The 72,089-nt window shown below is 42.0% G+C and overlaps 1 protein-coding gene and 1 pseudogene across 2 annotated transcripts; both read right to left on the bottom strand.

Moving 5' to 3' along the window:
• Window positions 1–17,318: 17,318 nt before the first annotated feature.
• Window positions 17,319–53,899, bottom strand: ZFX (zinc finger protein X-linked). 2 transcript variants are annotated; one of them, XM_089656986.1, is made up of 9 exons: window positions 53,481–53,899; window positions 33,788–33,863; window positions 33,491–33,585; window positions 30,981–31,526; window positions 30,134–30,283; window positions 29,757–29,900; window positions 28,604–28,741; window positions 26,819–26,968; window positions 17,319–20,839 (listed from the first exon to the last, which is right to left on the bottom strand). In XM_089656986.1, exons 3-9 carry the CDS (start codon window positions 33,555–33,557, stop codon window positions 19,647–19,649), a joined length of 2,388 nt encoding a protein of 795 aa, XP_089513112.1. In that variant the 5' UTR covers window positions 33,558–33,585; window positions 33,788–33,863; window positions 53,481–53,899; the 3' UTR covers window positions 17,319–19,646. The 2 variants fall into 2 exon arrangements, with proteins under 2 accessions (XP_089513112.1, XP_089513105.1); XM_089656979.1 differs by lacking the exon at window positions 33,788–33,863 and having other exon boundaries at window positions 53,481–53,898.
• Window positions 53,900–71,516: 17,617 nt separating this feature from the next.
• On the bottom strand, window positions 71,517–71,632 carry LOC149471035 (U2 spliceosomal RNA; annotated as a pseudogene).
• Between the last annotated feature and the right edge of the window lie 457 nt (window positions 71,633–72,089).

Genomic DNA, 72,089 nt, shown 5'->3' with positions numbered 1-72,089 from the left:
ACCTGGCTACACTAGATATACAGGGGCTAACATGGTGGGCTTGTTTTCTAAAAAAAAAGCACAGGTTTTAAGATACACTAGTGGATTCAAAGTGGCAAGATAGAATATTCTTCTCAAATAAAATAATTTCTAGCAGTGTACAACAGTTTTCGTGTGGGAAATGACATTTATTCAAGCAAATAAAATTTTGGTACAACATTTGTCCAGTCATTGAATGTACAAAGAATTTTCATAATATTTGTATGAATGTTAGCTCAAACATCTACTAGTGCATGGCCAGCCTAACGTGTTACTAAACCCAGGACCCTGCATTCACTATATCTGTCTCCCACAGTACACACAACATGGAAATGCAATTATTTGTGTAAATATAAACTGCTAAATACATTTTCTCATCAGCAGTTAGAGCAGACGTGTGACTTCAGCAGAGCACTGGTTAAAACTTGTAGGAGGAGTTTTCTTTCTGCTCTAGGAGGATACAAAACCCGTGACCCTCTGTCTGGACAGTGGTGATTGGCCCTGTGCTGATCACATGCACCCTCACAAGGGGAAAAAAAAAAACCTCTAGCAATACACAGTAAACTGAGCATGTGCATGTGACTAAGGTTCAGTCTGTCTTATCAGGTGGATATTGGAACAAGAGGAAGGGCAGAGAAAACAAGACCAAACAGCCTTTTTACACAATGCAGAGGATTAACCCCTTAGGTTCCACAGTGAATATAACAAGCATGCTTTACTGGATATACAGACTGATTTTACTGTTGTGTGTTTAGTAACACTTTAACTGTGGTCAAAACAAAAACACAAAAATGAGCACAAGGGACATGGCCAGGGGCGGACAGACAACTCATGGGGCCCCCGGGCAATAGGGGATCATGGGGCCCCTGTGTCCTTGCCCAAAATCAAAAAAGCCTATGAAAAAGGTACCAGGGGCATCTCATAGGGCCCCCTACTGACCCCGGGCCCTCGGGCAGTGCCCGAGTTTCCAAATGGTCATTCCACCGCTGGACATGACATACTATTAATGCTGTACATCTCTTGTGCTGCTGGCTCCTGGTTTCCTTGAAGTTTTCCTTTATTGATTCCCCCACCCCTATGCAGGGGGGGGGGGTTAATAGAACTGTTATTTGCACTCCTGCAGAATGCCTGCGCTTTCCATGCAGCTCATTCATACATGGAGGCTGTTACTACAGCTTGTATGAATGAAACAGGATTTACAGTATGAATGGATGAGTGAAAGTTCAGCCCCTCCTTTCATTTATTATGTTTCATTCACAGAATACAGCTTCTGTGAATGGGGAAGCTGGGTAAAAGAGTCAGGCACTCTTGATAAGTGCAAATGACAGTTCTATTAACCTCTGCCTGACCAGAAGAGTCTGTTCTTTAGGTTTTTACTGCTAAGAAAGATCACCACCAGTAGCCTCCTTGATAATGGTAATAAGGGAGGAACCAAGGAGACATCCCTTGAAGGCCATTCAGATCAGATGCTTCCTAAACATAGGCTCCACAGCCCAACTTCTTAGCCAAAATGTCCTCTGAATGTGTACAGACAGGAGACCCATGCAGGATATAAGACAGGAAGCTTCCATTGGGACATCACAGCTAACATTTACAGCTACTATTTGTTCCAAACATTCTGAAATCAAGGGATCAACTACAGCAGTGATAAGAAATCTTTTAAAAGATTTGCGCAATCAGCCAAGGTTTGGCAGACTGAAGATGGGGTGAAGAGCAAGCAAGAAAAGAGCTCTAGAGAGAAATTCCAACTATTTATTGGTTGGGTCCTTAAAGACAGATGCACCTTCTACTAGCATAATAATCACATTGTTTAGACAGGACAATGCTGAATACACAGTGGGGGTAGACCATTTTTTTACAATGTCCTCAACCAAGACTAATAAGCTTGTGAAAGGAGCACACATCTTATCAGCGTGTATCCAATATCCATAAAAGAACAATTGAAACAGTGGGTGCAACAGGAAAGTCTTAAGCTGGGTACACACTACAAGGTTTTTTTGGTTCAACCCAGTGGGCTTGCCATACTAACATAAGTGATGTTAGTGTGGCAATGTTCCCCATTGTGCCTCTGTGTTCTGACAGGGGGACTGTTCCCCCATCAGAACACACTGGTGAGCAGTAGCAACTCTGGTTGAATGCTGGTTTTCTATCATGCCCGTTCCACAGAAGTCAGTTGTAAGACTGGCTTCTGTAGAACAGACAGCTGTACACAAGGCTGAAAGTTAGTTGGTTTTGATCGAATTTGGCCAGTTTTCGGCCTGTGTCTACAAGGCTTTAGGGGCTCAATAGGCACAAGATTGGAAGGAGCAATCTTGGTTCCTCCAAGATAAGCTTGTTAGGCAATGACTGGAATATCAAATATAAAATCTATGTGGAAAGATGGAAAGTAGATGTGCTGGAAGCAACCCTGGAACTTTTAGTAGAGTGTGAGCACCTGTTAAAGTGAGATTGTCCTCCCCGTGTTTGAAATGAGGTATATTGTGACCATGTGGCAGTAAGACAACTGAGGGCTCAGAGTTTGAAGCAGGGCTTCAGTACTCACAAGACCCAGACAACTGGTAGTAGGTGAGGTCTGGATGGCCAGATGTGACCAAGGTTACTGTAGGAGGGCAGAAGAAATGGATCAGAGAAGTTGCATGTGGTTCTTGCAAGCAGGTGCAGCAGCAGAAGATGTTTCCTAAGTGCTGTAAGGTGGAAAAGCAAGGGTGGAGCATGCACATACACACATAACATCAGTGCTCAGTCCCACAGCAGTAACCCCTTCCCAGTTGGAAACAGAATTTTAAAGACTCCCAGTGATCTTTGGATTCGGCCTGAAAAGGGGTGTATTTATAAAACATTTGTTGGACGAAAGTCACAAGCAATTGTGCAGGGTACACAGATTTTCTCAGCATTTTTTGTAACAATTTCCTATGATTATCAGCTCCATCTAGTGGCAAAAATGTGGCATATTTTTTCAGGTATTTCAGAAAACTGTACGGAATATTGGCCTCTAGATGGTGCTGATGATCATAGGAATTAATCTATTACAGAACATACAGGACAAGTTTGTGCAGCCTACACAAATGCTTGACACATGTTCAAGAAATGTTTTATATATAGACTGCTTAGTAAGTCTTCAGAGACAGGACAAGCATTGATGCAATATCAGTGGCTCAGGACCTAGAAAGTGCACCACGGCTAATATCAGAATGGAGTCTGGGGAGAGACTTACATGGAACCCAGTGCCTAAATATCACAGGCTATCCCCGCAAAGTCCAGTCCAATGGGGTCTGTGCACAATACTCCAAAAGCTATCCTGCAATCAAAGAGACCAGCTCTGGCAGCAATTTAATTGTCATGATTGAACAAAAATGTTGGAGTAAGAAAAAAAAAAAGATGCTAGCAAAATTAAGCTAGTCTTTTATAAAGCAGAGCTGAAGAAAAGATACACTTATTCTTAAGAAGTTGGCTAAAATAACTGAAGCATGCAGGAGTGAGGGTTATCCTGGAATGGCATACAGTTTTGTTTTTTTACCAGTGGCCAATCCTTCTTTAGGTGGCAGTATAACTGGAAGGTGACAGTGTTTCTCTGTCTCTTAATGGGAAAAAAAAAAGAATTTTGTACTCTCAGAACCTAGTTTTCAACAGCCAGTTAATCGAAGCCAGCAACTGAGTAGCATGGTGGAAGAATGGTCCTTGAGGTAACAGATCTCACCAGTTTGGTAGAGGCCATGGGGTGTTAGCTAACAGATTAATGAGATTGGTGTATGTCTTATCGGGAGATAAGAGGGGGACACTGTAAGAAGGGGAGGTTCAGAGAAGTCAGGATCAAACAGCATTTTTACACATTGCAGAGGATTAAGCCTTTAGGTTCCACAGTGAGTATAACAAGCATGCTTTACTGCATATACAGACTGATTTTACTGTAATGTGTTTAGTAACACTTTAAGCCAGATAGTCCTGCAGCTGACAAGAGCAGACCTGACAAAAAGATGGTATATTATGAATCCTATGTGGAGTAAATTATCACCATGAGTAAAGGATGCAGATATTTTATTGAGATCAATTAGATCATGAAAAGGTTGGCATTTGAATCATGGTGTACACACTGTCAATCAATAAAATAAAATCAGTGAATGAAAACAAAAAAACAAAAAAAGCATTCTGAGTTTTCACTTAGCTGCAGCAGTATAGATGACTGAAAAAAACAAAATGAGTATTGACAGAAAATATTCTGTAAAAGTATTTAGGAAGTCCATAGCGGTTGAATCCAAGTTGAGTGAATCTTCACAATTTAGATTTCGTATTCTCTCTTTTCTATCTTGGAAGTGTCTATGTACTTCCTTCATATATTCATCAATATGGAATAATGAAGAATGAGTGATAAAACTCCTTTGTAATTCATCATCATCATATAAGTTGGTAAAGAAAATTGCATTGTATATAGCCAGCTTCAGTCGGCCGATATTCTTTAAATAGGATGCATTCAGTGGATTGCAATAATGGTAAATCCTGATAAAGGTCATCATTGTTTCCACTTAAAAGATATGGATATTGAGACCCGTTTTCAAAAAGATGAGAGGTATGATTCCTCCTAAATGCCAAAAATTGTATATAATTGTAGGTAAAGCTTGGATCGCAATATTGCACTGGACATATATGTAAATAGCATTCTGTAGGCCCCAAAAATTCTTCGGCCATTGCAGAATATTCAACTTCATTTCCTTCAAAAGCTCTAGGGTTGCTTTTGCAGTGTGTTTTGGATCATTGTCCATCTGTACTGTGAAGCGCCGTCCAATCAACTTTGCTGCATTTGACTGAATCTGGGCTGACAGTATATCTCTAAACACTGCAGAATTCTTCTAGCTGCTTCTGTCTTATCATCAATAAACACCAATGACCCACTGCCACTGCAAGCCATGCATGTCCATGCCATCACATAGCCTCCACCATGTTTTACAGATGAACTTGTGTCTAAGGTCTGGCACCCAGCGATGAAACCCGATTGATCATTATGGATATACTGACCCAAAAAAGTGTTAAGACGCAAGGGTAAAAGTTTAGTGAGAATTTTAAGAGTCACAGTTAACCAATGATTATAGGATGATAATTCAAGACATCAGTGGTGTCTTTACTGGGTTTGGGGATAACACTAATATGCGCTCTATTTTCGTCTAGAAGGAGTTCCCCTCCATTTCGTAGGGTATTAAAATAGAGTCATATGTGGGACCAGAGGATCTGAAAATTTTTCATAATAATTGTTGGGAAGGCCATCAGGGCCCGGCGGTTTATTGGAAGACAGCATCTGACTGACCTTCTGTACAGGAAAAGGGTTGTTCCATAATGTTCCTAAGGGATTCTTCAAGCAACAATAAAGGCAAAGTGCCCAGAAAGTCTCGGATGGAAGAGGGAGAAGTACCCTGAGGGGTACTATATAAATTAGTATAAAATGAATGAAATTCCTCAAGGACCTTTTGGGGGTCCTGAGAAAGATGACCCCCCGACAGCCTAATTTTGGGAAGGGCAGAATGAGAATGTATAAGGGTTAGTTTATGCACCAATAGGGAACCAGGTTTGTCCCGCCAAGTAACTTATGGTTAGTCCAGTGTAATTGTTTCTCAGCTTTAGTGGTAAGGCAAAGATTGCGCTCCAGGCAAGCTGGTTCTAATGCATGTAACAAATGAGGATTCAGGGAATTTTTATGTCTACAAGCCAGTGTCTCATATGCCTCAGTTTTAGCGGAGATCATTTCATCCCAGGCTTTTTTTTAGTCTAGCGGACAATTGAATAAAAAAAACCTGATGGAGGTCTTGTGTGCAGTCCAATTAATTGTTGGGGAAATGTCAATATCAAAATATGTTTTCAGGTGAGTAGTAATATCTAGGCAATAAGATTCATTACTAAGAAGAGACTCATGTAATAGCCAGTGTGGTTTGGCCAATTTGGACATTAGATTGAGAAATGTCAGCATCACAGGGTCATGATCCGACCAGGGCATAGGAACAATTTTAGTCGAGCGTAATTTAGGTAAGAGTCTCGAGAGAAGAAACACATCGTCAATACAGGAGTAACATTGATGGGCGCTAGAAAAATGGGAATAATCTCGAGAATTAGGATTGGCCTCCCACCAGGCATCAACCAGATCATGATCATAAAGTATCTGTGCAAATTTACGGCTCTGTTTAGGAGGAGATCTGAGTGTAACAGCATGGAACTTGTCCAAAACATAATCTAAGGCCAAATTAGAGTCCCCCGTGAGCATAACATTCCCCTCCAGTTCATGAGCTAGAGAGTGGAGTAAGTAGCAAAAGAAAGCTCCTTGATTTGTATTAGAGGCATAGTAAACTAGAAAAGTACCAAATTGTCTCCTTAATGTCCTTTCACTAATAGGTACTGCCCTTCACTATCTCTAATCACTTTTGTCTCAGTAAAAGATAACCGTCTCAATAGGCAGAGTGCTTCCCCCTTTTTTTAATTGGAGCATTAGTAAATTGGGAAATCCTTGTGAAGAAAACGGGGGGGGGGGGTAAAAGAGGAAGGAAAATGCGTTTCTTGCAGGGCTACAATATCAGTTTCTAGGAACCTATAATATGTAAAAACCTCAATGCATTTTGAAGGTGATCCCAACCCTTGTACGTTATGGGAAAGCAGTCGGATAGTGTTATTTGTCACCCTGGACATGGAAAATGAGAAAAGTCATGAAAAACACATAGACTCACTCACCAACCAGACGAACCCAATATCTTGGGAAGCCAACCGGAGCCCTGAGCAGCTCTCAAAAGAAAACAAAAAAGAAAGCTTGAGAGAAAGAACAAAGACAGAAAGGAACAAAGGATACGCAGGCCTAGAATAGCCCAGCATCTAATAATACCACACAAAAATGTAGATAAAATACACATATAAACAGTTTTGTAGTCCCGAACCGGAGTTCCGGAGACAAAGGAGTCTTAACTAAAACAAAGTGTTGGAAAGAGTCCTTTGATCAGGGAGAGCGCATAGACCCCTCCCGGCACTATCATTTACCCATAGAAAAGTAGAGGGGAGGAGGCCCCCAAGCAATCTTAAAAAAAAAATATCAAACATAGCATACATTGTAAACCTTGTACCAAAACTCTAGAGACCGACATGGGCCAGGGTATCATCCCTGGGTCCATGTGGTATTGTGTTGAATAAAGAACTAAGTCCACCTTGGTTATAAAGCTTATGGCAAAACAGAGAAAAAAGAAACAAACAAGTGCAGTGGCTAATGTCCAATGAGAAGCCACCGCTAAGGAAAAAAACCATTGGCGGCAAAAGGCTAGTTCTCATGTCACTTGGCGAGACGTGGCAGGTTTCTTTGCTGGAAAAAGTGACCAAAGAGGCGAAAGCAGAGGAGGAGGACCGCTGGATCTGGATCGATGCTGAGATGAAGGATTGTGGGAGAGGAAGCTCAATTTCAACAGGGCCTTTTCACCCTCCGAAAACATGGAGTAAGATTTACCATTGAAGGTGAATTTCAGCCAAAAGGGATAGTTCCCTCTGTAATGGATATCTCTTAGGACAAGAGGATGCTGGAGAGATTTGGGTTGAAAAGTCATTAGCTGATTAGTATATTGAATGGTGGTGATCATGATTTCCCAGTGTCCCTGTATGGCATTATTTTGTAACTAGAAAAGTGTACCCTGTGTGTGAAGGTGTGACCAAGCCTCGATGGGTAGGGCGAAATGCATTAGCGGGCCTAGCTATCACGGTGCTGAGGCCACTCCACACATACAACACGCTGGACTCCTGGGGCTGGTCTTGAGTGGCATCCGCTCCCCCTTATAAAAGTGTACCAACCATCCTTGGGTGTTGATGTAGGTTTTAGAAAATCCTCTCTTTTGGTGCATCTTCTTTTTTTATTTTACTATGCTATGTTGCAATATTAGTAGCTTTTTGGACTGTTCTTTTGGATATTCAGTTACTGTATCTGAAGACACTACAAGCACATGGATCCCGAGGAAGCAAATTACAAGCAAACGATTTTGATCCACTCAACTTTGCAGCATAACTTGTACACAATCGATAAAATTGTTGTGTTGCATTTGTTTTTTTTAACTCTTGCTGATTTTAATGTTAAAATAAACATTGTATTTTCTTCTATGTATGTTATTGTTATTGGCATATAAAAATCCCCATTTTCCTGTTCTTTCTGTAGATCAACTGGAAATTACATTTTTTTTCATTTTCAATTTCATTTGGGGATGGTGCCTCTATTGGTTTATTGAGATATTTCAACCCTTGTATTATAATGAAATATTCAATGTTCTCCCATCACCAAGAACTGCAGAGGGGACCCTTCCCATCCAGGAATACAGACAAGTACAAGGAGACCCCTGTCCAGAAATACAGAAACCCCCCTCTCCACCTCCAGTAGAAGGAGACCTCCACCCAGGATTGCAGGGATGGTGATCAGAAGGGACCCCTCCTTTCTATCTAGAGACACAAATACAGGGAGACTCTCATTCAGTATTACAAGAACCCCCTCCCCAACCTTCATTAGGAGAACCCCATCTAGGAACCCCCTTCCTCAATTCCAGTAGAAGGAGACCCCCATGCGAGAAATGTGCAGGGGGTGATCAGACAAAATCCCCCATCTAGAAATACAGTAACCCCCTCCCCCCTCCAAAGGAGACCCACAGTCAGGAGGAATGCAGCCAACCTCCCTCCCGCCACTGGTGAAGGCGAATACAGTGAAGAGAGCACACCCCCCGAAGCTGTATACACCTAGGAGCCCTCAGTCCCACTGCAGATGGGAAGACTTTCCATGCCGTCCAGGCATGGCAGTGATGGAGGCCTGTCCCTGATGCCCGCTGTGCTCTCTGTGCTGACTGCAGTTGCTACCACCAGTGCAGGATGGCTGAATGAAGGCTCTGGGCAAGGTGGCATCTGGAGGATTGGGAGGGGAGGCAAGAAAGGTCCCAGTATGCCCCCCTTCTATATATTAGGGCGTCTAGAGCAGGACACCCTTCTGCCCACTTCTTGTCCTGACCCTGCATCCAGGTAAGGCAGAGATTGCTTTTGGATGCGTATGAGCGGGGTGTACCCGTACATCTTCCAGTGGAAATGGTCATACCAGGATCATGGCTACTGCCATGATCCTGGTATCGAAATTTGCAGTCAGTGATAGGCTTTCCTGTAAAGGTGATCCAAGCAGCATTACAGCTGCCTGATCCTGGGGTCTCTGGTGCAATCAGGGAGCCTGGGATTGATGCTTTCTGTTAGGCTTGGCTGAGTACAGAGGATGGGAAGGTACATCTGTGATGAATAAAGCTGAAAGTGGCAAGGATTTTGTCACTTCCAGTTTGTTGTTTACAAGTAGTTATTGGCCACACAAGAATCTGATCAAACTGATCTCGGTTTGATCAGATGTTTTTGAGGGCAGAGATCTGGGGTCTAACAGACTCTTAGGAGAGAGGCACCTTTTCATTGTGAAGAGCGCTTTGTGGATGACTGGATGCCAAGCCTTGTACCAAAAGAAAGGGCTGAACTTGGTAGGCTGGTTTTGAAGTTGCAGCCTGGTTAAAGCAAACAGATGAGCTGCATTTTGAAGAAGGTGGTTTTGGGACATTCATCTGTAATAAATCCTTCCAACCTGTGACCTCTTTGATAAATTATTCAAATACCTCACCAGACAGACGTGTTCCCTGGAAAGACAAATGTTTTTTGCAGGCAGCTTCAACTGTCAAAGCTTTTAATCATGAGATTCTACGCATTGCAGCAAGAGTTTGGTTGCAGGGCTGGGCCTGCAAGTTTAAAGAGAGCTTTTAGGAGTATATTACACTTCAAATCTGCAAAATCTTTGAAAGAAAGAACATATTTAATAGGTATAGTGAGATGTTTGCTTAGGACAGAAACAGAAGGATCAAAAACAGGAATAACCCACTTTTTTTGTGAACTCTTTCTACTGGATAGAGTTCAGTAAGGATTTTAGGAGTGGAAATTCTTTTAGGAGTGAACCAGTTGTCATAGACTCATACACTGCACATTCTGTTTATGAACAGAGTGTTTTGTGGGTCTCTGTAACTAAAAGGGCATGGAAAGGCAGAGTCAATGCACAATGCCAAGGCTTTTATGGACAGAGGCAACAAGCGCTTCAACGTTATCTTGAATATAGCACTAGTGTGGGGGAGAAAAATCTTCCACAGCTTCCTCTAATATTTATAATATCAATATCCTTTTCATTTATTTTTCTCATGTCTGTATCCTCTAGGACTGGCCTACTCCGGCTGAGAAACGGGAATAGTAGAGGTATGGCATTTTTGAGATGGAAATGGCAGTATTAAGGGCATAATCTGTCCAAGGAAATGTGACATAGATGCAGAGAATATTGCCTTAGATGTATCCTGCAGGCTGCTGGTTGAGTATATGAAATAGAGCTGGAATCGAAAGCAGAGCACAATGTTATAGCTACAAATGAGGGAATTACCCCATAGGGTACTCATGGAATAGGGTGCTGAATATAGGGTCTATAAGAAGTATGCATTAACCCAGGTGTAGACTGTCCTGTAACGAATCCGCATGGCATAAGCAAGTGTCTGAGTACCTTTTAAGGGCTCTAGGCAAAAGTTGCATTAAAGAACGCACCAGTGTTGTATGGTTGAATTTTAGTGCCAAGTTTGAAAGGTTTTACACTGGGAGGTGAATACATTCCAAACACTGCCCTATTTTTTAGTTGGTCAGATAAACAGAGGGACCCTGTCTTACCAGTCCATGATGCTGGACTGCAAATAACGCACAGGCTTCCCCCATGATGGTGGGCATATCCCCAAAGGGTTCTTCAGAGATTGGGTTCCAAAGTGATGGACCATGGTCCAGGACCTGTATAGAACCTTGCAGCTAACATGTTGCTGGAGTGCCACGATAAGCGCCCACACAAAATCCAGTGCTCTTAGTAACATTACAGGCCGTCTCCACAACATGGGTCCAAGTATGGCTCCCAAAAATTTACTGAGGTTTTGCTGATCCAGATACACTGCACCTATGCTGACATTCGAAGACAATAAGGGTTTGATTGAAGAAAGGGCAGATAAAATAATAAAGAAAATATAATGTAAGTGAAGGGTGAGTTTCTCAGTGAAGGAGAAAATGTCCATTGCCTTCAGGCACTAGCATAAAATTGAGGACCCATAGTGTGTGGTAGGGTTATATGGGAGGTGCCCTAGAGCTTTGTAAGTGTCCATTCATCTGAAGGTACCACAGCCCCATTCATTCCTAGGTAGTTGTTCGAATGGTGGCCTCCAGCGGTCGTTCGGAGTATGCCTCAACATGTATACACAATATGAAGGGGAGTTGGCCAGGATCTTGACAGTAGTATGGAATGGGGACAAAGGTAAATATAAGATTAGGTTGCCTGTACTCAGGTTTGCGGGGACTTTTTTTTTAAAGGACAATGTCACTAAAGGTGAAGCTGTCCTTTAAAAAAGCAATTTTGTAGCTGTAGGCACTGTGGAGCAGATCATTCAAAAAATTTCACAAGAGAAGCAATGAAGTTGTCCAGGTCAGGTTTTGGCATTCTTCCCTCTTCTGTGCACCTGTGCTGCCTCATAATGCTTAAAGTGGTTAACCACTAGTGTTAATTTCGTAGACTAAATTTAACACTATTTTAGTTGACTAAAACATTTACTAAAACAATTCAGATGACTAAAATAACGACAAACTAAAATGGAATTTACTAAAACAATTCAGATGACTAAAATACAAATAAAACTAAAATGGCATTTACTAAAAAAATTCAGATGACTAAAATGGCATTTTAGACAAAATACTATGACTAAAACTAAATCGCAATTTGACATCAGAATTAACACGGTTAACCACCTTGATATTAGACATTTTCACCCCCTTCCTGCCCAGGCCAATTGTTAGCTTTTAGTGCTGTCACACTTTGAATGACAATCTCAGTCATGCAAAACTGTATCCGAATGAAATTAATGAATTAATTACATTTTTATCCCCACACAAATAGAGCATGCTTTTAATGGTATTTAATCACCAATGGTTTTTTTTTTATTTTTTGCTAAATAAACTCAAAAAGACTGGAAATTCTGATAAAAAGAGTTTCTTTGTTTTTGCTATAAAATTTTACAAATCATCTTTCTTCATAAATTTTGGCTAAAATGTACTCTGCTACATTTCTTTGGAAAAAATAACCCAAATCAGTGCACAGTAATATTTAGTCTGTAGGAAAGTCATACAATCTATAAACTATGATATTATTATTAGAGGTACTTACATAGCGCTGTCAATTTACACAATGCTTTACATATACAGTTGTGTTAAAAATAATAGCAGTCAGACATCACTAACCTGATCAATCACTGTTTTTGGTAGAAATAATATTTCTACTTGGAGAATAATTTACTAGCAGGTGTAGCAGAGTAATGGAAATCCAACAGAACCAACAGTCATGACATGCATGCTGCTGATTCTGTGTAATTGAATCACTAATTGAAAGGGGCATGTTCAAAATAATAGCAGTGTGGAGTTCTATTAGTGAGGTCATTCATTCTTTGAAAAACAGGTGGCAATTATTGCCCTTATTTAAGGAAGGAAGGCAGCAAATGTTGTACATGCTGGTTACAGTGCATTTTTCTCTGAAATTGTGAGGAAAATGGGTCGTTCCAGACATTGTTCAGAAGAACAGCGTACCTTGATTAAAAAGTTGATTGGAGAGGGGAAAACATATAAAGAAGTGCAGAAAATGATAGGCTGCTCAGCTAAAATGATCGCAAATGCTTTAAAATGGCAACCAAAACCAGAAAGACGTGGAAGAAAGCGGAAAACTACCATTCGAATGGATAGAATAGCCAAAATGGCAACTACTCAGCCAATAATCAGCTCCACGAAGATCAAGGAAGGTCAAAAGTTAACTGTGAGTACTGTTACAATTAGAAGACGCCTATTTGAAGCCAAGCTATCTGCAAGAAGCCCCCGCAAAGTCCCACTGTTGAAAAAAAGACGTGCTGAAGAGGTTACAATTTGCCAAAGAGCACATTGACTGGCCTAAAGAGAAATGGCGCAACATTTTGTGGACTGATGAAAGTAAGATTGTTCTTTTTGGGTCTAGTGGCCGGAGACAGTTTGTCAGACGACCCCCAAACACTGAATTCAAGCCACAGTACACTGTGAAGACAGTGAAGCATGGTTGCGCAAGCATCATGATATGGGGATGTTTCTCATTCTACGTGTTGGGCCTATTTATCGCATCCCAGGGATCATGGATCAGTTTGAATACATCAGAATACTTGAAGAGGTCACGCTGCCTTATGCTGAAGAGGAAATGCCCTTGAAATGGGTGTTCCAACAAGACAACGACCCCAAACACACCAGTAAACGTGCAACATCTTGGTTCCAGACCAACAAGATTGACGTTATGGAGTGGCCAGCCCAATCCCCGGATCTTAATCCAATACAAAACTTGTGGGGTGACATCAAAAATGCAGTTTCTGAGGCAAAACCAAGAAATAGAGAAGAACTGTGGAATGTAGTCCAATCATCCTGGGCTGGAATACCTGTTCACAAGTGCCAGAAGTTGGTTGACTCCATGCAACACAGATGTACAGCAGTTCTCAGAAACAGTGCTTATACAACTAAATATTCATTAAATGATTCAAAGGAAAGCAAAATCTTCAAACATTTTTGAACACTCTAATATTCACTTTTCTTCAATTGTTTAGAGGAACAACACAAATTTGATATATTTTTCTTCATGTTTTGATTTGGAATAAAATGTGTAGTGTTCCCAATGCATTTGTGTGTATGGAAATAAAAGCTATTGGAAGGATTTTCAGCTTTATTCACTTTTTTTTAACACACTGCTATTATTTTGAACACAACTGTATATTGTACATTCACATCAGTCCCTAACCCTCAAGGGGTGTACAATCTAAGGTCCCTAACTTACATTCATACATACACATACTAGGGCCAATTTAGACATGAGTCAATTCACGTACCAGCATGTCTTTGTAATGTGGGAGTAAACCAGAGGACCCAGAGGAAACCCACGCAAGCACAAGGAGAACATACATACTCCAGGCAGGTGGTGCCATGGTTGGGATTCAAACTAGCAAGCCTAGTACTGCCAGGCAGAAGTGCTAAGCATTTAACCACTGTGCTTTTGCAGTGTGTTTTGGATCATTGTCCATCTGTACTGTGAAGCGCTGTCCAATCAACTTTGCTGCATTTGGCTGAATCTGGGCTGACAGTATATCTCTAAACCCTGCAGAATTCATCCGGCTGCTTCTGTCACATCATCAATAAACACCAATGATCCACTGCCACTGGAAGCCTTGCAATGCCCATGCCATCACACTGCTTCCACTATGTTTTACAGATGACGTTGTGTGCTTTGGATCATGAGCTGTTCCAAGCCTTCTCCACAATTTTTTCTTCCCATCATTCTGGTACAGATTAATCTTAGTTTCATCCATCCAAATAATGCTTTTCCAGAACTGGTCTGGCTTTTTTGGATGTTTTTTGGAAAAGTCTAATCTGGCTTTTTTATTCTTCAGGCTTATGAATGGTTTGTACCTTGTGATGAACCTCTCTTTTTGCTCTCATGAAGTCTTCTCTTGATTGGAGACTTTGATAATGATATGCCCACCTCCTGGAGAGTGACCTTCATTTGTCTGAATGTTGTGAATGGGTTTTTCTTTACCATAGAGAGGATCCTGTGATCATCCACCACTGTTGTCTTCCGTGGATGTCCATGCCTTTTTATGTTGCTGAGCTCACCAGTGTGTTCTTTCCGCAGAATGTACCAAACTGTTGATTTGACCACTCCTAATGTTGCTGCTATCCCTTTGATGGATTTGTTTTGTTTTGGAAGCCTTACAATTGCCTGTTTCACTTGCATGAACAGCTCCTTTGAATGCACGATGTAGGTTCACAGCAATAGATTCCAAATGCAAATACTGCACCTAGAATCAACTCCAGACCTTTTACCTGCTTAACTGATGAATACATAACGGAGTAGCCCACACCTGGCCATGAAACAGCTTTTGATTCAATTGTCCAATTACTTTTGGTCCCTTGAAAAAGGGGGGGGTGGCTAATCTTAAAAGCTGTAATTCCTAAACCCTTCCTCCAATTTGGATGTACATACCCCCAAATTAAACCTGAGGGAGTGCACTTTCAGCCCATATCCATTATATAACTATAGCTTGAATATGTTTTGGTAAATAACTGAAAAAAAACTAAAATTGTTCCTGTGTCCAAATATATATGGACCTAACTGTATATACAGTATATGAACATTGAACAGTCCTGATTTACTCACGTCATTTTTTATTTTTAACATACTGTCACCATTGCAGTACAGCATCATCATATAACTGGTATGGTGATGATCAGGGTGGTGACAGTATGTGTAAATTATTTTTTTTTTTTTTTTTTTTTTTACACACTGTGACCAGAGCAGTACAGTGTTACCAAAGTGACACCAAACTACTCTGCGGACGTGATCAGGATTTGTTTTTTTTTTCACACACGATTGCTTATAACAGTGATAATCATTGTTATAAGCAACCTTTCTTATGAATGGCATCCATTCGTCCATTGTGTACCATTGTGAAGCTGTGGTTGACCACATCACATGGCACAAATGCACTGCGATTGGCCCTGTCTGTACCATGTGATCACTGTGACCAATCACAGATTTCAACACAATAGTACACAATAAATGGCTAGAAAAGGAAGCCATTCATTGTGTACAATTGGTTACAGCGATCACATGGTACTGACAATGGCCTGGAACACTGCTTTGTCCACAGATCAGCTCAGCGTGGCCCATATGGCACGATCCTCGGAGGACGTCATACGCCAGGTGCGAAGCAGGTAAAACTCTACCCAGTGAAGTGACTAGCCTCAAATGATAAGCAAGCCCTCCTAATTAACCGCTTCCCCGCTGCCCTATAGCAGAAATACTGCTACAGGGCGGCAGAGGTGCGTAAAATCACGAATATATACACGTGATTTTGCATTTCTGCGAAGGGGGCCCTACCCGCGCTGCCACTCTCGGCCATCAATCACAGAGTCCCGGCTGGTGATTACCGAGGATTTCGGATGGGGAGGAGGGCTGCTTTGTTTACTAACAGTCGTCCTCCCTGCACAGCCATCCAGAGCAGTGTGCTTACAGTGAAGCACCAACACACCGCCCCATAGTAAAACACTCCCAGCACAGTTAACCCTTTGATCGACCCTCATGTTAACCCCTTCCTGCCCAGTGCTATTAGTACAGGGTCAGTGCTTTTTTTTTTAGCACCGATCACTGTATTGGTGTCACTGGGATGTCAGTGACACCAAGTCAGTTGCCCGCAGTGTCAGAATGCCTGCCGTAGTCCTGCTATAAGTCGCTGATCGCCGCCATTACTAGTAACAAATGTTAAAAAATTCCAGTATCTATACCGCCATTTGTAAATGCTATAACTTTCACGTAAATCAATTCATTTGCACATATTGGAATTTTTTTTTCCAGCAAAGTAGCAGAATACATTTTGGCGACAATTGATTTTTTAAATTTTTTTACTGGACATGTTTAATTGTTTTTTTTTCTCAAAATTGATGGTCTTTTCTTTTATAGCACAGAAAATAACCACACAGGTGATCAAATATCACTGAAAGAAAGCTCAATACGTGGGAAAAAAAAGACATAAATTTCATTTAGTTAAAGTAATGCAGCGCCGTAATGCAAAAAAAGGCCTGGGCAGGAAAGGGGGTAAATCCTCAGGGAGGGCAAGTGGTTAAGTTATACCTGTAGCTATCTGTCCTCTAGAGCTGTTCAAAGTCCAGAATTTACACAGAATTTTTCAACTCTGAAACGCAGGGGGGCGGAGATTTGAAGTCTCACAGTGTGGATCTCAGTCAGTACAGCCGTGAGACCAAAATGGAGGGAAGGGACACACCCCTTCCTCAAAGTACACAGAGAACATACAGAACTGTGAATATCAGTCACTGGCTGCAAGTGCTGGGGCTCCTTACCCTGTCACATTTTTTTTATCTCTGGTGTGGGGAAAACATATCAGAAGTGAGTCACACACAATATAGAGGAACAGGGAAGCAGAGAGAAATCACACCCAATTCTTTGGCGAGAGACAAATGCACAGTATAGAAGGATGTGCTTTGTTCACATTTCATGTCTGAGGCTTACAACCACTTTAAAGTGGCTTATTAAGAATATGTATATATGAATGTGCATAGCTTGACCATAGTTCTACTTTAAAAGTAGCTTAGTTCTCCCAGTTTCCATAAGGTTAGTTTGTTCCTCTCCTTAGACACAAAGTGGTGTAAACATTAGGTAACAGGAAAATATTCTGATCTTTATTTTTGCACATTTTCAAGTACACAATTACAAGGTCATCTCACATCCCTATATTGATTTCACTTTACTTTTTATACAAAATTGTACAGAGAATAAGTCAATACAATATTTTACAAGCAATGTCTAATGAATAATTTACATTATGTTCTTGTACAAAACAAAACAAAAAAAATGTACCTCTTAAACATTCAACAAAAACATTCAAATTCTGGATCACTTACCAACATTTTTCTGCAGGAATTAAACCATGGAAACATGGTAACATACATAAACATTAACTACAATCTTTATACAGATGTGTACAAAAGCCAATTGAATATCTATGTGCATTTAATATGTACATTTATACAGTCTCATTCTTGCCAAAAAAAAAAAATAATAATAATAGAAAAAAAAATGTATATATATATAAAAAAGGTGTATAGTTTGAGTTAAAACAGCACTGAAATAACAAAACATTAGGGGAACGGCACTGCATGTGTTATCTAGTTACAAACCTTGCAAATTGCTTGTCTTATAGCAAATATGTTTTAGTAATTTGCATTTTTAGAGAGATTATCCAAAGTAAATGATTTTTAATGCTATCATCAGTATATGGCATTGGCAAAAGTATCCATTTGCTCTCTTTTCTGTATATATCAATCTCAGAAAAAATGACATGTAGCCAGTCTGTTTTAGTGTTGACCTATACACAAACTGGAAAAATATGATCCACGTTTAATGAAGTACATAGGACAACAGACATTTCATTGGCTCATGATACAGTTCAGGAGATCATAGGATGAAAGTGCCTTTTAAGGTTCCCATACAATGTAGACAATGACAGAAACAAAAGTGAGTTCAGACTTAAATACAGATGCAACAGTGCCCTATAGTGGGCATTACCAACATTGCAAATGCTGTATTTTAGGAATACACAAAGCCAGTGAAAATTGTCACCTAAGAATGCACTGAAAGTTAATGCAACAAAACAAGACTCCATGGTTAATGTAAAAGTGCAGATTTGTTCATCCTGTTTCTATTCTCCCCTAATAAATTACTATCTAAATGAAAATCTTTAAACTCAAGAACTGTAAACAAACTCAAATGTTTCATGTGCCAGGTGTTTAAAACGGGATACACAGGATTAGCTCCAAGCCAATTTTGAAAGGAATTATTCATGTTTAACCAATACACACGGTTAGCAAATACCATAGCGCAGTACTGGTTAATTTCTTAAAATAATTTTAGTAGTTAAAAAAAATGCCAATATTTCACACATAAAAACCAAAAAAATGTGTAAAATGTCTACTTCCTCAATAAAACGGTCCCCCTTTACATAGGTCTCTCTTACATCAAAGTATTTCAAAGTCATAAAGACCAAGAGCCATTGCTTTGAAAATATATACCAAAAACACGTTTTCACGAAATCACTCTTGGAAACACTGATAACACTTTCTCAGTATACTTCCCTTTTGTTAGATAGATGAGCATAAATGTACATATTGCACACACAACACTGATATTATAAAAACGGAAGTAAGAGAAAGCAGCAGACTAGCAGGAAGGACATGGCACTAACAGGATTTGGGTGGGAACCAGATATGTGTCCAATAAGAATTTCTGTGACATTTCTAGTTTAAAAAATGGCTTGTGTTTTTTGGTGTAATCTTTAATCACGACTCCCAACATTAAGACCCACCTAAGCTTTTTTTTTTTTTTTTCTCCTTTCAGTTTAATCTTAAAATGCTTGAGATTTGCAGATATAGCATAGCTAGGACATGGACTGCTGCAGTACTGCATCTTCTGTATGCTGCTCAGCGACATACGTGACAGCTTACCCAGGACAACTTGCATTTATTGACACCTAAGAAAGCTGACACACAACACACAGCAACAATGAAATTTCCATGCATCCACTTTCATGAACAACCCCACTAAATACTGATAAATAAAACTATATTTTGCCTGCCAAATAAGACTAACTTTAAGATGGAGAAGAAGTTTACGTAAAAGTCCCCAATTCTTCATGCAACTTCAGCATAATGTGTTCTGTGTTCTTTTATAAGCTAGATGAATGTTGTGGGTCAAGTTAGTTTTTGAATCGCATACAGAAGTGAATGAAAGAACTCAGCATACATGTCCACCTGCTCCTCATAGTTGCAGCTTTGTTGGTTTATTAAACAGAGCAGAACTGGAATATAAAAAATAGTTTAGAGGCACATGGCTTACTAAAATGACAAAAGCAAAACAAAACCCACACTACACTTTTACAAGAATGGGTACACAATAAGCAATCCTCTGAAAAGACAGGTATATAAAAAGGTCACACTAAAGCAGCCTCTTTATGATGTTTCATTGTGTGCTGGTTCTTTTCAGATGGCCGGCGGAAGCCTTTTTTGCAGTAGTCGCAGCGATGGGGGTAGTCTTTGGTGTGGATGGAGATGACATGACGTTTAAAACCAGAAGCGTCCGTAGTATTGTACTCACAGTACTCACACTGGTAAACTTTCTTACCACTGTGAGTTTTCATGTGCTTTTTCAGTTCAGCCTGCTGCCTAAAGCCCTTACGGCAGCGTTTGCACCTAAATGGTAACTCCTTAGTGTGCACAGAAAGAATGTGTCGACTCAAAACAAACGGGTCCGCAATCTGAAACTCGCAGTGCCTGCACTGGTGCATCTTTTTGCCCCGATGTGCAGCTTCGTGCTTTTTGAGCTCAGAAGGCCGATGAAAGCCCTTCTCACAAACTTCACACTTGTGAGGATAATCCTTGGTGTGCACAGAGATAATGTGCCTCTTTAGGTCACTAGAGTTGGAGCTCTTGTGGTCACAGTGCAGGCACTGATGACTTTTGCTCTCTTGGTGCAAGATGGCATGTGCCTGCAGATCCTTAGAGTCTGCAAATGTCTGCAGACAAATGTCACACTTGAATGGCATCTCTTTGCTGTGCTTTGTCTTAACATGGGTTTTCAAGTTGGAGGAGTCTGCTGACTTGTAGTCACAATACTGACAGAGATAAGGTTTCTCTCCAGTATGAGTACGCATGTGCTTCTTGAGCTCAGACGGATGACGGAAACCCTTTCCACACTCCACACAGATATGTGGAAAGCTCTTGCTGTGCACAGCCAAGAGGTGCCTGTTCAGTAAGCCCTGCTCAGCAGTCTCATAATCACAAAATTTACACTTGTGCATTTTGTTCCCCGACTTTTCCTTATGTGTCAATTTGTGAGCAAACAAAGCATTGGCGTGCAGAAATACTTTGCCACATTCATCGCAGTCCAACTCCTTCTCAGTTTTAATGACAGCAGCGGTCAGCTTATGACTCTCCAGATGGTTGTGTAGGCTGACCTTCTTATTTGTGGTGTAATCACAGTCAGTACAGCGGTATTTCTTGCGGGCTAGGTGCTCAGGGTGGTTCTTCATGTGTCTCTTTAGGAAACCTCGCGACTTAAATTTCTTCCCACAGATCATACACGGGTAAACAGTGAGTGGATGTCCATCGGGACCAATAATTATGGCTATTAAAAAGACACAAACAAATAATACATGAGACTTATCTTTTTTTCTCCCCCAAATCTTTCATGGAGACAACAAACTTTGGGGCTATCGTGCAAAGTATTTGCAAGCACAAAAGAGAAAAAAACCCCCATCTAACTGTATTTTGTTATACAGTCAGGTCCATAAATATTGGGACATCGACACAATTCTAACATTTTTGGCTCTATACACCACCACAATGGATTTGAAACGAAACAAACAAGATGTGCTTTAACTGCAGACTGTCAGCTTTAATTTGAGGGTATTTACATCCAAATCAGGTGAACGGTGTAGGAATTACAACAGTTTGCATATGTGCCTCCCACTTGTTAAGGGACCAAAAGTAATGGGACAGAATAATAATCATAAATCAAACTTTCACTTTTTAATACTTGGTTGCAAATCCTTTGCAGTCAATTACAGCCTGAAGTCTGGAACGCATAGACAGCACCACATGCTGGCTTTCATCCCTGGTGATGCTCTGCCAGGCCTCTACTGCAATTGTCTTCAGTTCCTGTTTGTTCTTGGGGCATTTTCCTTTCAGTTTTGTCTTCAGCAAGTGAAATGCATGCTCAATCGGATTCAGGTCAGGTGATTGACTTGGCCATTGCATAACATTCCACTTCTTTCCCTTAAACTCTTTGGTTTCTTTTGCAGTATGCTTTGGGTCATTGTCCATCTGCACTCTAAAGCGGCGTCCAATGAGTTGTGAAGCATTTGGCTGAATATGAGCAGATAATATTGCCCGAAACGCTTCAGAATTCATCCTGCTGCTTTTGTCAACAGTCACATCATCAATAAATACAAGAGAACCAGTTCCATTGGCAGCCATACATGCCCACGCCATGACACTACCACCACCATGCTTCACTGATGAGGTGGTATGCTTAGGATCATGAGCAGTTCCTTTCCTTCTCTATACTCTTCTCTTCCCATCACTCTGGTACAAGTTGATCTTGGTCTCATCTGTCCATAGGATGTTGTTCCAGAACTGTGAAGGCTTTTTTAGATGTCGTTTGGCAAACTCTAATCTGGCCTTCCTGTTTTTGTGGCTCACCAATGGTTTACATCTTGTGGTGAACCCTCTGTATTCACTCTGGTGAAGTCTTCTCTTGATTGTTGACTTTGATACACATACACCTACCTCCTGGAGAGTGTTCTTGATCTGGCCAACTGTTGTGAAGGGTGTTTTCTTTACCAGGGAAATAATTCTTTGGTCATCCACCACAGTTGTTTTCCGTGGTCTTCCGGGTCTTTTGGTGTTGCTGAGCTCACCGGTGCATTCCTTCTTTTTAAGAATGTTCCAAACAGTTGTTTTGGACACGCCTAATGTTTTTGCTATCTCTCTGATGGGTTTGTTTTGTTTTTTCAGCCTAATGATGGCTTGCTTCACTGATAGTGACAGCTCTTTGGATCTCATCTTGAGAGTTGACAGCAACAGATTCCAAATGCAAATAGCACACTTGAAATGAACTCTGGACCTTTTATCTGCTCATTGTAATAGGGATAATGAGGGAATAACACACACCTGGCCATGGAACAGCTGAGAAGCCAATTATCCCATTACTTTTGGTCGCTTTAAAAGTAGGAGGCACATATGCAAACTGTTGTAATTCCTACACCGTTCACCTGATTTGGATGTAAATACCCTCAAATTAAAGCTGACAGTCTGCAGTTAAAGCACATCTTGTTCGTTTCATTTCAAATCCATTGTGGTGGTGTATAAAGCCAAAAATATTAGAATTGTGTTGATGTCCCAATGTTTATGGACCTGACTGTATAAGGTTTGCTGGAAAAGTCAAACAAACATTCTATTATTCAATTTATGAATAAAAATATGACAAAACAGGGTTCCCACAATAAAGAACAACTTGCCCAGAAAGAACAAATATCTTTCCTCTATGTTCTAAAGGACAATTTTGAATTGTTGTTATGGGTAAGTCCTCCCTTTTTCAGGACAATTCTATTTCCTTAACTAGGCCAAATCTTATATCCCTTGTGTGCCGAGATGTGTGGGGAAGAAAATGGCTAGTTGTGAAGACATGTGCTGGAGTTGTGTCCCGCTGCTATGCAACCAGTGGGCGAATGGGTGTCCACTCCACCAGTAATATGTAATCTATTGAAGGGATTTTCCACTTTCTTCCACTAAAGAAAAACACGAGCAAATAGAGAACAGCATCTGTGCTTAAACCCTACAAAACTGGAGTACCAGACATCTAATGCTATATTCACACCACCAGCGACCTGTTCACTATAATCACAGGTTGACAGTGGTCGCAGGTATTCATGGCTGTCTACACAGCCAACGATTACCTGCAGTGATCACCGCAGGTAATCACTGGCTGTGCAGAGAGCCATGAATAGTTGCGGCTGCTGGTGACCTCACATTGTAGTGACCTTTCCACCCAGCCACTCACAGCCGCAGCAGGAATCAGAAGGTTCCTGCCACTACAATTCGCACCAGTGTGACTGTAGTCTACCAGTTTCCTTAGCACCTAATGCACAAGATATTAAACTACAGTAAACGGTCATGAAAAAAATTCTGAAAATGCTAGTTGTCTGCCTATCTTTAGCTTGAATACTTCCAAGTCACAAAAGAGACTAAGAATAAGAATACAAGAAATGGAAGCTGCATTTATCTAAACTTTTTTTTTTTTTTTAAAGGTTACTTAAAATATTAAAAGGTTCCAATGCAAACTACACAATTCTCTCACGACAGGATTCTTTTAGGCAGAATGGTTAAATCAAAAAACAATACTCAGTGAAGCTATTGCTTCTTACTGTCAACTGGACCTTACCACCTTATACAAATAGATGAAGCCTAGACAAGCAAACCACTGTGACAAAAGTAGATAAATATAAGTCAAGAGGTCCACTCACTCAAACCAGTATTTAAGGTTTGGATATATACTGGCAGCTTGAATTATGGTCTGATTTTGTAAAGATCTCTGGGACTAAAAGCATCATAACAGTGCAGGAGATGTGTTTTAGAAGACTACCCTGCCCTCACTGCAAGGTATATCTCAAAGGTCCTACCACAAACTTTAATAAAGCAACATAAAAGAAAAAAAAAAACTTTCTTCTTGGAAAATTATGCCTCTTGGGCTCCCCACAGACACATCTTATCTCAATGTATACAAGCATGGTTGACAACCACCAGGACACAGGATAGGCTTTCCAAATACACCCTCACACGGCCCTGTTGGATTCACTACAAAATCATGACAGAATACAAACAAATGTCCACCCCCATTTAAGAGGGATACTGGACAATTTTTTAGTTATCTGCAATAAATTGATCTCTGAAAGACATGTTCTTAACCAGACTCAGGGAGAGCAATATTGGTGGGGGTCTGGCCTACCAAGGCATGGAGGAGGCACCTGCCACTCCTTACTAAAATCTGCTCCCCTCGTATACCTCTCTTTCGCTCACTCTCTTTCCCATCCCTTCCTTTCTCCATACCGCGTTTCCTTCATTCATAACCCCGTCTCTCCCTACATTCTATGACCCACCTTTTTCTCCCTTAACACCCTGTTTTGGAGAGGCTGGAAGACCAGTGTCCTTAACTGCCTCCTAGTTCTTACACTCTCATGAGGGATAGGGGTGTTGGCAAAAATCAATGAAGGAAGATTACAAAGTTTGCAGGAATCAGCAGACAGGGACACATCAAATTAAAAGTAATGACCCTTTTCCCGATTTTATTTTTACTAAACCTAGTCTTTAATAAATACTAAACTGTGGGGGGAAAAAAAAAAAAAAATCTAATAGGAAAGGCAAGGTTCCTTTCTGCTTGGATACTACTGGCCTCCCCAAACCTTCCCTACAGGATATTTCTTATGTCCTCAAAATAGGTTTTTATTAAACTCCTAAACATAGAGAGTCTTATTAATCTGGTATTGTGCCCTTTATTAAACTCAAGTCATATATCACTATAGGTTTCTCTCATTTAGACTGTCTCTCAAGCAAATGAAAGTTTCTACGGAGCCCTTCAGAGCACGGAGGTTAAGAGCATAGGTTATAGGACTCATTCAGCTGCAAGTGTAATTTCAGTTTGAAACACACAAACTGGCCTTTTTGTAAAAGCAAACCAGTTAGGATTAGCCTGGTAAACGCTCAGTTTTCTGCCTATACACCCACCCACCCACAGTGCTGTGAAATAGTATTTACCCCCTTCCTGATTTTTTTTTTTTGCGCATATGTGTCACACTTAAATGATTCAGATCATCAAACAAGTTTTAAATATTATACAAAGATAAGTAAATAAAAAACACAGTTTTAAAAATGATTTCATTTAATAGTGGAAAAAAGCTGTCCAAACCAGCCTGGCCCTATGTGAAAAAATAATTTCCCCCTAAGCCTAGTAACTGGTTGTACCACCCTTGGTGGCAACAACTACAATCAAGTGTTTGCGATAACTAAAAATGAGTCTTTCACATTACCATGGAGCAATTCTGGCCCACTCTTTGCAGAATTGTTTTAATTCAGCCACATTGGAGCGGGTTCAAGCCTGTTTAAGGTCATGCCACGGCATCTCAATTGGCTTCAAGTCCAAGCTTTGACTAAGCCACTCCAAAAACCTTAATGTTGATTTTTTTTTGAGCCAGAGGTGGACTTGCTGGTGTGTTTCGGATCATTGTCCTGCTGAATAACCCAAGTGCTCTTGAGCTTGAGGTTACAAACTGATGGCTGGACATTCCCCTTCAAGATTTTCTGGCACAGTGCAGAATTCATGATTCAATCAATTATAGCAGGTCGTCCAGGTCTTGAAGCTGCAAAGCAGCCCCAGACCATCACACTACCATGTTTGACTGTTGGTGTAATGGGACGCACACCTTCCAAAAAGCTTTGTCTCATCAGTTCACAGAATATATGCCCAAAAGACTTGGGGATAATCAAGATTTTTTTTTAGCATATGCAGTTCTTTTGATGTTGTTCTGGGTCCACAACAGTGTTCTCCATTTGTGGATAATGGCTCTCACCATGGTTTGCTAGAGTCCCAAAGCCTTTCTTTAGATCACGGCATGATATGCTGATTTTTTAAGATCTTTTAGTGTGCTTTACTTTGTCAGACAGCTTCTATTTAGGTGATTTCTTGATTCAACAGGTCTGGCGGTAACCAGGCCTGGGTGTGGCAAGTGAAATTTAACTCAGCTTTCCAAAAAATTTGGTTAATCACAGTTTATTTGTGATTTAGCAAAGGAGGGGGCAATAACATTTTCACATAGGGCCAAGCAGGTTTCAACAGATTTTTTTTACCATTAATGAAATCATCATTTAAAAACTGCATTTTGTATTTACTCGTTTAAGTGTGACAAATATACACAAAAATAAAAAAAAAAATCATCAGGAAGAGGATAAATGCTTTTTCACACACAAACACGAGCGTACCTCGGTTTACGAGTTTATTGTGTTCTCTAGGACATTTTGTATTGCGAAATATTCGTAAACCGAAACGTGGTTTTCCTTAGGAATGCATTGAAAACCAATTAATCCGTTCCGGAGGTCAGAAAAATGTAAAAAAAAAAAAGCCTTTTATCTGTTCAAAACTCTTTATAAAGTGCACTTTAAAGGATTAATACTGTACAGGGACATGATTAAAAAGAAATTTGTAAATAAATTGAAAACCAATTAATCTTTAAATGCACTTTAAAGGCACGGGACCGGCGCTATAAACCTCCCAGGTGCAATGCATCCTGAGGAAACTTACTTCAAACTGCAAAAAAAACTTGTAAACCGAGGCATTTTCAATGGATTTTCATTTGTAAACCAAAAATTACGTTAACCGAGGCGTTTGTAAACCGAGGTACGCGTGTGTGTATATATCTCATATACACACTGCATATATTTAAACATTTTATTTTTTAGGTCTGCTGAATGACTAATCTGTGTGGACATTCACCTCAAGCATGCACCATACTGAATCTAATTAATACAAATACACTGAATTCAAAACACAAACCTGTTTGGTATTGTCTGTTTTCTCCTCTTCTCTTCTTCTTTGGTTTTTGCTTTAGTCTGTCCAGTCCATCAGACTCATCTATGTGTAAAAGGGCACTAGCAGTGCCATTACGGTGTTCTACTCCCTCCACGCTGTTCGTCATGTTATTACCTAAAACATTAAAAGTGGTGTATCAAAAATGTACAGAAAAATATATAGTGAAATTTTAAAGGCAAAAATATTGACAATTTTAGTGATCACATGTACTAGGAGGTAATATTGTAATGTGTACATGGTTTCCCACATTTGATTTGCAGTTAATGCAGATGAAATGCAGCCTTTTCTGTCTAAAGCTGCGTTTTGCATTCAATTCATGCATTTGAGCAACACTGCTCATGCCAATCAGCTTGCCAACTGCTGAGATCAAATTTCAGATCTAACAAGACCTGAATGGTAGACTTACCCTTAGAGAGAAGGACAGTAAGGGCCCACGTTAAGTGGCTTTTGATCAGAACTGCTTTGCTCCTCATACTAAGTTCTCATAATAAGTCTATGGAAATGCAAAGGCAGGTAAATTGCCCTAGCAATGAATTCTGAATGATTTCAGAAGTGTCTCAAACTGATTTCACTTCTGAAATCATTCATTTGCCCATTGAAGCCTGTCAACACAGGCTCTAAGGTACAACTATTTATTAGCAATAACCTTTTAAAAGATAAGTCTAAATAGTTATTTACATAAAAGGAGGCCTGAACTGGTTAACCCCCTTTTGAAAATGCTATTTGCTTGCCTGCCATTGTCTGAACCTGCATTTTTCTGAATTACTTTCAGAATAGGTTTCATTCAGGAGAATGATCACTTTGTTATATACCTAAAAGCACTGAAAATGCTTCAGGTGATTGGTGAGTTTGATATATAAAAAGGTGTAGGGGTGCAAAAACAAATAGATTTCTTTCATTGACATAAAAACTAAATCTTTCGGTTTTCAGGTTGGCCTTTAAATTGTGTTTTTTGGCTGTACTTCTGTGGATCAGAGGAGTGCAGTTAATTTTGCACTCCTATCACCCATTATCGGCTGACAGCAAACTGAAATCACTCAGCTGGTCCAGGCTGTGGAAAGTTGGGATCCACCCCAGAGTCTGGAGCAAAGCGCTGAGAGCCTGAGCCAGCTGCTTCCTCCCCCTCCACAGCTCAGCGCTCCAATGAGCGCTGAGGAAGCTGAGCAGACAATGGTGACTGACGGTCCTGCACTCTGCTCAGAGCGGAGAGGAGAACTAAGCGATCACTGGTCATGTGATTGCTGAGTTCTCACACTTGGAGCCGGAAAGGAACAGATACAGAATTGGTCCACTGCTTAATCTGTCCCCAGCCTGCTCTAAGTGTGAGAACCTAGGTAAGTATAAATGGGGGGAGGGGAGCCCTACTTCTCAAAAGTTAATAGTCCTCCTAATAATCTGTAGATCCATTATGTAGCACTGACTGTTCACCCCGACTAGGGCAGTATTTAAACTCCAGCACATACAGTGATAGGAGTATACCTTTTTCTATTTAGAAATTAACTGCACATCTTATCATGGGTGCCTCTACACAACTCCATTATCACAAGTGGTGCACTAATCTGTTGTATTTGTTGGGAAATCTGGCTTACCCGCACAAGGTAATATTACTACAACGGTTCTGTCAGTCTTAGAACCCCCAAGCTTTAACATGTCTATCAAACACACTAAAATATTTTACTGTAGTGTACTTTTGCACTGTGAATCTCTGCACTTAAATGTTAATTCCTGCTAATAAACAAAGGTCTTTACCATACGCTGCTGCCCAGGCTACTGGCATAAAGGTCTTGCTTAGTTCAGCATCGTCAAGTTGATGATCATGTGTTATTGAGGCATCCTCCTCTCCAACAATAACTTCCATATACACCTCATCAGCAATCTCTGCCACATCTGTGAAAGAAACAATGTTATTTAGGTTCACACTGAGGCATTATTTATGTAAATAAAAACAAATCGAACCAATATTCTATGCTTCTTTTACCAAAAACAGGCACTGATCAACAAAATACAAAAATATTCCTACTCCTTAAAGCGGTAGTAAACTCTGCCCCTCGAGAACACCTCATCAATGCAGCAAGTATGTTGAAGCTTTCTATTACATTCTGCCCAGTTAGTGACCCATTGTGATGTCTCTTGCTTGCATTTGGTGCAGTTTGTAATTTGTTCCTCCGCATCCGAAGACGGCATCACAATGAGTACTGTCTTCCGTAGCGCTCTGAGCTTCCACCCTTTCTGCTTCTCCCTGCCATAATCTTGTGTCTGTGCAGTGAGTTTGTAGCAAGCCTCATTTTTGTTTTGTTGATTACTATGGAACATTATATAAATAAATGTGATGCTAGGGTTTGGATAAACAGGCTTTTGAACATGTATTTTTAAGCAGTGTGAAGCAACGTCAGAATTGTGACTCAGATGTCAGAAGAAATCTTCCTTCAAAAATCTGCAAGGAAACAGACATTTCTGGGAGACTTGATCTCCTAGGTCTTTCTTCCCACTGACAGCCACTCATTATTTTATTGACACAGAGGTCAGCAAGAGGAACCAGTAACTAGTGAAAGCTGTGAGGGACAAAGCAGATCGACACTCCCCCAGCATATTTCAGGGAACAGTAGGTATTTGCTTGCTTATTTTACAGGTATACCTTTCTGCAGTGTCATTTAAAAGCATGATGCATTAGACTTGCTTCTAGAGTACACATAACCCTAGTGAGATTGTAGGTGTGGTTTGACAACTTATTGTATGTATGAGTTCAATTAAAAAACTAGTATCAGTAACTATAAATGGTCTGACACGTAAGAATGTATCAAGCAAATGTGCCACAAAAATTATTCTAATTTCATGTCCACCTACTGAACCTACAATATAAAGACATTATTTTACTGCTTCTCAGTTATGGTTAGGAATTTACCCAAATCGTTGTCTTCATTTTGGGAGTCATTAACGGCCATATAAACCATTTTCTCCCGAGGAAGCCGACCTCCAGTGTGTGGGTCCAAAAGTCCCTCTCCATGGTCATTCTCTGACTCGCTTTCAACAATATCCACAGTGCCGCCTGGCAGGAAAAATATTCAAACAATTTATTTTTCCTACAGCCAACATATGCCATAAATCAGCAGGCAAAAAAAAAAAAAACAAGGCAGAAAAAATACACAGATGTTAGGGTTGGTCCAATATTTACAAAAACAAAACCAGATCATAGAAATCCTCAGTCCTTACCAATGCATAGGCTGTAAGAAAAGGAAAACACTGAACTGGCAGGCTGCTTTTTGTGAAAGAGTTCCTTACCCAAGTCTTCTTCACCAGGATCAGCCTTAAATATGTAAACCTTGATAACTTCTGGGCATGTTCCATCTAACTTGCTGGAGTCACCCTCTACATCGCCTGCCAGAGCAATTTCTTCAGCACACTCTTCATCAATTTTTTCTGCATCATCCACTAAAAAAATAAATAAATATTAGGCTTTGCTTCGCAGGGAATTCATATTGTGGATTAAAAACACCCCAAAACTATTAGTGCATCTGGATTCTGTGAACACTTGCTCCTGGCTGAATATCAGTACGCTGTGAACATAAGCTGAGGTCTGCCCAAGAACAGAGATTCAATATTTGCCATCTGCATGTCCATTCACACACAGAGCTGTGGCTCAGCCCTGCCCCCTCCCTCTTCTGATTGACTCAATGGCTGTGACTGACAGCAGTGGGAGTCAATGGCTCCCACTGCTGCCTCAGCCAATCAGCAGTAAAAGTCCCCAGAGAACTGAGGCTCTCGTGGACATCGCTGGATTGGGATGGGGCTCAGGTAAGTGTTAGGGGAGGCTGGGGGGGCTGCTACACACAGAAAGGTTTTTACCTTCATGCATAGAATGCATGAAGGTGAAAACCGTGAGCCTTTAGAACCACTTAAAAGCAACTATTTTCTAAAACTGACCAAGTTTTACTTGCAATAAAAACTCAAACAAGTTCTCATCAGAGACATAAGACTGACTGCTGATCCACTTCACCACAAGCAATATTGCTATAATTCTGAAATAAACCATAAACATTAGCCCTAAAATCTAAGCAACTCCTAATTTGTGGACATAGCTTGCAAAAAAAAAAAAAGCAACATAATCATTACGTATAACACAACGTACATGAAATCATGAGGTAGTCATCACAATTTACTTCTTCCCCATCTGGTCCTTGCACTGGAATCCCATTGGCATCAATCACAGCTTCTGATGCACAGTCAGCTACTAAGACCTCTTCTGAAATCATGTCATCTCCGAGATCATCATCTGTCATTGCCTCACCAACCACGTGCTCAGACCGAACAACACTATCAGCGTCCGGGACAGTCAGGTCACTTTCAACTAAATCAGAGTCCAGAACATTGTCTGGTACATCACAGTTAGAAAGGACATCCTCTTCCAGTTCCTGTTCCTCAGTTTCAGGGCCAATTTCATCCTCTAAGACTTGCTCTGGTATTATTACAGTTTCTGACACCCGAGCTCCCTCCAAAATGTCTGAGCACTGCACATCTTCTATAACCACATCTTCAATTACATCCTGAATCACCACAGAGTCAGCATCTTCTGCAAAACCTTGAACAGTCATGCCTCCTTCTCCATCTGAAACAAAGACAGTCTCTTGGATCTCGACAATAATTTCATTTCCATTAAGATGTGGGGTTCCCGTTCCTAGAAGAGCATAAAACAGCAAGGAGAATTATTTTGACAAGCCCAACAGAGAAAACATACGTTTGTTTGGAAATATTTATGACATTTCGTTTTATTCTTTATATGCATTGCGTTAAAATTACTCCAGTGGGGTTGCCATAAAAACGTTTAAAATGTGAAAAAAAAAAAAGTAATCACACTTCAATAAACAGACATACTGTATGTATCTATCAAGTGAAAAAAATAAATTATCAAGGAATAGGAAACGTCACACTCAAAGCACTTTACAATGCTAAGTTGACCTGCAGGTTATTTGGTATACCTCAGTAAGAGGAAAAGCTGGTTACCAGATATACGGATGTCTAATGAGAGGTTGAAACAACATGTTTCAAACACTGTTTAGGGTAAAATCTAGATTCAGTGTTCTGGAACATGGTTGCCATGGACTGAGTGTCCATAAAATAAAGGCTAACAAATGGAAGTAAATTCTAAAGATATATTTCCCCACTATTAAGGTGGCAAAGGCTTCTGGAGGCCACAGTGGGACACAAAGGTAGCATGCTGAAGGGGCACAATTAACAGGGTCAACGTTTTGTTTCAGGACACATGCAGTGCGGGAAACAAAACCCACTTTCCGTGAGACCTGCAGCAGGTGTCAATGTTAAATTAATGACACCCCAAATGTAGGTCGCAAATGCAGTGTTTTCCTGCACTGGATACTTCTGTACCAAACAATCCAGTTGAAGTGCGTTTCCAAAAGCAGTGCATGCATTACTTTGAGTGCAGTGCAGTGCGAATTGAGCCATTTAGAATGAATGGGCTCAAATCGCATTACAATGAACCGTATGTGAATCGCTGCCAGTTCCTGTGTGATTCCAAGTGTTAACTGGCCCTCGACCAAAATGAATACATCACAACCCCCAAAATTCTGTATTATAAATATATCCTACAATAGATGTATTGTTAAACTGTAACTGCACTGCATCTGAGCACCACTATTTAATACATTTTTCATATTCAAAGCAAACTCACTCATCTATCCATATCTCTATGCTTTATTGTGTGGAGAAATCACTTTGAAATACACTCCATAGCATTCCTGTCCATGGCCATCTTGAGTAAGGGCAGATGATTTATGTAGCAGTTACTCCCTAGAATCCATCTGCACTTAGCTCAGGCATGCAGCCAGGAGAGTGTGCTTGGCTGAGAAAACCCATCCTCCTCTCCTGAAGTCTCCTGAGATGTAAGACATTTGCCTAGGCATGGAAACCAGGAAGAAATGTAAAAAAAAAAGCAAAAACCTTTAAGTAAGCAAATATGATAACCTTTCCTATCTCTTTACTAATGCTAGCAGTATAAGGATTGAAAATAGTCAATGTTTATTGATAGAGAAAAGGTCTGCTTTAAAAATCACACTTTAACTTTAGTCAAACTTGTAATATGAAAAGAGTATACCGTCTGAAAAGATTATAAGCAATTACTACATTTAAAAAAAGGAGATTGCCTCACAAAGTAAAACAATCCATCTGGAGTTGGTACAGGGACTCATCTTGCAAATCAAAGTGCTACAACTTCATATGATCTGACTATATTTCCACCTTTAGGGCTGGTTCACACCACAGAAGTGCAGTCTGCATGCATGCCAGATGTGTTTCTGTATGCATGTTTTTGATGCACTGTTTCCTCTTGTTTGCTTTTTACATTTTTCTTCATTTTCCTTTTCTGTGTAATGTGTTTCCACGCGGTTTTGATTTGGTTTGCCATGTTAAAGTACAAATCCTTGCAGAAAAAAAATGCAGCATGTTCTACTTTTGCTGACTGTACTGGAACACACTGCAATGGTGTGAACTTAGCCAATGGAATCAATGTAACCTACTATCCATGTGTTTTTGATACAGAAAAAAAAACCCACACTGGACTGCATGTGGTATGTTAGTGACATCAGCTACATTTCAAACAAAAGTGACTCAAGCAACCTCTAGTACCTGAAGCATGAAAGAAAGCATGCGGCTCCGTGGTATGCAGTGCAAGCTCAGCTACATCCTCTTCCATGACTCTGAACAAGCATTAGCTGATCTTTCTGTAATAAAAAATAATGATGCAAAAAAAAAAAAAACAAACAAAAAACACAAAATGAAATAAAGTTCTATTTTCAGTATAAAGTCAAAAACACACATACATTATTAAAGGTGTATTCTGATGCCAACCTTGCTGGACATAAAACAGTTACAAACATTTTTATTAGAACAGGCAAAATAAATGAATCACAGTCTTGTCCTCACCATTTGGAAATTAAGTGTATGGAAGTGGACTCAAAGGTTTTCTTTGTAGGCAACAGTAAGCATGTTTTCTTTTTTACTGTAAAAAAACAGTATGGTAACAATTTCAATAACTCATTGCAAAATTGAATACCTACAGAATTTTAAAGTACAAAATATAATTGTTCTCCTTAATTATGAACATCTATAAAGTAGCATAGCTAAAGAAAACCTGTGGTGGACAATTGCAGCCCTTATTCTAAGAATGCTTAGCTGCCTGGATGTCATTCTGATCTGACTTCAACACCATAACTGACCGAGCACAACCTTGCAGTCAGTAATATTGAACTCCTGATTAGCATGCTTGTTCTGGGACAGGGACTACAACTATTAGGCCTCATTCACACCATACGTGCAGGAAAACTGATGGAAATTGACCAGCAGATTTCACTTGCAGAGACATCAGTTTTCATGCGTGTTTCAGCGAGTTCTATACACGTTGCAAAAAAAATCTGCATGTGATACTAGTGTTGTGATGTCAACAAAGCACATAGAGAACTGATTTAGTTGTGCCCTTGCAGAATGCGTGCAGAAAAACTGACATCTATTAGATTGTAAGCTCCAAGGAGCAGGGCCCTCCTAACCCTCTTGTATTGAACTGCATCATTGCTGTATTGTCTCCCGTTATATTGTAAAGCGCTGAGTAAACCACTATATAAATCCTGTATAATAATAATAATATAATCATCTCTGCACCATGGTGTGAACGAGCCCTTAAACTTGCAATCAGATTTCAACACGAGGTGTATATGTACTTTCTCGGTGCTGGTGTCAAAGAGCAACTCCAGAAATATAAGAAAAGCATTCTTTAGATTACCAGTATATATTTTTAAGTCATTCAATGTTTTCAATCCCATCAGCATAAATACCTGTAAATGGTCATGGTGACGCTTTTCAGCCGAAAGCTGAAATCAGTTTTTAAGCAGGAATGATTGCAGCGTAAGCTGCTAGACAGGAGGTAAATGTACTTCAGTGGGCAACCTTGTGATGTTTCCTAGTGAGTAGGAAATATTAGAGCAAAGGTGCTACAAAGCTAGGGTAACACACACACACATATACAGTGAAGGAAATAAGTATTTGATCCACTGCTGATTTTGAATGTTTGCCCACTCACAAAGAAATGATCAGTCTAAAAATCAAATGGTAGGTGTATTGTATCACTGAGAGACAGAATAGGAACAAAAAAATTCAAAAGAAATGCGTGTCTAACAAATTATACACCGATTTGCATGTTCATGAGGGAAATAAGTATTTGATCCCCTTCACAAAGCATGACTTAGTACTTGGTGGCAAATCCCTTGTTGGCAATCACAGAGGTCAGACGTTTCCTGTAGTTTGCCACCAGGTTTGCACACATCTCAGGAGCGATTTTGGCCCACTCCTCTTGGCAGATCCTCTCCAAGTCATTAAGGTTTGGTGGCTGACGTTTGGCTCACTCCACAGATTTTCAATCAGATTAAGGTCTGGAGACTGGCTAGGCCACTCCAGGACCTTAATGTGCTTCTTCTTGAGCCACTCCTTTGTTGCCTTGGCCATGTGTTTTGGGTTCTTGTCATGCTGGAACACCTATGCACAACCCATTTTTAATGCCGTGGCTGAGGGAAGAAGGTTCTCATCCAAGATTTGATGGTACATTGCCCCGTCCATCGTCCCTTTGATGCTGCGCAGTTGTCCTGTCCCCTAAGCAGAAAAACACCCCCAAAGCAGAATGTTTCCACCACCATGTTTGACAGTTGGGATGGTGTTCTTGGGGTCATAGGCAGCATTCCTCCTCCTCCAAACACGGCGAGTTAAGTTGATGCCAAAGAGCTCGATTTTCATCTCATCTGACCACAACACATTCAACCAGTCCTCCTCTGCATCTTTCAGATGTTCAGTGGCAAACTTCATGTGCTTTCTTGAGCAGAGGGACCTTGCGGGCACTGCAGGATTTCAATCCTTGTCGGCATAGTGTGTTACTAATTGTTTTCTTGGTGACTGTGGTCCCAGCTGGCTGGAGATCATTGAAAAGATCCTCACGTGTAGTTCTGGGATGATTCCTCACTGTTCTCATGATCATTGACACTCCACAAGGTGAGATCTTGCATGGTGTACCAGACCTAGGGAGACTGACAGTTGCATTGTGTTTCTTCCATTTGCTAATGATTGCACCAACTGTTATCTCCTTCTCACCAAGCTGCTTGGCGATAGTTTGGTAGCCCAGTCCAGCCTTGTGTAGGTCTACAATCTTGTCCCTGACATCCTTGGACTGCTCTTTGGTCTTTGCCATGGTGGAGAGTTTGGAACCTGATTGTTTGATTGCTCCTGTGGACAGGTATCTTTTATACAGGTAACAAAATAAGATTAGCAGCACTCCCTTTAAGAGACTGCTTCTAATCTCAGCTTGTTACTGTATGAAAGACACCTGGTAGCCAGAAATCCTGCTGAATGATAGGGGATCAAATACTTATTTCCCTCATGAACATGCAAAATCAGTGCATAATTTGTTGGACATGCATTTCTTTTAAATATGTGTTGCTATTCTGTCTCTCAGTGTTACAATACACCTACCATTTGATTTTTAGACTGATCATTTCTTTGTGAGTGGGCAAACATTCAAAATCAGCAGGAGATCAAATACTTATTTCCTTCACTGTATACACTGGGTGTGCAGACTTTATACCCAGTGTGTGTGTGTATGTGTCAGGAATGGACTCACCACTGGTCGTGGGACTCACCTGCCATGTGGACTGCAGTACCAGGGCTGGCCAGCGGGTGCTCTCAGCAGCCAGACGCTCACTCCTGCAATCAAGTCATCACCTGAGGCTGATTGCAGGAGGTGTATTTAAGGAGTGGCCAGGCCTGCAGTCAGTGCCTTGGTATATGTTTCCCATGAGCCCCTGTACCTGCATCCTGTCTGCTTCCTGCCTGATCCTGTTTCTGCTTTGATCCTGACTCTGAACGAACTCCACCTGTCCTGACCTCGGCTATTCCTGACCACTCTTCTGCCTGCTCCTTTGTGTCTTGTCTGCCCGATGGTTCCTGACCCGGCCTGCCTGACCACTCCACCTCACCAGCCCTGACTGCTCTTGTCTGTGTTCATTCCGTTATCAGTTGGAGGTTTTGTTTTGTTATATTGTGCGTTTTAGATTTGTGTATAACCTTTAATAAATTATATTGTTACACCATACTTGAGCCTGCGTTTCCCTGTGTCAGTTCACAGATCTCTGGTCTTACTGGGAGCCCTGACAGTATGTATATATACATATACACACACTTTTCATTATAGTGCAGCTTGATACTACAATTGTTTAAATTCATTTTTTTTCCCCTTAACCACTTCAGCTCCAAAAGATTTTACCCCCCTCGTAACCAGGCCATTTTTTGCACTATCACACTGCTCTACTTTAACTGGTAATTGTGCGGTCATGCGACTTATAGTGGGATTGTGATTGTGCAGAGGGCAATCTGACACTGACTGTGAACTAACACGGAAATCTCCAGCGACACTAATCAGTGCTAATAATATACACTTTCACTGTACCAATGGCACTGGGTAGGAAGGGGTTAACATCTGGGGCAATTAAAAGGTTAAGTGTGTGCCTAGCAAGTGTTCATGGGTTTACTGTGTGGTCCTTTTACTAAAGGGATTTGACTGTTTTTATTCCCTGATTTGTAGGCAGACAAAAACTGACACAACGTCGCTGTCAGTAGAGAGATCTGTGTTATCAACACAGATCTCTCTCCTGTCATCCGCTCTGCCAATTGACAGGTCCTGGGCCAGGAATCATAAACCGGGACCTGCTGATCAGTATGTGCTGGAGCCAGTGAGCACAGCCGAGTCATTGGGCGTGCGCCCCCGAACCTACAATGCATGGTCTGCAAGCAGTTAATCTACACTCAGTACCCCATAATGACAAAGTAAAACAGAATTTTAGTTATGTTTGCAAATGTATGAAAAAGGAAAAACTGAAATATCACATTGGCATAAATATTCAGACCCTTTGCAACAACACTTGAAATTTAGCTCAGGTGCCTTCATTTCTCTTGATCATTGCTGATATGTTTCTACACTTTGACTGGAGTCCACCTGTGGTAACTTAAATTGATTGGGCATGATTTGGAAAGGCACACACCTCTCTATAAAAGGCCTCACAGCTGAGAATGCATACTGTATAAGAGCAAAAGCCATGAGGTCAAACGAACTGCCTGCAGAGCTCAGAGACAAGATTATTGCAAGGCACAGATCTGGGGAAGTCTACAAAAAGATTTCTCCTGCACTGGAGTTTCCAAAGACCACAGTGGCCTCCATAATTCTCAAATGGAAGACTTTTGGCACAACCAGGACTCTTCCTAAAGCTGATCGCCTACCCAAACTGAGCAATCGGGAGAGAAGGGCCTTAGTAAGAACAAGAACCTGATGGTCACTCTCACTGAGCTCCAGAGATCCTGTGTGGATATGGGACAAAGTTCCAGAAAAACAACCATCACTGCAGCCCTTCACCAATCTGGGCTTTATGGAAGAGTGGCTAGATGGAAGCCTCCCCTCAGTGCAAAACACATGAAAGCTTGCTTGGAGATTGCAAAGAAAAAAGCACCTGAAGGACTCTCAGACTGGGGAACAATATTCTCTGGTTTGATGAAACCAAATTTGAACTGCTTGGCCTCAATTCTAAAACGTTATGTCTGAAGGAAACCAGACACCGCTCATCACCTGCCCCATACCATCTCAACAGTGAAGCATGGTGGTGGCAGCATCATGTGGTGACAGTGTTTTTCAGCAGCAGGAACTGGGAGACTGGTTAATAGAAAGCTGAATGCAGCAAAGTACAGAGATATCCTCAAAAACATATTCCAAAGCACTAAGGATTGGGCTGAAGGAAAACGATCAAAGGCACACATCCAAGACAACACAGGAGTGGATTAGGGGCAACTCTGTGAATGTCCTGGTGTGGCCACAGCCCTGACCTGAGCCCTACTGAACATCTCTGGAGAGACCTGAAAATGGCTATCCACCGACAGTCCGCATACAACCTTACTGAGCTTGAGAGGAAGAAGAGCAAAGAAGAATGACAGAAAATCCCCCAATCCAGGTGTACAAAGCTTGTTGCTTCATACCCAAAAAGACTCAAGGCTGTAATTGCTGCCAAAGACGCTTCAACAGAGTACGGAGTAAAGGATCTGAATACTTAAAGTGGAACATCACTCTCTCAAACATGGACTAACAGAAATCTTAAGCGACATAGCCGCGCACTGGAGCGATTGTGGTGTAAAACCAAGCCTCAGCAAGCATTCATCCTATATAACTCTGCTTTCTTAACATACAATTCCTCCCTCCATGCTGCCAAATAAGCCTACTTTGTCAATCTTATTAATACCTTGTCATCCAGTCCTCGTCATCTCTTTTCTACTTTTAACTCTCTACTTTCTCCACCTCCACCCAGTAACTCACTCACTGCTTACGAAATTGCAAACCATTTCAAAAACAAGACTGACGCAATTTGTAGGGGCATTTCCTACTGCACAGATATCTATCCCACTTAGCATACCTTATATAAAACCACCCACAACACTTTCCTCTTTTGACCTTGCTACTACTGAAGAGGTCACTTAAGTTTTCTCAGAAGCCCGTCTCACCACCTGCCCCCTGAATCCTCTCCCCTCTCAACTACTACAGTCACCCTCTTCTTCTGTCCTATGCTCCCTCACTCACATCTTCAATCTCTCCCTCTCTAATGTTGCCTTTCCCACCCCTCTAAAGCATGTACACATCACTCCCATAATTAAAAAGCCCTTCCATGACCACACCAACCTGAACAACCTAAGACCAATCTCCCTGCTCCCGTTTACCTCTAAACTCTTAGAACGCTTAGTCTACAATTGCCAGAGCTCCTACCTCAGTGACAACCTTCTTGACCCTTTACAGTCTGGCTTTTGCTCACTCCGCTGAAACTGCCCTACTAAAACTCACTAATGATCTACTAACTGTTAAAACCAATGGCCATACTCTTACTACTTGACCTCTCTGCAGCTTTTGATACTGTTGACCATCCCCTCCTCCTTAAAAAACTCCACTCTCTTGGCCTCTGAGACTCTGCTCTCTCCTGGTTCTCCTCCTATCGCAGTGCTCCTTCAGAGTTACCTATAACTCTGTCGCCTCCTCTCCACTTCCTTTCTGTAGGGGTCCCTCAAGGTTCTGTCCTTGGACCCCTTCTCTTCTCCATCTACACCTCCTCCCTTGGTCACTTGATAAACTCCCATGGCTTTAACTACCATCTCTATGCTGATGACACACAAATCTATCTTTCTACTCCTCACCTCACCCCTTCAGTCTCCTATCACATTACTAACCTACTAAGTGACATATCAGCATGGATGTCACTCCGCCACCTCAAACTAAATCTTTCCAAAACAGAGCTCATACTATTCCCTCCAGCCCATGCCCCCTCCTCTAACTTCTCCATCAAGATCAATAATACAACCATGCTCATGTAAAGCCATATATAACTCTGCCCCAAATTATATGACCAATCTTATCTCCAAATATCACCCAAACCATCCTCTCCGCTCCTCCCACGACCTCCTGCTCTCTAGCTCCCTTGTCTCCTCTTCCCATGCTCATCTCCAGGACTTCTCCAGAGCCTTCCCCATCCTCTGGAACTCTACCCCAATCTATCCGACTATCGCCTACTTTGCCCACTTTTAGTTAATCTCTGAAAACCTCTCTCTTCAGGGAAGCCTATCCTGCCTTCAGCTAATAACCAAATCTTCTATTCCTCCTATCAGTTCATCCCCCACAGCTACTACCTTTTGTACTACCAGCCCCTCCCTCTTTATATTGTAAAGTGCTGAGTAAACTGTTGGTGCTATAAAAAGCCTGTATAATAATAATGTTAATCCTTATGCTCCTAGTATCAGTAAATAGTTATGATATACTTTCCTATTTACTTGTTTTAAACTTTTTTTTTTTAATACATTTTGTCAGTTATTTCCTGGTTTCCATGCCTAGGCAAATGAAGTCACACATCCCAGGAGCCTTCAGGAGGGGAAGTAGGGATCTCAGCTCAGCCAATGCATGAGCTAAGGGCAGATGGATTCCAGGAAGTAAATGCTACATGAATCATCTGCCTTTACACAAGAGAGCCACTGCCAGAAATACTAGGGGGTGTATTTCAAAATTAATTCTCTGCTCCCCCCTGCCAGTATAGGGAGGTGAAGGAGTTTTGTATTGGCGCTCATGGACCCTTGCTCTTTGGTGTGTGTTTTTTTTTTTTTTCTCTTTCTTTCTTCTCTGCTTTTCTTCTTTCCTTTTCTGTTTGTTTTGATGTGACAGTGGACAGCTGTCTTTAGGTGCGATAATCTGGGTTTCACTGATGTTATTGTAACCTATGTGCCATTGATAGCCCCTACGTGGGCATACGTTTTGCCTTATTGGAATTAGAGCGTTGTCTGCTCTATTATGCATTTTCTATCGGTGCAATTGATAGCCCCTGCGTGGGCGTGTTTTGTTGCCTCTGTTTTATACTGTTTAAAATTAATAAAAACCATTGAAATACAAAATTAATTCTCAGCAAAATAAAGCATGGAGACATGAATGAATGGGTGAGTTTGTTTTGAATATTAAAAATTAATTAAATAGCATTTTTGGTGCTCAGATGCAGTGCAGTTCCACTTTAAGTACATATGAGATTTCATTTTTTTTCTTTTCAAACTTCTCAGACATTTCTAAAATTTTCTTTTCACTTTGTTATTATGGGGTACTGAGTGAAGATTAGATGAAAAAGAAAAAAAAATGAAACTGAAGTACCAGGCTGCAACATAAAATTGAAAAAGTGAAGGCAGTGTGTGTGTACATCACAGACACACACCAATCAGCCATTACATTATGACCACCCATCATAACCTCTCGATGCACGGACTCCACTAGACCTATGGAGGTATGCTGTGGTGTCTGGAACCAAACCACCAGTAGCAGATCCTTTAAGTCCTGTAAGTTGTGAGGTGGGACCTCCATGTATAGAACTTATTTTTCCAGCATATCCCACAGATGCTTGATTGGACTGAGATCTGGAGAATTTGGAGATCAAGCCACTCCTCAAACCATTGTTGAATTCACCAGACCAAGCCACCTTCTTCTATTGTAGATGCTTTTGGCTGTGTCAGCATGGGCACCATGACCAGTCTGCGGCTACGCAGCCTCATAAACAACAACCTGAGATGCAATGTGTGTTCTGACACTTTTCTATCAGAACCAGTATTAACTTTTTCAGCAATCTGAATTACAGTAGCTCTTCTATTGGATCGAAATATATGGACCAGCCTGTGCTCCCCCATAGATCAATGAGGCCTGGCTGCCCATGACCCTATTTTCTTTCCTTGGACCACTTTTGGTAGATCTTGACCACTGCAGACCGGGAACATCCCACAAGAGCTACAGTTTTGAAGATACTCTGACCCAGCCGTCTAACCACTACAATTTGGCCCTCATCAAAGTTGCTCAAGTCCTTATGCCTGCCCATTTTTTCTGCTTTTAACACATCAACTCCTGAGGCAACATGTTCACTTGCTGCCTAATATATCACACCCACTTTCAGATGCCCTTGACGCAAAATAATCAATGTTATTTACTTTACCTGCCAGTGGTCATAATTTTATGGCTGATCAGTCTATGATATATTTATTTATTTCCTCACCTGTGTATTTAGTGGATTGGCTGGAGCTGTCTGCCATATATAATACAGAAGCATAATACTAAGTACAACTAGAGGCAAATTTACTGAAATGTTTTGGATTTAGATATGCTTTAACTATACCATGCTCAAAGAGGTTTGCCATACAAAGGTTCATGAACACCTTTCATGACAGCAAGAACATATAACCAGTCAGTGAAAAAAGAAAACCATGCCTTTCTCTTCAGACCACATGTCAGAAGCACCATAAGCTCTATTCTTTTTTTGAAGGAAAATAAAAAAAAGACACACAAAACACCAAACTGCACTTATACAAAATTAATTCAAAAACTTTTTATAATCTTTAATTAATGCATTAATTGCTGAATTGTGTTTGTTTTAATACCTGCCTAGAGTTCTGCATTTAAGTGTATGTTACTGGATTTTTTTTCCTTGTGTGCGCACATATATGTATTTTAGAAATCATAGTATATCATTTTCATGTACTTCTTTTATCTGAAGTGTCTGGTTGATCCTGCTGGTCACACCTTTTTTCCTGGTTCTAAAGTGACCATGCAAAGCACAGAAGCTGATCTGTTAGTGTGGACAGATGTCATAGTTTGTATGCCCATTCAAGATACAGGGCACAAAACAAGCCTGTATGGGGTAGTTTGTTCAGCCACCACGCCCCCCAAACCCAATCACAGCCCGCCTCTTGTACACACCCCGTATCTTGCCTGAGGTTGAACAGACTATGGAATACAGGTACAATGTGTGTCTGCACAGAGTCCTGTAGACCCCCTACTCCCACTAGCAGAAAGAAGAGATGCATTGGTCACATGACAAAACTTTGTAACCTTGTAAAAAAAAATAAATGAATAAAAAGATCATTGCTGAAACTAAGCAAAAGCAGTTATGGTACTACTATGGTAACTACTTTAACTGTGTTTATCTGGTATTACTATTAAAACCGGTTTAAAATACATTAAAGAAAAATTGTTTTTAAAATGAAAAACAGATGTATACTTACCTGCTCTATGCAACAGAATTGCAGAGCGGCCCTGAACCTCTTCTTCTCAGGTCCCCCACCAGTGCTCGTGGCTCCACCACCCCGCCAAGTGCCCCCATAGGTAGCCGCTTTCTATAATTGCACTTGTGCTGGCTCGCTTCAAGCCCACGTCTATAGACACAGTAAGACCCGGCCCCACCCCCGCCACTAGCCTTGATTGACAGCAGTGGGAGTCATTAGCTGCAGACGGGCACAGCGCTGGATCGAATGATGCCTTATGTAAGAAAAGGGGTTGGGCTTGCGGCTGTGATACTGATGCCTTAAAGGATAAGTTCACCTTTTAGACAAAACTAATAAATGCACATTTTTTTCAGGTAAAAAAAAAAAATGTGCATTTATTATTTTTGTATACAGGAGCCTGGAAAGCATTGCACCAGTGATCAGTAGGTTGCTGATGCCATGCAGGTCTCCTGCAGACCTGTCACAATATCTATATCGATATTCTAACAGAAAGCGTCAATGAACTACCACGTCGCTCCACAGGGCCTGGGTAGTTAATTGAAAACTACAAGCCGACAGCTGCGAAGGCTGTTGGGACTTGCAGTTCAGGTTATTCATTCCATGAATGAATGATGCGGCCTTGTGGGTGGAGCGCTGTTTTCAAATTTGACAAAGTACAGGGAGAATTCTACCCGTACTGTCAGAGTGGGGGGGTGGTATATGGGAACATGTTACACGTTCCACCCAAAATCGGATGGAACATGTAACATGTTTCCAAAGGTGAACTTATCTTTTAACATTTTTAACTTAATGCATGGAAGCCATTAAGGTAAACAAATGTTTAGTCTTTATAACCACTTTAACCATTTCAATACCGGGCAATTTTACACCTTCCTGCCCAGGCCATTTTTCAGGTTTCAGCGCTCTCACACTTTGAATGACAATTGCGCGGTCATACAACATTGTACCCAAACTAAAGTTTTATCATTTTCTTCACACAACTAGAGCTTTCTTTTGGTGGTATTTAATCACCGCCGGGGTTTTTATTTTTTGCTAAATTAAAAAAAAAAAAGACTGAAAATTTTGAAAAAAAAACACGTTTTTCTTTGTTTCTGTTATAAAAGTTTGTAAATAAATAAGTGTTCTTCATAAATTTAGGCCAAGATGTATTCAGCTACATGTCTTTGGTGAAAATAACCCAAACTAGGATGTATTTTTTAGTTTGTAGTAAAGTTACAGAGTTCACAAACTATGGTATAGATCTGAATATTGATCAATCCTGAAGTACTGACAGCCAATCTAATTTCTTGAGGTCCAAGAATGTCAGAACAGTACAGATATCCCCCAAATGACTCTTTTTTGCAAAGTAGACAGTCTGACATACTTCATAAGAGGCATGGCAAGTTTTTTTGTCATAATTTTTCAGAAAATGAAAAAATAAAAATTATTTTCACTATTTTTTTTTTTACATACTGTCACCAGTGCAGTACAGCGTCATCATATAACTGGCATGGCAGTGATCAGGGATACTGACTGGTGACAGTGTGAAAAAAAATATATATATAATTTTTTATTACATTTTTTTTTTTTTAAGATTTTTTTTTCATATTTCACTATGTCCAAAGTAGTACAATGTTACCATGGTAACATTGTACTACTTTAGGGAAGTGATCAGTAATTTTTTTTTTTTTTTTACACAATTTGCTTATAGCAAAGAATTACTTTGCTATAAGCAAGCATTCACCTGAATGACATCGATTCATTCAGGGTTTTTTTTTTTTTTTTTGTGCTTAGCTGTGATTTGGCCACAGCTAATCACATGACATGTGCATGTGATTAGCTGTGACCATTCACAGCTAGACACTAGTATACAATGGATGGCATGAATGAAGCCACCCATTGTATACAACTGTCATGTGACCTGCTGTGATTGGTCACAGCAGGTCACATGGTACCGGCAACGGGGCCGATACTCAGATCTGTCATTGGCCGTGTCCGAGGTACACGGCCGGTGACAGAACGCGCCGCTGCGTGGCTCTGCAAGCGCGCGAACTGCGCATGTTTGGGAGTACGCCATATGGCGGCCTCCCGGAAAGCTGGTGCATTTTTCTGGACGCCATACGGCTATTGGCCGGGCGTCAAATGGTTAAGAACAGATATATTCTAAACAGCAGCCATCTCTGGGCACCAGCACTGTCTCGGATTTCTCTGTGTAGTTTAACTTGGATGGACAATTCAACAATTAAACTGTAATAGAAGTGTAGAATGACATCCCCCCCCCCCCCACACATAAAAAAAAAAAAAAGAAGAATGGTACTAGCTTTACCCTGCGCCGCTTACATGTCCAAAAGCCTAGGCAATATATCATGAGGCTTCTACTGAAGGAATGGAGCAAGCACCGAACTCTCCAACAGAGATCATCACTCAAAATGCTTGTGTTGACTGTTAGCAGCATTTCTCCAGAAAAAAAAAAACAACAAAAAACAAACAGCCTCCTATTCTCCATTAAGTCAGATCCATTGCATACCTGAGAATAATAAGAGAAGAATAGGACTGTGGTGAGCCAGATGCTCTTTACTTTCCATCTGTGTGAGCTGGAGGCACTGACTGACTGCTAAGGAAGACTCACACTTGACTGCTGTAAAGATGAAAATGAAGAAGTGAAGACTGTTGTCAAACACAGTCTCAGAACCCTGCTTTTTTAACCCCCTAGACGCAGAGCACACGTAAATATGCGGCCTCAAGGTGTCTGGGCCTTGACACCGAGTAGCCGCATACTTGCGTGCTATTAGAGAATATATATGTGCTGAGAGCATGCACTCCCAGCACATATGTCTGTGACTCATGGAAAGGTCCCAATCTCTTCTTGCAATCGGAACCTTTTCCGATCATGTGACCGCAGTGACAGTGAATCATGGCGGTCGCATGGCCCTAAAACCCACCCGCCTCCTGAAACTCTTAAAGGGCCGAGAGGTGCCAGAGCAAAGGGTTTAACCTACTTCCAGTCTGGGCCAAGTCTGGCATTTCTCTCATACATGTTAAAAATCAGCATTTTTCTTCTAGAAATGAAAGCAGAGACCCTGGAGAATAAAATGGTGGTTGTTGCTTTTGTATGCCGTTTATTGCTACCTCTGCCCCTCTCTCTATTTGTCCTGTTTACAATTATCATGGTAAGGGAAAGAAAATCCCAAATTCTGGGTTGCCCTCAAAAACAGTAATACAGGAAATCTTCCAATGAAGACACTAGGGTTGGTGACATGGAGAGCTCCAAGAAATTCCCTTAATTTTCAGGGATTTCCTCACTTCCTGTTTTGGCTATGGGACCGGAAGTGAAGGGAAATCTCCCCAATGGTCCACAGATGGCAAAAAAAAAACCTTACAAGGGTTATAATCTCCTTTTACTCTATTCAAAATGAAAAAATGGTTTTGCCTATAGTACTACATTAAATGTATTATAGTGCACTCAAACAATATAATACCCAATTTTTGGTAAAATATAAAAGATGATGCTGCACCAAGTAAACAGATACCAAATATGTTGAGATTTTAAATTTCACTCACCCGTGAAATAACGACAAACCAGGGTACCTAAAAATTTCCATAGCTGACAATTTAAAAAAAACTTTACAGGTTACCAGTTTAGAGTTAAATTCTAGTGCTAGAATAATTGCACTAATTTGTTCACAGTGATACCTCATGTGTGGTGCAATCACTTTTCACACATTCGTATGGGACCTACGTTCGCATTCATATTTATGCATTAGCACAGGGGGCTCTTTAATTTATTTTTACATTGTTTATTTTTTGGGTTAAACTTTAATGCTATCACTATCACAAGGAAAGAACAACATCCATTGTGACATTATGGGCAATGACAGGTACTGTTTATTGAGATATCTGGTATCTATTCGACCTGGCTTGACAGAATTCAATTTAAAAATTGACTGAGGCAGGTGAAAATTTATTAGCCAACTTATATATTTGTTAGATGTACTGTGTGATACACTGTGCTTTTATTATTTACAAGAATACCTTGTTCCAAAAGTTATAGCGAAATTGTTTTTGATAGCTTTTCTAAACAAAAGGCACATTAGAGTGTGCAGTAAGATTTCCATGCATGGTGGCAGCTAACTACAGCATGCACTATTTTTCATGCAACAGGGAGTCTCATACACATATGAACAGGTCTACTGACAGCAATGAGAAAGTCTGAAGGAATGAAAACTCAGAATGAGGCCTAGTCATAATTATTTAATCAATTACTCAAAAAAAGACAATATCTACATTTTTGGCTCTGTGGAAACAGCAGTGTGCTGTGGAGCGTCATGGTAGTTAAGTACAGTCAGGTCCATAAATATTGGGACATTGACACAATTCTAACATTTTTGGCTCTATACACCACCACAATGGATTTGAAATGAAACGAACAAGATGTGCTTTAACTGCAGACTGTCAGCTTTAAGTTGAGGGTATTTACATCCAAATCAGGTAAACGGTGTAGGAATTACAACGGTTTGCATATGTGCCTCCCACTTGTTAAGGGACCAAAAGTAATGGGACAGAATAATAATCATAAATCAAACTTTCACTTTTTAATACTTGGTTGCAAATTCTTTGCAGTCAATTACAGCCTGAAGTCTGGAACGCATAGACATCACCAGACGCTGGGTTTCATCCCTGGTGATGCTCTACCAGGCCTCTACTGCAACTGCATGCTCAATCGGATTCAGGTCAGGTGATTCACTTGGCAATTGCATAACATTCCACTTCTTTCCCTTAAAAAACTCTTTGGTTGCTTTTGCAGTCTGCTTTGGGTCATTGTCCATCTGTACTGTGAAGCGGCGTCCAATGAGTTCTGAAGCATTTGGCTGAATATGAGCAGATAATATTGCCCGAAACACTTCAGAATTCATCCTGCTGCTTTTGTCAGCAGTCACATCATCAATAAATACAAGAGAAGCAGTTCCATTGGCAGCCATACATGCCCACGCCATGACACTACCACCACCATGCTTCACTGATGAGGTGGTATGCTTAGGATCATGAGCAGTTCCTTTCCTTCTCCATACTCTTCTCTTCCCATCACTCTGGTACAAGTTGATCTTGGTCTCATCTGTCCATAGGATGTTGTTCCAGAACTGTGAAGGCTTTTTTAGATGTCGTTTGGCAAACTCTAATCTGGCCTTCCTGTTTTTGAGGCTCACCAATGGTTTAAATCTTGTGGTGAACCCTCTGTATTCACTCTGGTGAAGTCTTCTCTTGATTGTTGACTTTGACACACATACACCTACCTCCTGGAGAGTGTTCTTGATCTGGCCAACTGTTGTGAAGGGTGTTTTCTTCACCAGGGAAAGAATTCTTCGGTCATCCACCGCAGTTGTTTTCCGTGGTCTTCCGGGTCTTTTGGTGTTGCTGAGCTCACCGGTGCGTTCCTTCTTTTTAAGAATGTTCTAAACAGTTGTTTTGGCCACGCCTAATGTTTTTGCTATCTCTCTGATGGGTTTGTGTTGTTTTTTCAGCCTAATGATGGCTTGCTTCACTGATAGTGACAGCTCTTTGGATCTCATCTTGAGAGTTGACAGCAACAGATTCCAAATGCAAATAGCACACTTGAAATGAACTCTGGACCTTTTATCTGCTCATTGTAATTGGGATAATGAGGGAATAACACACACCTGGCCATGGAACAGCTGAGAAGCCAATTGTCCCATTACTTTTGGTCCCTTAGCAAGTGGGAGGCACATATGCAAACTGTTGTAATTCATACACCGTTCACCTGATTTGGATGTAAATACCCTCAAATTAAAGCTGACAGTCTGCAGTTAAAGCACATCTTGGTTGTTTCATTTCAAATCTATTGTGGTGGTGTATAGAGCCAAAAATGTTAGAATTGTGTCGATGTCCCAATATTTATGGACCTGACTGTAAATCTGTCAGTATATCTGCTTGCTCGTACATCTCATGCGGACAAGCAGAAATACAGGTCTGCAGGAGACCTGCATGGCACTAGAGATCAGCAGATCACTGGTGCAATGCTTTCCAGACTCCTGCAGCAAAAAAATAATAGATGCTAATTTTTTTATCTGCAAAATAAATGTGCATTTATTATTTTTTATCGAAAGGTGAACTTATTCTTTAATCCTAGTGTCTTGAAACTCTTAGGCCTCTTTCACACAGGTGGTCTTGGTCAGGTTCGCCTGTCTGTTTTTCAGACCCTCCATGCTCCTCTATGGGAAGCTGGAGGTAAATGGACTTTTGTGTTTACACTCAGCTACCTGTGATCCAATAAAAACAAATGGAAGGGGGATCCATTCCCCCGTCTGGCTGGATTGAAGGGCAGTCAGATGTAAACAGTTGGCCAGTTCTTTTACATTCAACTGCTCATAGAGGAGAAAGGGCTGTGCCATGTCCGCTCTGTATAAGTGGAACACAACAGACATGGACCTGACATCCATTAGCTCCTACCAGCTCAGCAGGGGATCAGCAGATGGACCCAGCCCATGTAAACATGGCCTAAAACGTTAACAAGCTTCTTTTAAGCTACAAACTTTTAAATGTCCTTGGCTCCAAGAACCTGCAATGGGAGTGCCTGAAAAAAAAAAAACACATTGTGCACTTTTTTCCTACAGTATCTAGCTTTCCATTGGCCAAAAGAAAAAAAGAAAAGAAAGAAAAAGAAAGCAAGAAAGGAAGCTCCAACCTCAGATGCCTGCAAAAACACATGTACAAACACCTTAAAAAGCATGCACAACGCTTGGTTCAAGTGTGAATGCAGTGCAATAGTCTGATTCCGTGTGCCAGAAAGAAACAGAGAGCAGAGCTCTCTCTGCCTTCTGTAACAACACAGAGCTCAGAGATGCTGTGTTGCACGGGAATCAGGATTTGACGTGCTACTTTGCGTGGAAACTGAAATCTGGGACCTGATGTGATCCTGGCGCGGCAACCGAGATCTGACGCGGTCTTTCCGCGGCAATCGAGATCTGACGCGGTCTTTCCGCGGCAAGCGGGACCTGGCGCGATCATTTCGCGGCAAGCGGGACCTGGCGCGATCATTCCGCGGCAAGCGGGACCTGGCGCGATCATTCCGCGGCAAGCGGGACCTGGCGCGATCATTCCGCGGCAAGCGGGACCTGGCGCGATCATTCCGCGGCAAGCGGGACCTGGCGCGATCATTCCGCGGCAAGCGGGACCTGGCGCGATCATTCCGCGGCAAGCAGGACCTGGCGCGATCATTCCGCGGCAAGCGGGACCTGGCGCGATCATTCCGCGGCAAGCGGGACCTGGCGCGATCATTCCGCGGCAAGCGGGACCTGGCGTGATCATTCCGCAGCAAGCGGGACCTGACGTGATCATTCCGCGGCAAGCGGGACCTGACGTGATCATTCCACGGCAAGCGGGACCTGACGTGATAATTTCACGGCAACCCGAACCTGATGTGATCATGCCATGGCAACCAATGTTGCCATCCTCTCGCTGAATTTTTTTTATGACAAAACATGGAAAATTTACAGATGGAGCACATTTTACTGACAATGTGACAAATTACATTAAAAAAGAAGAATCAATATTTCAGCTAGAAAAAAATAAAATAAATAAAAGTCAGCAGCTACAAAAACTGTAGCTGCTGACTTTTAAAATACAGCCACTTACCTGTCACTCGGTCCAACGGCATCCTCACTACCACTGGTTTCACTGGCCGTCTTCTCTCCCTGGCACCGGCATGTTTAGTGTGGGCACCCGGCTGTAACAGCTTGTGGCTTCACAGCCGGGTGCCCACTGCGCATGTGTGAGAAGCGCTGCAATTTGTGAATGGCCACGTGTAGACCTGTCACGTGTCCCAAAAGACTACGGGGAGGGAGGACAACTTCTGCAGGCGATTGCAGAAGTGGGAGCAGGTATCTGTCAAATTCGGGTACCCGATCCCCCCCCTGCTCCCCAAAGGTGCCACTCCTTAATGGGGAGCGGGGGACAAAGCATTAAAGTGGAACTTCCCATTTTGGGTGGAGCTCCGCTTTAAACAGTATAAACACAATACACTGACAATACCCTAAACAACTAATTTGCCTGGTTTACACTTACAAAAGTCACCATAGCATGACAAATTATCAGCCCCTGATATTTACCATTGTAAAAATCACATATTTTTACAAACTGTCTGTACATCTACTAACGGTTGGCAACCAGGATCTGATGTGACCATTCCACGGCAACCGGGGCTTCTGTGACCATTCCATGGCAACCGGGGGCTTCTATGACCATTCCACGGCAACCGGGATCTAGTGTGACCATTCCGCGGCAACCGGGATCTAGTGTGACCATTGCGCGGCAACCGGGATCTAGTGTGACCATTGCGCGGCAACCGGGATCTAGTGTGACCATTGCGCGGCAACCGGGATCTAGTGTGACCATTGCGCGGCAACCGGGATCTAGTGTGACCATTGCGCGGCAACCGGGATCTAGTGTGACCATTGCGCGGCAACCGGGATCTAGTGTGACCATTGCGCGGCAACCGGGATTTAGTGTGACCATTGCGCGGCAACCGGGATCTAGTGTGACCATTGCGCGGCAACCGGGATCTAGTGTGACCATTGCGCGGCAACCGGGATCTAGTGTGACCATTGCGCGGCAACCGGGATCTAGTGTGACCATTGCGCGGCAACCGGGATCTAGTGTGACCATTGCGCGGCAACCGGGATCTAATGTGACCATTCCGCGGCAACCGGAATCTAATGTGACCATTCCGCGGCAACCGGAATCTAACGTGACCATTCCGCGGCAACCGGAATCTAACGTGACCATTCCACGGCAACCGGAATCTAACGTGACCATTCCGCGGCAACCGGAATCTAACGTGACCATTCCGCGGCAAACGGAATCTAACGTGACCATTCCGCGGCAAACGGAATCTAACGTGACCATTCCACGGCAAACGGAATCTAACGTGACCATTCCGCGGCAAACGGAATCTAACGTGACCATTCCACGGCAACCAGAATTTGATATGACCAATTTAAAGAAAGGTGCCAATTGTCATTACAGTACTAGTTTGAGGAGATTAGAAACATCCGGAACTCTGCACCCTGACACACTTGACAACTGTTTCTAGCACAGTAAACTCACAGTAGGTGTAGAGTAGTAAATACACACCATCCTTGCTATCATTTTATGGCTCACAACCATTTAGACGTCAGCACTGTATAATCAGCTCCCCTCATTTCCCAGTCTCATCCACCTCTCCTATACTTCCTCATGGATTATCCCCCTGGTGTGTGGCTCTGATCTGTGTACATAATATAAAGTGATGACACTAGACAAGTCCAGCAGACTCAGGGTAACCCTCAGTGAAGGGAGTTCCTGATCCTACAGAAAACAGTCTGCACATTGGCGGAGCACTTTCTTCTCTCTCTCTCCCTCCTACGCCCTGATTTTTTTTTTCCTCTCAGAGGAAGCTTCAACATGGCGTCCTGCCCCTCCCCCTCCCTGCATGCAGCCTGTGGGCGGCCGCCATCTTGCTTTTAATGCTTTCCGTATTGCAGCCTCAAGAAAGTAGAATAAAACGTGGGGTGCAATGATGCCTCCGCCGATAATAAAGCCTGCCCGGCCATAAAGTGTGAGCCCCGTGCAGCTGGCAGCATGCGGAGGAGCGGGGCCCTGTGAAGACAGAGAACAGACGCATACACACAGCCGCCTCCTTCTCCCGCCCCACTCAGGGCCTAGCTGCGGCCTCCTCTGAGGCCTGGAAGGGCATGCGGTCGGATGGAGGCCTAGGAGCGGGCCACACCAGGCCGCGGCCTCCCATTCCGCCGGTGACCGGGAAAGGAGAACGGGCGGTCGGAGGACACGTCCAGCCTCACTCGCCGTTTTCTCCCTTCTCCTTCATGAAGGGCATACGAAGGCTGCAGGCGAGAGCCGCCCAGTCCCCGGGCCTGGTACCTCTTTCCCCGAGGATGGCGCTCCCTTCCCGCCCAGGCCCCCGTTCTGCCTCCCACCGCGGCCTTACCTGAGAACGCTGTGTGGCTTTCCCGCCTGTTCCGTGAGGGGCAGACCGGGGCTCCGCCGTCCGTTAGGCCTGTTCGCGATGGCTGATTCGAAGGGAGGGGGAAGGTAGAGAGTGAGTGCGAGAGGCAGAAAGGGAGGGGCCGAGCTCGATGGCTGAGAGAGGGGGGAAGGAGGGAGAGGAAAAAAGAGCGGGCAGCTCTCCTGGCCGGGGCCGCCGTCAGCAGTCAACGTCACTGCCGCAGAGCCTCAGGAAAATGCGGAAGGGGGAGGCCGCGTGCGAGCCTGACTGGAAGGTGCTGGAAGGGAAGGCAAGGCCGGGCCAGGGCCCAGTGCGGGACCACAGGCACCCCGGGGGGGGGGCCGGGGCCCCCAGACCGGCGTACACACAGGACTGTCAACACACCGGCTACCCGAGGACGGGCTCCTCACCCTGAGGTGTCATGTCCACTTCTCTGTCCCGGGACTATGGGGGGGTCCCGAGCTGTCCCTCATATACCAGCTTTGTCATGTTCTACATTGTGACTGACACACCTAGAGATACACAGGTATGGGGCTATACTGAGGTCATTTATCATAATGGTACACAATGGGGCTTATTCTCACCAAATGCGTTTTGTCACAAAATCCCAAACGCCACAACTCTCAACGAATCCTATTATTCTCCATGAGCCTGTCCATACCCGAGCGTTGTCTCACTTCACGACGCTTTTTACGTATATGTGCTGCTGAGAAACGCAATAGAAATATTTCCCTTTAGGCCTCCATGCACACTAGTGTTTATTTTATGGATAAAAATACTGCTAATAGCGTGTTTTGGTAGTGTTCAGAAGCGTTTAGGAACGGTCGTTTTTTTATAGTTTATGTAGAGGAGGAATAAAAGCTAGATAAAAGCTGTTAGTAGCATTAAGCATTTTTTAAATTTTCTGCTGGAAAAACTACAAAAAACATTTTTTATTCTGCTCCTAGATGTTGAAGCGCAAAAAAAGCTAATCTCCTAAAGTAGTTGTAAGCTCTAACGAGAAGGGCCCTCTGTTTCCTCTTGTACCAAATTGTATTGTACCGTCTACCTTCATTGCTCCTAGATTGCAAGCTCCAAGGAGCAGGGCCCTCGAACCCCTCGTGTATTGTAATGTCTACCTTCATTGCTCCTAGATTGTAAGCTCCAAGGAGCAGGGCCCTCGAACCCCTCGTGTATTGTATTGTACCGTCTACCTTCATTGCTCCTAGATCGTAAGCTCCAAGGAGCAGGGCCCTCGAACCCCTCGTGTATTGTAACGTCTACCTTCATTGCTCCTAGATTGTAAGCTCCAAGGAGCAGGGCCCTCGAACCCCTCGTGTATTGTAACGTCTACCTTCATTGCTCCTAGATTGTAAGCTCCAAGGAGCAGGGCCCTCGAACCCCTCGTGTATTGTATTGTACCGTCTACCTTCATTGCTCCTAGATCGTAAGCTCCAAGGAGCAGGGCCCTCGAACCCCTCGTGTATTGTAACGTCTACCTTCATTGCTCCTAGATTGTAAGCTCCAAGGAGCAGGGCCCTCGAATCCCTCGTGTATTGTATTGTACCGTCTACCTTCATTGCTCCTGGATTGCAAGCTCCAAGGAGCAGGGCCCTCGAACCCCTCGTGTATTGTAATGTCTACCTTCATTGCTCCTAGATTGTAAGCTCCAAGGAGCAGGGCCCTCGAACCCCTCGTGTATTGTACCGTCTACCTTCATTGCTCCTAGATTGCAAGCTCCAAGGAGCAGGGCCCTCGAACCCCTCGTGTATTGTAATGTCTACCTTCATTGCTCCTAGATTGTAAGCTCCAAGGAGCAGGGCCCTCGAACCCCTCGTGTATTGTATTGTACCGTCTACCTTCATTGCTCCTAGATTGTAAGCCCAAGGAGCCTCGAACCCCTCGTGTATTGTACCGTCTACCTTCATTGCTCCTAGATTGCAAGCTCCAAGGAGCAGGGCCCTCGAACCCCACGTGCATTGTATTGTAACGTCTACCTCCATTGCTGCGCAAACTGTTGGCGCTATATAAATCCTGTGTAATTAGAATCGTGTGTATGGACACAAAGGAGATCTTTTATTTAGCTTCTAGGAGCAGAAAAAATGCTGATAACAGCTTCTAGGAGCAGAAAAAATCGCTAGTGTGCATGGAGCCTGAATCCTGTGGATCTCTTCGCACTAGTGCGCTGCATTTTCTAAAGCCCTGCATGCTGCGTCTTTGTTGCCCTGTTTTTAATACCGCACCTCCTCTTGATTTCTATAGGAAATGTATAAACAGCGTTATTTGAGTCGTATGTCCAGGTTTCACAGGTACATGCTGGGAGACAGGAATCCAGAGACTGGACTGAAAATTAACTGAAATGACAGATATGTTTTTGCATGTTGTGTTTTTAAGCACACCATTGTAAAAGTTCCTGAGCTTAACCACTTGCCCTCCAGAGGATTTACCCCCCTTCCTGACCAGGCCATTTTTTGCGTTACTTTGACAATTGCACGGTCATGCAACACTGCACCCAAATGAAATTTCCATCCTTTTATTCCCACGAATTGAGCTTTCAGTGGTATTTGATCACCTGTGCGTTTTTTATTTTTTGCGCTATAACCAAAAAAAGACCAGCAATTTTGAGGGAAAAAAAAACAGTATTTTGGACTTTTTGCTATTAAACATGTCCAGTAAAAAAATAAAAAATGATTTCCTCAAATTTAGACCAAAATGTATTCTGCTACATGTCTTTGCTAAACAAAAATCCCAAAACGTGTAAATTAATTGCTTTACGTGAAAGTTATAGCGTTTATAATGGCGGTTTAGACAATGGGATTTTTTTTGTTCTACTAGTAATGGTGGCGATCAGCGACTTTTAGCAGGACTGTGGCAGACATTTTGACATTGGGGGGAACTAACTTGGTGTCACTGACATCTCCAGTGCTACCAATGAAGTGATCAGTGCTTATAAAAAGCACTGACACTGTACTAATGGCACTGGGCAGGAAGGCGTTAATGTGAGGGGCGATCAAAGGGTTAACTGTGTGCTGGGATTGTGCACAGCCATCCTGAGCAGTGTGCTCGAGCTGACAGAGGAAGATTGTAAACAAAACAATCTTCCTCCCCATCTTTGATGCTCGGTACTCACCGGGCACCGGCGGGTAATTACCGTCCGGGACCCAGTGATTGATATCTGCGGACATGAATGGTAGCGTGGGTAGGGCGCATGCACGGCTCTCGCGTGCCTCCTACCAAGAAATATACGTGATTTTGTGCACAGGTGCTGCCCTGTAGCAATATATCTGCTATAGGGGGGTCCTTAAGCGGTTAAAGTCTATGTTCATCCTAATGCGACTTTACAGGCCGCATTTGTGTGGACTGCTGTGCCTGCGTTTCACATAGGAAAAAGGTTTCTGCAGCATTTTGCAAATGCAGTGGTCGGGAAATTGCATGGTGTTTTCGCACCATGCGATTTCTCTGCAGTTCCTGCAAACGTGTTGTGAGATGCGTGGGGTGCCGTTAAGAATGAATGGCATCCCCAGGCGTTTTTAAAGAGCAGCACGTTTCGGTTGCGAAAATAGCTGCGATTTCCCCCACCTGCAATAGTGTTAAACGCATTGTTGCGCGGCAACTGGAAGTGGCATGGCGGCTGAGGCCGATTGTTCCGAGGGTGGTGACAACATCGAATATGCACACCATATTATGGTGCTGTGAGATGAGCTGTTTTTACTATATATTTTGTATGTGACTTTTTAATAAATAAATATTGTTTGAATGGGTTACTATACCATTGGAGGTTATTTTCTTCTTTTCCATATGTGAGTCGGAGAGAGAAGCGATTTAAGGATTTGATGGCGGGAGGTATGGTGAAGTTCTTTAAGCGAGATATGCCGGTCATGAGGATGGTTGGCATAATCATCTGGTGAGTTGCTATCCAAAGGAGGCACTGCATGAGCACATTTGGTGTATGGTGGATGCTCCAGAAAGGATATCTGCACCTATTTAGAGTTTGACATGTACACCTATGTTCTTTTTTCACTTTTTTTTTTACATTTTGTTTCCACATTAAAAGATGACTTTGTTTACACTTACAGTGTTGCTAAACTCACAACAGTAAAATCAGTCTGTATATGCTGTAAAGCATGGTTGTTAATCTCACTGTAGAACCTAAGGGGTTAATCCTCTGCATTGTGTAAAAAGGCTGTTTGATCCTGTCTTTTCTGATCTGCCCCTTTCTCTACTGTCCCCAGTCCATCTGCAGATTATTATTATACAGTATATAGCACCAAAAAGTTTGCTCAGCGCTTTACAATATAGTGGGGGACAGTACATGAGACAATACAGTAACAAAACAATATACGAGAGGTTTGAGGGCCCTGCTCTTTGGAGCTTACAATCTAGGAAGGAGGGGATAGTGGGTACAGGAGGAAGTGGCTGTGGGGGATGGAGTGGAGGAGATCGGCTGTTAGGTGAGGGTGGGGTAGGCTTCCCTGAAGACATGGGTTTTCAGGGTGCGCCTAAAGGTGAGGAGGGTAGGTGACAGTCTGATGGATTAGGGTAGTGAGTTCCAGAGGATGGGGGAAGTCCTGCAGTCGGGCATGGGAGGAGGACATCGGGGAGCTAGAAAGTAGGAGGTCTTGTGAGGAGCGAAGGGTACGGGTTGGGTGGTATTTGGATATCAGGTCGGTGAGGTAGTTTGGGGCAGTGTTATCAGTGGCTTTGTACTTCAATGTTAGTAGTTTGAATTTAATGCGCTGGGCAATCGGAAGCCAGTGGAGGGAATGACAGAGGGGGTGGCAGATGCGGAGCGGTTGGTAAGGTGGATGAGTCTGGCTGCTGAGTTCAGGATAGTCTGATAGAATAGCCTTGAGGGAAAGCTGCACATGCTCAGTTTGGTATGTATTGCTAGAGAGTTTTCTTTTTCTTGGGAGGGTGCATGTGATCAGCACGGGCCAATCTACACTGCTGATGTGAAAAGGTATTAAGCAGTTTATATTTACTAAAATAATTGCATTTCCATGCTGTGTGTACTGTGGGAGACCGGATATGGTAAATGCAGGGTCCTGGGTTTAGTAACACTTTAATATTATATATGTGATATTTGGAGTTTTCATAGTGCTACCAGTGAGGTGGAGATGTACTTACAGTGGATCATCTTTAGTTCACGTGTTGGTGATAGTATGAACCTAGCCTTAGGGAAAAAAATAATACACATTTTTGCAGAAAAGAAATGTGCACTCCATGGAATGTCAGTCTCGTTTCACATTAGTGTGACCTCTGATTCAACTTGAGTCTCACAAAATCACATGACATGGGAAGTCCCATTGTTTTCAATGATGTCTGTCCTAATCAATGTGACTTAGCACAGTGTGATTTTGGAAAAGGTTGCTGCACTTCTTTGGTGAGATTTACAATGCGACTTAGAATATGCAAAGTCGCATTGCAGTAGTGTGAACCAAGCCTCATGCTTTTGCACACTCTCCTTCCAGCTTTCTACCTGTACCTCCTGAATAGGATTTCAGATAGAAAGCTAGAAGTATCAATAGACTACAAGGGCACTGATCAGCACACTTGCAGTCCATTGAAACTACAAGTCCATCTGCCGTTGTGGAAGATGGGATTTGTAGTTTCTTCATTCACAGGTCTCTGAATGAATGATGCAGCTGTGTGGGTGGAGCACCAATTTTAAATGTGGCTTTGGGGGAGGGGAACCCACACTGACTGCTGAGGGGGGGAATTGAGGGGAACATGTTACGTGGTACACCCTAAATACAGATGGGTCTTGTTCCAAAAGGTGAACTTATCCTATAAAGCTGAACTAAAGTCTGTAGATATGTCCAGCAATGCTTGGCTTTATTGGGAGTGCCTAAAAAAATGCCTGTTTACTAATGTTTATCAGACACGTGCAACTATAGGGCCAAAATGCATACTGAACTACAGAAAGAGCCTGTACATCACCTGGCTACACTCATGCTACATTCCACTTTCTCACAAAATAGCTTATGCAGTCAAGAGGCCCCAATAGATTTTAAAAAATGCAGTTTTGTAAAAAGTTCATTTTGTTTTATTGGTAGGGACTACACCCCCCCCCCCCCCCCCCCACAAGCCCAACTGAAAAGGAATAGTAATCGCCATGACATGCCTTGTTGCTACAACGTAAAAACAGCTGGACAAACCTACAGCATTACAGCAGTGAAAACCAATGATTTCCATGTCCAAGAAACAAGACATCAGTGCAGTGTCTCTTCTGCAATAACGTATACCTATCTGCCTACCTGCTTGTAGTCTTTATTGAAGTGTACACTCAGCTGTGCATACACAGTATATGTTACAGACCTTTGCCAGGATGACTGCACTCCTGTGCAACAGGGAACTGGAAAACGCTACTTACAGTGCTGTGAAAAAGTATTTGCCCCTTTCCTGATTTAATTATGTTGTGTATGTGCATATTTGTCACACTTAAATGATTCCGATCACCAAACAAATTTTAATATTACACAAAGATAACCCGAGTAAATACAAAATGCAGCCCTGGATGTCACTGCTATCCCTAACAGCCGGGAGGGCAGACCATCTGGGAGGGATGGTGAGGTTAGTGCAGGAAGGCCTAGACAGTTGGTGGTAATAGGGGATTCTATGATCAGGACTGATAGAATAATTTGTCGCTAGGATCGCCTCAACCGAATGGTTTGCTGTCTCTCTGGTGCCAGGGGACGGCATGTGGTGGACCGGGCTGATAAATTACTGGAAGGGGCTGGGCATGACCCAGCTGTCTTGGTTCATGTTGGAACCAATGACAGAATACATGGAAGGTGGAGGCTCCTTAAGAATCAATTTAAAGAACTAGGCTGCAAGTTGAAGGGAAGGACCTCCAAGGTGATATTCTCTGAAATATTACCTGTGCCATGCGCAACACAGGAAAGACGGGGAGATTAGAGAACTGAATGCATGGCTAAAGACCTGGTATAAGAGGGAAGGATTTGGGTTTCTAGAGCACTGGGCTGACTTTTCATTGGGGTACAACCTATATGCTAGAGATGTTTTGCACCTAAATGGAAGGGGGTCTGCTGTGCTAGGGGAGAGGTTTATGGGAGGGCTGGAGGAGTATTTAAACTAGAATCGAGGGGGGAGGGAGAATTAGATTATAACGGGGTAGACAGATCAGACGGGTCAGTCCTTTTTGTGGGTGGAATGGGGAAAGATGGGGGGAGGGCTTTGGCAGATGATAAGAAGGTTTCCATGTTACAAACAACCATTGGAATTGGTACCATTTGTATGAAAATAAAAAAATATGCAAATTACATGTGAACAAGGTGTGAATGAATTAAAATGTTTGTTCACCAATGCCAGAAGTCTGCCAAGCAACATAGGTGAGTTGGAAGCTTTGCTGCATGAAGAGAACTATGATTTAATTGGTATTGCTGAATCTTGGCTTCATTCTTCACATGACTGGGCCATTAATATTCCTGGCTATGTTCTCTTTCGGAGAGACAGAGTAAATAGGAAAGGTGGTGGTGTCTGTCTCTATGTGAGAAGTGATCTCAGAGCGAGTGTGAACAAGGACATAGTTGATGGAGAGTGTGATGAGGCTGAAGTATTATGAGTGGAACTGCACATGGGGGTGCGTACTACAAAGGTAATCATTGGAATTTGTTATAGGCCTCCCAGTGTTAATGAGGAGGTGGAAACTAAGCTCCTTACACAGATCAAAAGGGCTGGGACAGTGATCATAATGGGGGAATTTAACCACTTCCATACCGGGCACTTTTACCCCCTTCCTGCCCAGGCCAAATTTCAGCTTTCAGCGCTCTCACACTTTGACAACTGCGTGGTCATACAACACTGTACCCAAACAAAAATGTTATTTTCTTCACACAACTAGAGCTTTCTTTTGGTGGTATTTAATCACCACTGGGGTTTTTATTTTTTGCTAAATTAACAAAAAGACCGAACATTTTGAAAAATAAAACACGTTTTTCTTTGTTTCTGTTATAAAGGTTTGTAAATAAATAATTGTTCTTCAGAAATTTAGGCCAAGATGTATTCTGCTTCATTTCTTTGGTGAAAATAACCCAAATTAGTATTTTAGTCTGTAGAAAAGTTATAGAGTTCACAAAGTATGGGATATATCTGAAAATTGATCAGTCCTGAAGTACTGACAGCCAATCTAATTTCTTTAGGTCTAAGAATGTCAGAACAGTACAGATATCCCCCAAATGACCCCTTTTTACAAAGTACACAGTCCAACGTATTTCATAACAGGCATGGCGAATTTTTTGAAGTTGTAATTTTTTTGTCATTTTTCAGAAAATGAAATTAAAAAAATGATTTTCACAATTTTTTTTTTTTTTTTACATACGGTCACCAGTGCAGTACAACATCATCATATAACTGGCATGGCGATGCTCAGGGACACTGACTGGTGAGAGTACGAAAAAAAAATTGATAATTTTTTTTTAAGATTTTTTTTTTTTTTTTTTTTTTTCATATTGCACTATGACCAAAGTAGTTTGTTACCATTGTAGCACTTTGGGGAAGTGATCAGTATTTTGTTTCTACACAATTTGCTTATAGAAAATAATTACTTTGCTATAAGCAAGCATTTACCTGAATGAAATCGATTCATTCAGGGTTTTTTTTTTTTTTTTGATTAGCTGTGATTTGGCCATGGCAAATCACATGACACAGCTGGGCTTTGATTGGCCCAACTTTTGCATGTGATCGCTGTGACCATTCACAGCTAAACACACTTGTATACAATGGATGGCATGAAAGGAAGCCATCCATTGTATACAACTGTCATATGACCTGCTGTGATTGGTCACAGCAGGTCACATGGTGCTGGCAACACGGCAGGTGACAGATCTCCCTACAATGGCCCTGCGGGCATGCGCAATGCACATTCCGGAAAGGACACCATATGGTGTCCACCCGGAGGAACGAGCTGTTCGCCCGGCCGCCATCTGGCTATAGGCCAGGCGGCAACTGGTGAACTACCCAGAAATTGACTGGAGTAATGGTACTGCAGGAACAGTTACAGGGCAAAAATGTTTAAACCTACTACTGGACAATTTTATGGTACAGTTCATAGAGGCCCCTACTAGGAATGATGTTCTGCTGGCCTTGGTAATCTCAAATCATGCAGAGTTTATTATGAATGTCCATATAAAAGAACATCTGGGTAGCAGTGACCACAACATGATTTAATTGATTGTTAGCTGTAAACAGTGAGCACATACGTGGAAAAATAAAAATGCTCAATTTCAAGAGAGCTAATTTTCCAAGGCTGAGAGCTGCTCTCCAAGACTTAGACTGGGAGGGAATATTGGCATCGATGAACACAACACAGAAATGGGAGTTCTTCAAAAAAACTGTATGTGAACACACTGCAAAATATATTCCCATGGGCAACAAGTTTAAAAGGCCAAAAATCAAATCTATGTGGCTTACGGCCAAAGTTAAAAAGGCTATAGATAATAAGATAAAAGAGCTTTTATTAAGTATAAAAATGAAGGAACACAATCATCGTTTAAACATTACAAAGAACATAACAGAATATGCAAAAAGGAAATAAAGGCCGCAAAAATTGAAAATGAACAACAGATTGCAAAAGATAGCAAAACAAACCCAAAAGATTATTCAAATATAATAATAGTAAAAAGGTCCAGCCCAAGCATATAGGCCCTTTACAAAATAATCTAGAGTAGGTGACTAGGTACAAAGAGGAGGCAAATTTATTTAATACCTTCTTCAGCTCTGTGTATACAAAGGAGCATGGGGGAGCTCTTGTCCATAATCGGCATGATATTGACACAGCCCCAGATGATCCACATTGGCTCACAATTGATATGATCCAAACATATTTAGAAAGTATAAAGGTGACTAAAGCACCTGGACCAGATGGCATACACCCACGGGTCCTTTAAAGAATTGAGCTCTGTCATTTCAAAGCCATTGTTTCTAATTTTTATGGACTCTTTAATGACTGGCATAGTACCACTGGATTGGCTTAAGGCCAATGTGGTGCCAGTATTTAAAAAGGGGTCAAAATTTTTACCAAGTACTTATAGGCCTGTTAGTTTAACTTCTATAGTTGGGAAGATACTGGAGAGTTTAATAAAAGACCACATAGATGAGTTGTTGCTGGAAAAAAATATTTTAAGCAACAGACGCCATGGATTCATGAAAGACAGAAGTTGTCAAACAAATCTGATTTCTTTTTATGAGGAGGTGAGTAAAACCTTGGACAGAGGAGTGGCGGTGGACGTGGTATACTTGGATTTTGCAAAAGCATTTGACACAGTTCCCCACACACGGCTAATGTGTAAGGTAAAGTCTACAGGCTTATAAAAATCAGTATGTAAATAGATAAAAAAAACTGGCTAAAATATTGTATTCAAAGAGCAATGGTTAATGATTCATACTCTGAACTGTCTGGGTCATCAGTGGTATACCCCAAGGTTCAGTGTTGGGACCCTTACTTTTTAATATATTTATAAACAATATAGGGTCTGGGAATAAAAATCCCATTTCAGTCATTGCAGATGACACCAAGCTGTGCAGTGGAAGAACGTCCTTACAGGATGTCTCCAACTTACAAACTGACCTCAATGCACTGTTTAATTGGGCGACTGTGGCAAATGAGGTTTAATGTTGATAAATGTAAGGTTATGCACTTGGGGGCTAAGAATATGCATGCATCATGCATACTGGGGGGTACAACTGGGAGAATCAATGGTGGAGAAGGATCTGGGGGTCCTGGTAGATCACAAGCTTAACCACTTCCAGACCGCACACTTTTACCCCCTTCCTGACCAGGGGAATTTTCAGCTTTCAGCGCTATCACACTTTGAATGACAATTGCGCGGTCATGCAACACTGTACCCAAATGAATTTTTTACCATTTGTTTGAGACAGATAAAGCTTTATTTTGGTGGTATTTATTCACCGCTGGGATTTTTATTTTTTTTTGCTATGTAAATAAAAAAGTCCAAAAATTTTGAAAAAAAGTGTTTTTTTTAATAAAATTTTGCAAATAATATTTCATCATAAATCTTTGCCAAAATTTATTCCGTTATCTTTTTAGTAAAAAAAAAAATCCAAATTAGTTTATAACCAAAAATTATAACTTTTAAACATTTTTTTTTTTACATTTTTATTTTATTTTTTTATATTATTATTTATTTATTTTTTTTACATACTGTCACCCTAGCAGTACAGTGTCACCATGGTGACACTGTACTACTTGTGTGGGGTGATGAAGATTTTTTTTTTTCTTTTTACACATTGCTTTTACACCCATATAGGCTGTAAAAGCAATCATTTCTCTTTCTCTCTGTGTGCATTCTTGCACTCATTGAGAAGTACTGAGTGAGCTGTGATTGGTCACAGCTTGTCATATGGTACAAGCCTGTTGTGAATAGGCTTGTACCATGTGACCTCTGTGATTATTCACAGATTTCACACGTAGTAAGCAATGATGTCACAAGTGACATCTTGCTTACTACTTTGCATGTAATCACTGATTGGCCAATCAGTGATCACATGATCGGGACCGCGTACAGAGGTCCCGTCCGACGATCGGTGTTTCACTGTGTCCGGAGGACACAGCGGGCACCGGATCGCGGTGCTGCGCGCTCCCAGGGAGCGCGCACAAGCAGGGTGCGGGGAGGCCATTTATAAACGGCCACCCGACCCTGCACTGCCACCGTCCGGCCGTTTATATGCAACGGCCGGTCGGGAAGTGGTTAATAATGGCATGCAATGCCAAGCTACGTTTCTAAAGCAAGCAAAATCCTCTCGTATTAAAAGAAGTGTAGACTCCAGAGAGAGAGATATCATATTACCCCAGTACAAATCATTAGTAACACCTCATCTGGAATATGCAGTTCACTTTTGGGCACCACATCACAAAAAGAACATTGGGGAACTTGAGAAAGTACAGAGAAGGGCAACCAAACTGATAAGAGGCATGGAGGAGCTTAGCTATGAGGAAAGATTAGAGGAACTGAATTTATTCTCTCTTGAGATTAAGGGGGGATATGATCAACCTGTATAAATACATCAGTGGTTCATATAGTGAACTCGGTGTAGAGTTATTCTCCCTGAGGTCATCACAGAGGACAAGGGGGCACTCTGTACGTCTAGAGGAAAAGAAATTTAAACTCCAAACACGGAAAGGTTTCTTCACAGTGAGAGCTGTGAAAAAGTGGAATAGACTCCCTCAAGAGTTGGTTCTGGCCAGCTCAGTGGATTGCGTCAAAAAGGCCTGGATTGTTTCTTAGATACACAGAATATAACTGGATACTAACATTTATAGGTAGAGTTGATCCAGGGAATATATGATTGCCTCTCGGGGGATCAGGATGGAATTTTTTCCCTGCAGGAGCAAATTGGATCATGCTTTGCTGGGTTTTTTTGCCTTCCTCTGGATCAACTGTGGGTATAAGATTATAACTTTTTTTTCTATGGTTGAACTGGATGGACTTTTGTCTTTTTTTTCAGCCAGACTAACTATGTAACGTATATCCCATCAGATTCCATTTGCAATGCCCATACCCCACTTGGATGCAATTGGAGTCATCTTCCTGTGCTCGAAGACTGGCCAGTCACATCATTTGGTTGCCAACCAAAGACAAACCCCCAATTTTATGCCCATCCTTGTCTATATCTTTCAGCTTATGGGACTGAATATATTACATAAATATAAATCATGTCATAGTCTACTATACTTAAAAAATATGTAAACCCAACATATATTCCTGATATGTGCCTGCTGTACCATGTGCTTGTATGAAAAAGTATACTGTTCTTTTTGTATTGCTTTCTTCGTGTGAAATCCCTGATGTCCCTGCCAGTCCCTCTGCTTTCCTATTAAAAACTGACTACAATAAGCAGGAGAGCACAGCGTGGTCAGTTCTCCAGCTATACTGGGAACTCAGTGTGTTTTCCTTCAATGATCAGACTTTTAATGACACACCTAGTGTGCTGTTTCCTCTCCCCTAGCTCCTATGAAGCTGAGAAAAGAGAACGTGATTGCTTATTAAAAAGGGGGGTGGGGAGTGTTTGTTTTTTTAATGTATAAACAAATATTTTGCCTTTCATTTCTATTTTAAACTCACTGGGGTTGATTTATTAAAACTGGAAAGTGCAACATCTAGAGCAGCTGTGCATAGTAGCCAATCAGCTTCTAACTTCAGCTTGTTCAGTTAAGCTTTGCCAAAAAAAAACTGGAAGCTGATTGATTTCAATACAGAGTTAGACCAGATTTTTCACTCCAGTTTTAGAAAATCAACCCTAATGGGTTGTTTTACAAGGTCTTGGTTTACCTACACTTTAATAATTCAGCATTCCCCAAGGTTTTACCCCTGCAGAATTCTTGTGGTGGACTAATAAAGGTTTTCTACATACAACAGATTTACGTAATGAACATGGAATCTTGTTGAGATCACTCTTACAAGAGAAATTCCAATTACCTACAACGGAACATAATCTGTATTCTTGAATATTATGTTTCTACATATTCTGGCTTGTCATTTGAATATAGCAACTGAGGCTATGTTCACACTAGCGTTGTGTGCAGACGGCAGAGAGGCATTTGGGAAGCGTTCTTACCGCTTCCCAAACGCCTAGGACAATTCTGCACATTGCAGCACATGGTGCTGTTCTAACGAGAGCGTCGCGGCAAAACGGACGCCTCTGGTCGAGTCAGGAGGCGTTGAAGCCTCCTATTCTAGTCTATGGTGCCGCTCCCCAAACGCCCGGCTGGCATTTGCGGTGCGGTTGCGACGCATTTGCAGAGCGGTAACACCATTTAAACTTCATTATAGGCAATTGTGGGGCGTTTTTAACGCTCGGCAAATGCCTAGCAACCGCCGCTAAACCACGCATGTAGCGTTTGCGGAGCGTTAAAAAAACGCCGGACCAACGCTTGCCAAATGCTATAGGGGTGTTTGGCTAGCGTTGGTAAAACAGTCAAGTGTGAACGAGCCCTAAGTCATCTCCGGAATACCTTTGCAAAAATCTCAACAAGATTATATTTCAAAAATGTATGTTTTACTCAATCAAATCCTCTCAAATTGTCTTACATGGAGAAAAAAGAGTGGGATTTGGGTGAGGAACTGGATCTCAGATATAGGCACGGACTGTACATAAACACATCTATCATCGAAGTGAACCATAAGGTGTTACTCTGATGGTATCTAGTTCCTACAAGAATTTCCAGAGAGTTGCAGGATGATGACACCTCTGAGAATCCCAGTGCGGCTGGACCTGCAGGCTAACCAAGTGGTTGTCTTCACTGGTTTTAGACAGAGGGAGCCATCTCCAGTTTTGTGCCTAACTTTTTTCTTTTATATTTTTGGTTAAATGATACTGCTATGCAGGAAACATCTTGAATACAAGATAACAGAAGCAGGGCTGGTTCTGATTTATCACACATATCTGGTGTGTTAAGTGTTCATTATTTACTGGGTGCATTCAAGATTGATTTGCAGTGAGAAGAGAAGACCCTTGGTGGATTCTTCTAATAACTTTATATTTGGAACACTTTTTTTAAGTGGCTTTGCACATTGTGGACTTTGGGTGTCACCATATGAATGTCTTTATTTACAAGTTGTGCACAATATGATATTGAATGAAATGTTATGTGGATGGATATATTGGGGACATATAGTGTGACTCCCTATTGATTTGTATAGTGTCAATTGAGTCACATTATTTTTGGTTTACTGTTTTTCCACATATAGTGCACATTAGCGGCCCTTTTTCATATTATTTATACTAGTGTTAATATACTGTATAGGGTGGCAGCTGTTTCCTTTTACTTTGGCACACAGGTTATTTTTAATACATTTTATATTTGTGTTGACCCAAATCAATCCTAAGTCCTACTCAATGAACCAATAAAGGAGTCTCTGAGACAAACTGGAAAGCTGATCTCAGTTATTTTTATAGCAGCCATAGTAACCATTTACAGTTGCAAGAAAAAGTATGTGAACCCCTTGGGATTCCGTGGAGTTTTGCATGAATTGGGCATAAAATGTGCTCTGAACGTCATCTAAGTCACAACAATAGAAGAACACAGTCTGCTGAACATAATACTACACAAACATTAGATGTTGCCATGGTTTAATTGCACATAACATGTAAACATTCACAGTGCAGGGAGGAAAAAGTATGTGAACCTTTGCACTTAATAACTGGTTGACCCTCCTTTGGCAGCAATAACCTCAACCAAACGTTTCCTGTAGTTGCAGATCAGACCTGCACAACGATCTGGAGTCATTTTGGAGCACTCCTCTTCACAAAACTGTTTTAGTGTAGCAATATTCTTGGGATGTCTGGTGTGAATCGCTCTCTTAAGGTCATGCCACAGCATTTCAATTGGGTTGAGGTCAGGACTCTGACTGGGCCACTCCAGAAGGCGTATTCTGTGCTGTTGCAGCCATTGTTTTGTTGAATGACTTGTATGCTTTGGGTCATTGTCCTGTTGCATCCCCCATCCTCTGCGGAGCTTCAGTTGGCGGACAGATGGTCGTACGTTTTCCTGCAAAATGTCTTGATAAACACTGGAATTCATTTTTCCATCAATGACAACAATCTGTCCAGGCCCTGAGGCAGCAAAGCAGCCCCAAACCATGATGCTCCCTCCGCCATGTTTCACAGTGGGGATGAGGTTTTGATGTTGGTGTGCTGTGCCTTTTTTTCTCCACACATAGTGTTGTGTGTTCTTCCCAAACAACTCAATCTTGGTTTCATCTGTCCACAGTATATTTTGCCAGTAGTGCTGTGGAACATCCAGGTGCTCTTTTGCAAACTTCAAACGTGCTACAATATTCTTTTTGGACAGCAATGGCTTCCTCCGTGGTGTCCTCCCATGTACTCCATTCTTGTTTAATGTTTTCCTTATTGTAGATGTGTCAACAAAAATGTTAGCATGTGCCAGAGATTTCTGTAGGTCTTTAGCTGACACTCTGGGATTCTTCTTTACCTCATGCAGCATTCTGCGCTGTGCTCTTGCAGTCATTTTTACAGGACGACCTCGCCTAGGGAGAGTAGCAACAGTGCTAAACTTTCTCCATTTGTAGACAGTCTGTCTTACCGTGGACACAGGAACATCAAGGCTTTTGGAGATACTTTTGTAACCCTTTCCAGCTTCATGCAAGTCAACAATTCTTGATCATAGGTCTTCTGAGAGCTCTTTTCTGCGAGGCATGGTTCACATCAGACAGTGCTTCTTGAAACCAGTAAACCCAAAACAGGTGTGTGTTTTTTAAGGGCAGGACAGCTGTCAGCAACACATCCAATATCATCACACTGATTGGAGTCAAGGTTGGCTCCCTCCTGGCTCCAATTAGCTCTGGGAGAAGTCATTAAGCTAGGGACTCACATACTTTTTCCTCCCTGCACTGTGAATGTTTACATGTTATGTGCAATTAAACCATGGCAACATCTAATGTTTGTGTAGTATTATGTTCAGCAGACTGTGTTCTTCTATTGTTGTGACTTAGATGACGTTCAGAGCACATTTTATGCCCAATTCATGCAAAACTCCACGGAATCCCAAGGGGTTCACATACTTTTTCTTGCAACTGTAGACCAGGAATCTCCAAACTATGGCCCTCCAGGTGTTGAGGAACTGCATGTCCCATGAGGCCTTGCAAGACTCTGACAGCCACAGGCAAGACTCCCAGAGGCAAGATGGGACTTGTAGTACTTCAACAGCTGGAGGGCCATAGTTTGGAGACCCCTGATTTAGACTTTTGTAAATTGAAATTAGACTATCATGGTTAATGGTGAATAAAAAAAAGTATCAGTCATATTGAATGATAAAATGTATAGTGGAGAAAATAAATATTTTATCCCCTACAGATTTTGTACGTTTGCCCACTTACAAAAAAATGAAGGGTCTCTAATTTGTTATTATAGGTGTATTTTGATGGAGACAGAATATCAACCAAAAATAAAAAAAAACACATGAAACAAATGTTATAAACTGAGTTGCAGTTCAGTGAGTAAATTAAGCATTTGATCCCCTACCAACCAACAATAATTCTGGCTCCCAGAGACTGGCTATGTGCTCATGTGGTACACAGATTAGCACTGTTAATTTACGAAGATGCTCCTAACAAGAACTCGTTAAGTGTATAAAAGACACCTGTCCATAGAATCTCTTTCTGTCATTCAAACCTCACCATCATTATTTTTAAGTCCGCAAACGTGCAACTATAACGAAAAACCCGTAAGTGTTTCACAAAAAAGTGCAAGTGCAAAAACACCACACAAAAAGTGCACTTAGGGGTGTGCTGTGTCCTACCCCTAAAGGGGCTTGGACCGCTTACCCTGATCCCCCGGGGCACGAAGCTCCTGACGGGGACAAGGTTCCCACTTAGTCCTCCTGGCCAAAAGGCCTGGTGGACCACCGTTCCCTATGCCCAGCCGAAGCCGGACATTCAGTACTAGGCAAGGGGACTCTCCCGAAGAAGAGTCCTCTAGGGATCAGGGGAGGAAGGAACCGTATGGCCACACATCCTCCCCCTAGACTTCAGGGTAGGCCCGAGGACCCACACCCTCCATCCGTGAAAAACACACACATAAGGCAAAGAAAAAGTGACAAACGTGGGTAAGTGCATAATAAATAAATAAATAAATAAGAGAAAGAAAAAATAAAAAAGTGGTACCGTGCCGAATTGTGCACAGACCAGGCCCTGAGGCCCGTAGCAAAAATTGCCCTGGACTTAGCCAAAAGACCTGGTCCTTAGGGCGCTGTGCAAAAAGAGGTGAAAAACAGTGGCCATGTGTCATCTTCACACCGTGGGGTCCCACACCCAAGTGTTACTAGTGACACCCCTGAGGCGACTACTCAGGGGGCACTGAGTTTGCGGACTTTTTGCGTCCCCAGCCCCAGGCCAGACCAAGGTAGATCCATCCAAATCAGGAGGTACTGGGTCTTTCCAGTCTTCTCAGAGGAATTACTCCCGGGGCCCCAGCTTAACTCGTGGCGCTCCCCGGTTTCTGTCCCTCCGGTACTAGCCTTCCGGACCCCCATCATACCAGTGAGGGTACTATACAACAACCATCCCCGCAAAGCTAGAATGGTCGGGAGCACCCCCACTAGACACTGATAAGAACAGATACTACACTTGATCTTAGCCAAAAGGCCGAGAAGCGACATTATGGGTGAGACCAAAGAGCTGTCAAAGGACATCAGGGACAACATTGTAGACCTGCACAAGGTTGGAATTGGCTACAAGACCATCAGTAAGAAGCTTGGTGAGAAGGAGACAACTGTTCGAGCAATTATTCAAAAATGGAAGATATACAATATAACCATCAATCGTCCTCGGTCAGGAACTCCATGTAGGATTTCGCCTCATGGGGTAAGGATAATCATGAGAAAAGTGAGGGAACAGCCCAGAAATACATGGGAGGAGGCTGTGAATGATCTCAAGGCAGTTGAGACCACAGTCACCAAACAAACCATTGGTAACATAATACACCGCCATGGATTGAAGTCAAACGATTCAGAGAAGGATAGGGAGAAAGTGCTGTGGTCGGATGAGACCAAAATTGAGCTCTTTGGCATTAACTTGACTTGCCATGTTTGGAGGAAGAAAAATGCTGACTATG

The sequence above is a fragment of the Staurois parvus genome, unplaced genomic scaffold (assembly GCF_062004578.1).
Source record: "Staurois parvus isolate SC_StPar_1 unplaced genomic scaffold, SC_StPar_1.0 ptg000029l, whole genome shotgun sequence".
In the NCBI taxonomy this organism is placed as follows: domain Eukaryota; kingdom Metazoa; phylum Chordata; class Amphibia; order Anura; family Ranidae; genus Staurois; species Staurois parvus.
Note: the sequence above shows the minus strand (reverse complement) of the source record. Positions and strands in the feature narration are given on the sequence as shown.

What these genes read in the sequence shown, in the direction of transcription:
- ZFX (XM_089656986.1), bottom strand. Translation starts at nt 33,557, where the DNA reads ATGGAAGAGGATGTAGCTGAGCTTGCACTGCATACCACGGAGCCGCAT. An exon ending in TCCTGGTGAAGAAGACTTGG is followed by an intron (nt 29,901 to 30,133) that starts GTAAGGAACTCT and finishes TTTTCCTGCCAG; the next exon opens with GCGGCACTGTGGATATTGTT. An exon ending in AAACAGACAATACCAAACAG is followed by an intron (nt 20,840 to 26,818) that starts GTTTGTGTTTTG and finishes TCTTTTTAATAG; the next exon opens with CCATAATTATTGGTCCCGAT.